Consider the following 72089-nt stretch of genomic DNA (forward strand, 5'->3'; position numbering starts at 1 on the left):
GTCTGCAGAGTGCGATGGGCACGCGATTGGAGTTTAGTACTGCTTTCCACCCACAGACTGATGGACAGTCAGAGAGGACCATCCAGACCATCGAGGATATGCTCAGAATGTGTGTGTTAGACTTTGGCGGTTCTTGGAGGCAGCATCTACCTTTGGTGGAGTTTGCCTACAATAACAGCCATCATGCTAGCATTGGGATGGCTCCTTATGAAGCTTTGTATGGGAGGAAGTGCAGATCCCCTGTTTGTTGGGAAGAGATAGGAGAGAAGGCTCTTGCAGGGCCAGAGTTAGTAGAGATTACTAGTCGCGTAGTGCCCGTGATCAGAGATAGAATCAGGACAGCGCAGAGTAGACAGAAAAGTTATGCAGACGTTCGCAGGAAACAGTTAGAATTCCAAGAGGGTAGTATGGTATTGCTAAAAGTGTCTCCAATGAAAGGAGTGGTTCGATTTGGAAAGAAGGGTAAGTTAGCTCCACGGTACATTGGACCCTTTGAGATTTTGCAGAGGATCGGAAATGTGTCGTATAAGCTAGATTTGCCTGCTTCTATGGAGAGGATTCACCCGGTGTTTCATGTTTCTATGCTACGGCAGTTTGTGTCAGATCCGAATCAGGTTCTGAGTGAGCCTGAGGTGGAGATTCATACAGATCTCACCTATATAGAGCAGCCAGTGCGGATTCTGGACACACAGATCAGACAGCTAAGGAACAAAGAGATTCCGATGGTGAAAGTTCTATGGAACCACCATAACCTAGAAGAGTGCACCTGGGAGACACGAGAATCTATGCTCCAGCAGTATCCATACTTGTTTTGAGGTTCGTTTCCTCCAATTTATGTGTTATTTGTTTTCGAATCATTCGAGGACGAATGTTTTTAAGGGGGGGAGAATGTAATACCCGGCTAGAATCCGGCCTCGGAATTCCTGTCGTCCGGTGGAATCCGGGGTGTCGGACTTCTAGAGGAGGGTAGGATTTATGTTTTACTATGTGTGATATGTGTTTTACTGATTTAACTAAGTTTTGAGTTGAAATGACCCAAGGCTGATGAGCCAAGTTCGGCCGCCGAAGGTAAGTTCGGCCGCCGAAAGTGCTCAATGTTCGGCTTCCGAATTCAGGTTCGGCCCCCGAATGTTGCATGGTTTTGCATGCGCTTCGGCAGCCGAAGCTGAGTTGCTGAGCCAGCAGTTTTGTATCCCTTAGTCAGCATGTTGGACAGGTGTTATCACCAGATTATGTCCAGAAGTTGGTCACGTCTCCCATGCTTTATTTGCTCAGTTTGAGCAGCTCATGCAGGAGTTGCTTGTGTGCAAGAGATTGTGAGAGTGTTGAAGCAAAAGTGAAGCTTTTGAGAGTTAGTAAGGTTGACGAAGAGTTGATCTGTTTTCCTTGGATTCAGAACGTTCATCTTCCTGTTTATAAAGGTAAAGGAAGATCCGGACCTTGTTATATGTTTTCTGAAGGTTTTATGGGGATTAAGGAAAGAGATGCATGCTTAGGTTAGTAAAGGTAGTTTTGATGATTTATGCATGTATACATGTTTATGTGTTATGGTTGATTTGTTGTTTGGGGTTATTAGATAGTTTTGGACCCCTGTGACCATATACTTATGTATATGAGTGTTGAGGAGTTGATTATGCATGTTTGGAGATGTTGAAGAGAAGGAGGAGCTTGGTTTGCCGTCGGGCTGAGTTCTGGATGAACTCAGGTTCGGCAGCCGAAGGTTCTTTCGGCCGCCGAACCTCTTGCATGGTGGCTTTGGCTGCCACAGCTTGCCCCGCGAGTTTTGCATGTTCGGCTCTGTTTGGGGAATTCGGCCGCCGAAGGTGCCGCCGAAGGTTAGAGACTTTCGTCTCTGGAATGCCTTTTGGCCCCCCGAAACTTGCCCCCGAAAGGGTTCGGCCGCCGAAGCATTAGATTCGGCCGCCGAAGGTGCTTGAGTTTCGTCTCTGGAGAGGACTTTCGGCCGCCGAACCTGCCGCCGAAAGTGTCCTGTCCAGCTTTTCTTTTGCATGTTTTGCTTGAGTTTTAGTAAGGTTAAGGAGATTCTTGGGGAGTTTATAGAGTTATGCTTATGATAGTTTGGTCCCTCCTATTGAGTCTTTATGTGTTTATACAGACCAGAGGAACCAGAGAGAGCAGCAGTGAGTACTGCTCCAGAGTGTACAGAACCTGCAGAGTCAGTCTAGAGCCAGAGGTGAGTGGAACTAAACTGATTACTTGATTTAATTCAGACAATAACTGCTTTTAGCATATTCATGCATCATATTTATCCCATAGGGTGATTGCATTAGAATGCACAAAGATGTTGCATTGCATAGCTTCATTATTGGTGTGGGTAAATGCTGAATGATCCAGTAGTTCCAGACAGGAAGACCAGGACCCCATTCTACGGCCTGGCAGGTAAAGAAAGACCAGGACCCCATTCTACGGCCTGGCGGGTATAGGCAAGTGGTCTATACTGGCAAAGGGTAAGTACAGGTGTTATATACACATATAAATATATGGTACAGGAAGTCCAGGACCCCAGTCTACGGCCTGGCACGGTTTACTGGGATTATGTGGTGACAGGTTTACTCTTGATGTGGCTTGTTTGTGTTATGACGCATTTCATGAGATCATGTTTTACTGAGATATTTTACTGTTCTACTCACTGGGCTATAGAGCTCATCCCACTCCCTTAACCCCAGTTTTGCAGGTTCAGTGTACAGTGTACAGGGACAGTCCAGCAGAGTACAGAAAGAGTAAAGTAAAGAGCTTGTAATAGTATAGCGTGGACATGTAAAGTTTAAAGAGATGTTATAGTTGTGTATAACGGTAGAGTTGTGCTTGACTTAGTTGTTTTGTGTTGTAAAGCTTTTGTTACATACATGATCTGTATATGTATATATGTGTTTTCTAACCAGGCTTAACAGGCATGAATTAACCCATCTAGAGCAAGCTCTAGTCAGGGGTACAGAGTACAGAGTACAGAGTACAGAGTACAGAGATAGTGCATGCACAGGTTAAGCCTTGGTTCAGCAAAGAGTTTTTATTTTCACAGAACATGTATCATGTATGAGTTTTACAGGTACACAGAGAGTATAGCAGGCTTGCTACGGGTTCTGGCGGCCTTAAGCCGACCTGAATCCTAGCGCCGGTGACGGTCCATTTTGGGGTCGTTACAATTACATTCTCCCCCCCTTAAGAACATTCGTCCCCGAATGTTCCTCACTAGCGTAAGCATAGCAAAACAACATAACATACACACATAAACACATAGAGACTAACCTTAAAAGAGATGAGGATATTGCCGGAGCATAGACTCCCGTGTCTCCCTAGTGCATTCTTCTATATTGTGGTGGTTCCACAGGACTTTCACCATCGGGATTTCCTTGTTTCTCAGCTTCCTGATCTAGGTGTCTAGGATCCGTACTGGCTGCTCAACATAGGTGAGATCCTCTTGGATCTCCACATCAGGTTCACTAAGAACCTTGCCCGGATCTGACACGAATTTTCTCAACATAGAAACATGGAAAACCGGATGGATTCTCTCCATTGAAGCAGGTAAATCCAGCTTGTACGACACATTCCCAATCTTTTGCAAGACTTCAAAGGGTCCGATGTATCGTGGGGCTAGTTTACCTTTCTTCCCAAAGCGAACCACTCCTTTCATTGGAGACACCTTAAGCAATACCAGATCCCCCTCCTGAAACTCTACTAGTCTTCTGCGGATGTCTGCATAACTCTTCTGTCTGCTTGCAGCTGTCTTGATTCTCTCTCTGATTAAGGGTACCACCCTGCTGGTGATCTCTACTAGTTCAGGCCCTGCCAAGGCCTTTTCTCCAACTTCCTCCCAGCAAACAGGTGACCTGCACTTCCTTCCATATAAAGCTTCATATGGAGCCATCCCAATGCTAGCATGATGGCTGTTATTGTAGGCAAACTCCACCAAAGGTAGATGTTGCCTCCAAGAACCGCCAAAGTCCAGCACACACATTCTCAGCATATCTTCTATGGTCTGGATGGTCCTCTCTGACTGTCCGTCTGTCTGTGGATGGAAGGCAGTGCTGAAATCCAACCTAGTACCCATAGCATTCTGCAGACTCCGCCAAAACCTGGAGGTGAACTGGGGCCCTCTATCTGACACTATAGAAACAGGAACCCCATGCAGTCTGACTATCTCATCAACGTACACCTGCGCCAACTTGTCCACAGAATAGCCACTCCTGACAGGGATGAAGTGAGCAGATTTGGTGAGTCTGTCCACAATCACCCATATGGAGTCCAATCTGTTGGACGTCGCCGGTAACCCCACTACGAAGTCCATAGCTATATTCTCCCATTTCCACTCTGGAATAGGTAGCTGGTTAAGCATTCCAGCCGGTTTCTGATGTTCCAGCTTCACCCTCTGACACACTTCGCAGGCTGACACAAACTGTGCCACTTCTTTCTTCATAGCTGGCCACCAGTAAACTTTCTTCAGATCTTGATACATCTTGGTGGCTCCGGGGTGAATGTTGTATCTTGCATTATAAGCCTCTCTCATAATGTCTCCTTTTAGCCCTATGTTATCTGGTACACACAATCGACTCCCATAGCGGAGGATCCCCTTGCTGTCAAATCTGAACTCACTGTCCTTGCCTGACTGAACAGTCCTGGCAATCTTCACTAACTCTGGGTCCTCATGCTGTTTCTGAGCCACCTGCTCCAGAAATACGGGCGTCACTTTCATCTGAGCAACCATAGCACCTGTACCAGACAACTCCAACTGTAGACCTTCCTCAATGAGCTTGTAAAACTCCTTCACCACTGGTCTCCTCTCTGCCGTGATGTGGGATAGACTGCCTAGTGACTTCCGGCTTAAGGCGTCTGCCACGATATTTGCCTTACCCGGATGATACTGAATCTTGCAATCATAGTCACTCAGTAGCTCTACCCATCTCCTCTGCCTCAGGTTCAAATCCCTCTGACTCAAGATGTACTGCAGGCTTTTATGATCTGTGAAGATCTCACATTTTACCCCATAGAAGTAGTGCCTCCACATCTTGAGTGCAAAAATTACTGCTGCCATCTCAAGGTCATGTGTGGGGTAATTTAACTCATGCTTCTTTAGCTGCCTAGAAGCATAAGCAATCACCCTTTCATTCTGCATAAGCACACAACCCAATCCCACTCGGGACGCATCACAAAAGACTGTAAAGTCCTCATCACTAGATGGCAGAGCTAAAACTGGTGCTGAAGTCAACCTTTTCTTAAGCTCTTCAAAACTCTCCTCGCACTGGTCGGTCCATAGAAACTTCTGATTCTTCCTAGTTAGTCTGGTCAGAGGAGCTGTAATTTTCGAGAAGTCCTGAACGAACCTCCTGTAGTAACCTACTAAACCCAAGAAACTTCTGATCTCTGTCACTGAAGTGGGTCTAGGCCAGTTAGCCACAGCTTCTACCTTCTTGGGGTCTACCTCTATTCCATTTTCTGACACCACATGCCCCAAGAATGAAATGCTCCTCAGCCAGAACTCACACTTGGAGAACTTGGCATACAAGCCATGTTCCCTCAAGGTCTGTAGAACCAACCTCAGATGATGGGCATGCTCCTCTGCATTCCTGGAATACACCAAGATATCATCTATGAAGACAATAACGAAGTGATCCAGGTACTGGCTAAACATTCTGTTCATGAGATCCATGAATGCTGCAGGGGCGTTGGTTAACCCGAACGGCATCACAAGGAACTCAAAATGCCCATATCTGGTCCTGAACGCTGTCTTTGGCACATCTTCTTCTCTGATCCTCAGCTGATGGTACCCAGATCTCAGATCTATTTTGGAGAAACAACCCGCTCCTGCTAGCTGGTCGAATAGATCGTCGATCCTTGGCAATGGGTACTTGTTCTTGGTAGTGACTTTGTTCAACTGTCTGTAGTCGATACAAAGTCTAAGGGATCCATCCTTCTTTCTCACAAACAAAACGGGAGCACCCCAGGGTGAGGTACTCGGTCGGATGAAGCCCTTGTCTACCAGCTCCTGCAACTGCTCCTTCAACTCTTTCAATTCTGCTGGTGCCATCCTGTAGGGAGGGATAGAGATTGGTCGGGTTCCAGGCATCAGTTCTATCTCGAACTCTATCTCCCTAGCAGGTGGTAAACCTGGCAGCTCGTTTGGGAACACATCTAAGAACTCTCTAACCACTGGCACCGAGGCGGGCTCTCTAACCTGACTGCTAAGCTCTCTCACATGAGCCAAATACCCCTGACATCCCTTCCTAAGCAATCTACGAGCCTGAAGAGCTGAGATCATACCTCTAAGTGTACCCCTCCTGTCTCCTCTGAAGACGACCTCTGAACCTGACTACCTTGTCCCTGCAGTCCAAGGTAGCACCATGGATAGATAACCAGTCCATCCCTAGAATGACGTCAAAGTCTGTCAAATCTAGAACCACAAGGTCGGCGGACATGCATCTCCCCTCAACAAAAACTGGACTACACTGACAGACTGACTCTGCCACTGATGGATCACACTTGGGTCCACTGACCCAGAGAGGACACTCTAACCCAGAGATCATCAATCCCAACCTCTCTACGGCCCTCGGAGCAATAAAAGAATGAGATGCACCAGGGTCCATCAATGCATATACATCCGAACATCCAATGACGAGATTACCTGCCACCACGGTGTTGGATGCGTCTGCCTCCTGCTGTGTCATTGTGAAGATCCGTGCTGGGGCTGATGGACCTTCACCTCTGAAACCCGCTGAAGAAGAGGCTGCTCCTCTCCCTCTGCCTCTGCCACTGGCCTGAGTCATGGCTGGAGCTGCTGGCTGTGCTACACTGCCTGAAGCTGTCTGCTGGGACTGAGCCATCGGGGCCGCTCTTGGACAGTCTCGAGCTATATGCCCCTCCTGACCACATCTGAAGCAGGCGTTCGTCCCAAACCGACATACTCCCTTGTGTGGTCTACCACACCTTGCACAATTTGGAATATCCGCACCAGAGCTTGAGCCACTCCCAAATCCCAGACTGGACTTGACTCTACTCCAGAACTTGTTCTTCTTACCCTTGGGCTTACCCCATCTCTTACTGCCTGAAGCTGCTGCACTCAGGGTAGAGGGATCTAACCTTCCCCCACCCGGAGTTTTAGAACCGGAAGACTGTGCCACTGACTGCTTGACTGCCCCCTGAACGATGGCACTGGCCTCCATTTTCCTGGCCATATCTACTATGGCATGGAAGCTCTCCCTGTCCACTGACTGAATCAAGGAGGAATACCTGGAATGGAGTTTCATGACATACCTCCTTGACCTCTTTGAATCTGTGTCCAGACTCTGCCCAGAAAAAGGCAACAGCTCCATAAATCTGTCGGTGAACTCCTCCACACCCATTTCATCCGTCTGCCTCAACTGTTCAAACTCTATCATCTTCAGCTCCCTTGAACTATCGGGAAAAGCCCATCCTGCAAACTCGTTTGCAAACTCTTCCCAAGTCATGCTGTCCACTCTCGGGTTCACATAATTCTTGAACCACTCTCGTGCCTTCTTGCACTTAAGCGTGAACCCGGCCATCTGAATGGCTCTACTGTCATCAGCCCCAATCTCATTAGTGATTACTTTAACCCTTTCAAGGTACACAAATGGGTCATCCCCTTTTTCATACTGAGGAGCACCCAATTTCATGTAGTCGGTCATCTTAACCTTGCTCCCACTGGCTGAGCTAGGTCTAGGTGGCTGAACAGCTGGGGCTGCTGGTTCTGCAGGTGGTGGAGGTGGTGCAACATTTTCTGAGGTAGGGTTTGCTGGACTTGGATAGTAGGGTGGAGGTGGATACATTGAGTACTGAGAGTATGGTGGGTAGTATGGTGGGTATGGCATCTGTGTGGGATAAGGGGTGAAACTAGGGTAATCCGATGTACCTCCCATCGAATACCCGGGATGTTGTGAGAAATGTGGGTAGTGAGGTGGCTGAACAAATCCCGAGGCCTGAGTGCCTCCTTGGGACTCTCCCATACCTTCCTCTGACATGCCAACTCCCAGACTGCCATCCCTCCTCTGCTCTACATCCATCTCATCCCCCATGCTCTCAGACATTCCTCCCCGAACTGTTCCTCTGACTGATCTGCTTCTACCCAGATCCAAAGACCTTCTAGGGTCTCTTGCTGCTCTTTCTCGGTTAGACCTACTAGACATTGCCCTAGGCAATGCTGGAGGACGGGCGCTCATGCCCTCATCCTCAGGTGGTACTCCAGTCAATCTTGCTGATCGACGAGTTCCTCTCATCCTGTTTTCTGAAAAACAGTGCACATCACAAGAAACATTAGCATCATATGGTTCATGTGGGCACACATGAACCCGCATCACATACATCACATATCATAGCATATCATTAATGCACATGCATAAAATCATGGCATTTCACATCATCATGCAAGACAGGACTCCACATCCTATCCTAGTGGACATGATCTTTCCTATTGTGCTTGACCTTCTATAACATCTATGAGCCCGACACTCTAGGTCCGACCATATGAACCTAGGGCTCTGATACCATTCTGTAACGACCCGAAAATCGGACCGCTACCGGCGCTAGGATCCGGGTCAACTTAAGGCCGCCGGGACCCGTAGCAAGCCTAACATGCATCCTGTGAACCTGTTTAATCCCATACACGATCAACAATATACATAAAAATTAAAACTTTTCTTTCCATATACATCAACCAAACTCATCCTGTGCATATACATTAACATAACATTGATCCCTCAGTGGGATCTCATCAATGCCCCCAATGGGTGACAAAACATATGCTGAGTTGGTTTACATATACATCATAAAAATCCAAGATCATGTATTAAAAAGGGATACAACAGTCTATGGTCAAGCACACCACTAACATCCATGAACCTCATTACATAACTATACTGTACTTTTACATTACAATCCGATCATGTCCATTGCTAGCTATTACATAAACATGACTTCTTTACTCTATCCGGACTCCCGCACTATACTGTACCTGCAAGCCTGGGGGTAAAGGGAGAGGGGTGAGCTAAAAGCCCAGTGAGCTGAACTATAAAACATATTAACACTTATGCTTTAATGAAATGCATCATATCACAGACAATTCACATAAGGGTTGGGTGAACTCGTCACCAATTAGTCCAAGTTAACTCTGTGCCAGGCCTGTAGAATGGGGTCCTGGTCTTTCCTGTCAGAACATACATTACTTACCATTTTCCCAGGGCCTCCTCTGGCTCTTGGTCTTCAAGTCCCATAACCGTACTAGACCATAGGATGGGACCCTGGTCTTCCCTTACTCTATGCCAGGCCTGTAGACTGGGGCCTGGTCTTTCTTACTCTGTGCCAGGCCTGTAGCATGGGGCCTGGTCTTCCTGTCATGGACTAACTGGGTCATCCGACATTCACCCACATCAACAATAATTTATGCAATGCGGCATATTCGTGAAAACTAATGCAATCATCCTATTGCATAATCATGATGCATGAAACATGATAAAGCATTTAATTTAAAAGATTAAGTTTTAGTTCCACTCACCTCTGGCTGACTCTGACAACACCGAAGCAGCTGAACTCACTGCTGGGGTCCTCGGTTCCTCGGGTCCGAACCTACACAGGTGGACTCAAATGAGGGACCAAACATACATAAATACAACTCTAATATACTCCCCAAAAACCCCCTAAAACATCCTGAAAACATCACATAAAAACATGCAAGAAATGGCTGAACAGGGCACTTTCGGCGGCAGGTTCGGCGGCCGAAAGTCAGGCAGGTTCGGCGGCACCTTCGGCTGCCGAAACTCCCAGACAGAGACGAAAGTCTTCTTTCGGGGGCAAGCTTCGGCAGCTGAATGCTGCCTCCACAAGGGGGTTCGGCGGCCGAAACTCCCTTCGGCGGCCGAACCTGGTTTCTGCCAGAAGGGCAGAAACTTGGTTCACATGAACCTCTTGCCTCCCAAAACCTCAAATCATGCATAAATCTCAACTAAAACATGCATACAAGTTCCTAGGGGTCTCAAGCAGTCATATACCCCAACTACAACACTTCAAACACACAAAATCCACACACATTGTTCAAAACATCAATATTAACCCATAACTCAACATATAACCTAACATGCATTTCTACCCATAGATCTTGCATAAAACTTATGTAAAACTCATAAGGAGCTTAAGATCGGCTCTTACCTCTTGAAGATCGAGAGGGAGACAACCTAAACTTGGAGATCCACGAAAATGAGCTCCTGAGTTCCCAAAGCTCCAAAACTTGGTTTAAATGTTCAAAACTTGCAATGTGAGTTTAAAACTCAAGAAAAATGGAAGAGATTTGGAGGAAGAGCACAAGAGTTGCAAAGGGAAGGTCGGAAGCTTGCTGTGGCCGAAAATGGGAGAAAGCTCGCCCATTTCGGCTAAGTGCCCCATTTATAGTGGCTGGCCAGGCCACATTCGGGGGCCGAATGTGCCTCCGCATCCATGAAATGTTCGGCGGCCGAACTTGACTTTCGGCGGCCGAACCTGAACTTCCCTAACTCATGCTTTCGGGGGCCTAACGTGCCTCCAAAACGCATGCATGTTCGGCGGCCGAACCTGGGTTTTCCTCCAATGCTATTTTCATGCAAAAACTCATTTAATTCACACTTAAAATCATTTAAAATGCATGAAAACATTTTTATAAAACATGGTTCTACCCTTCTAGAGGTCTCCGACATCCGAGATTCCACCGGACGGTAGGAATTCCGATACCGGAGTCTAGCCGGGTATTACAACGCTTCTCACCACCATGTCTCTCCTTATGATTAAATCAATTAGGGAACGTCCTCTAATCAATTACTAATTAACAAATTTCCAAGGAACGTCCTTGGGCCTTAGACATCAAAACAATTGTCAATTGCATGAAGAAATAGAGAGATCTAATCCTAGCTAACCAAACGCATGGAGATGTTGCTAGATCATACAATTCCTTAGTTATTACACCAAGTGTTCTTATGTTAGAATAATTCCAGCAATTACGGACTAAAAATTATCCCAACTAACAATCAATTACCTTGCAATCAAGAATCAAGTGGCCAATTTGATCAAAACAACAAAGTAATCATAGATTCAAGCACCAAATTGTATGAATATTGAACAAATCAAAGACAAATAGTTTATGTTCAGATCTCACAATCCATAAAACAACCTTAGCTTCAATCAATCTTCAACTAGAATAAAAGGTTTCAGCCACTCATGGCTGAAACAAAATAGAAAATAAAAGGAGAAAGCAAAAGATGAAGAACCGAAGATGGAGATGGAGAAGGGAGAGCGTCGGCCACTCCTCCTTGCCTTGGCCGAATGGTGTCTTCTTCCAATCTGCCTTGGATGGCCTTTTTGAGATCTTTAAATATGTTTTAAGGTGCTGTCTTAGGGTTTCAAGAGGCTGCCCACGTTTTAAGAGGCTGCCCAAAATGCCCTTGGTCCAAGATGTGCCATCCTTGCACATGTGTGGCGGGAAAAACGTGGGGCATGTGTGGCTTGTGCAAGAATGGGTCTTTTGGTCTTTGTTTGCTGCCCAAGTGTCTTCAAGATGCTGCCCAAGGTGTCCAAGACTTGCCTTCACACTCTCCTTGCTGCCCATGCACTAATAAGGAAAGTGGAGCCTCCTTTGCAATTTGAATTTTGAAGCTGCAAGGCATGTGGTGGCAAGCATGTGATCTTTGGATTTGGCTTCCTTAACAAGCTGGATTTTAAAATTCAAAATTTAAATATAAATCTTGAAGATTTGAAATTCAAAATACTTTTCTTATTTGGCTCTTCATATGTGGCAACTTGAGACTTGGCTTCTTGAATAAGGAAAAGGGTACTTGGAGATTTGAAATTTGAATTTCAAATTGCTTTAGCTGAATGGTCTTTCCTTCTTTGCCACTTTTCTTATTTAGAACTTTCCTTATTTAGCTTGACTTGAATTCAACTTGGCAGGTTTGCTCTCCTTTGCTCCAATTAAGGCAGTTTTAGGGGGATTTTCTCCAAAATGTCATTTTTCACCATTTTCTGCAAAATAATGTCAAGATCACTAAATTGAGCAGAAATCATGTAAATAATCATCAATAATATCAAGATAAAAAGGACTAAAATATGCTCTATCAAATACCCCCACACCTAGCCTTTTGTTTGTCCTCAAGCAAATAAACATAGTCAAATAAGCTTTCTTTGTTACTTGATCCTTATTTTCACTTAAACTCTTACTCTAGACACCTATTTTGAATCATTGCAGTGAAGAATATATGCATGAAGATTACTCACCTTCTTTCCTTGTTTCCCCTTACTTACCATGGCTAGGATTTGTTTTACTCAAGAGAGAGATCATACATGCACACATTATTTGTTCAGATAAGACTCTTTTTAGGTTTCGGATTGACTTGCCCTTACCTTGAAGTACTTTATTCAGTCTTTTTGCACTTTAATATTGCTTGAAAAAGTCACCAACCTTTTGACGTGAAGGTACATATTGGTGATACCCACCCCCAGTTACTCAGTTGGTCACCTGTCCAAGTGGCTACTAGCTCTATTCATAGTCTTTTGACCATTGGAACAGTTTTGAATTTGTGCTTATGAGGTCTTTGCCTTTGCTGAATTTTCTTTCTCTCAATGATTTGGGCAAATCAACACCAATTCTAAATCAAGTCATGTTAAGTTTATTCACACAAATTTCAATTCATTCTCTCTAATGAGTGTCATCAATATATTTTTCACCATGGCAAGCTCAAAAATTCAATTCAAAAAGCAATTCTCAAACATGAATACAACTCACTGCAATTGATTCAACATAAGTTTAAAGAGAGCAATTTTTCAAATCATGCATATTTAAAAAAAAAATTCTAAAATTATGCAAAATCCGAAAATATATTCGGATTCTGTATGTCAACCTAGTTAGTTCGATACCATGACTGCCGAACACGCTAGTTCGACACTCATGGTGTCGAACAAAAGCAAGTTCGACACCCATGGGGTCGAACTGTGCTTACATGCAGCTTGTTCGGCACTCATAGTGCCGAACAAGCTGATTGTGCCACGAGAGCAGATAATTTGCTCCCGTGGAAAATTCTTCGGCACTATAAGTGCCGAAGAAGATTACAGCCTGGCTTGCTGGCTTGCACAGCCCTGCAGGCCGTGCATGCATGCACCTGCATCCACTGCAGGTGCATGCATACAATTGCACAGAAAGTTTTTTAAATATATATATTAAAATTTAATATTTTTAAAATTAAAAGTAATTAAAAAAATAAAATGTAATAATTTTTTTACAAATTTAATAATTTTATTTTTGAAAATATTTAATCCGTCTTATTTATTAATTATTTTAAAATTATTTTTTATTTTTTATATTATAATAAAAAATAAATTATTTATTATTAATTTTATTTTATATTTAAGTTTTTGTAAATTTTTTTAAATATATATTAAAATTTAATATTTTTAAAAAATTATAAAAAATAATATATAATTTTAAAATAATAAATAAATAAGACGGATTAAATAATTTAAAAAATTAAATTATTAAATTTATAAAAAAATTATTACATTTTATTTTTTTAATTACTCTTTATTTTAAAAATATTAAATTTTAATATATATTTAAAAAAATTTCTATGCAATTGCATACATAAACCTGCAGTGGATGCAGGCCTGCAGGGCCGCGCAAGCTGGCCAGGCTGTAATCACTTCTTCGGCACTTATAGTGCCGAAGAATTTTCCACGGGAGTAGATTATCTGCTCTTCGTGGCACAATTAGCTTGTTCGCCACTATGAGTGCCGAACAAGCTGCATGTAAGCACAGTTCGATACCATGGGGGTCGAACTTGCTTTTGTTCGACACCATGAGTGTCGAACTAGCGTGTTCGGCAGTCATGGTGTCGAACTAACTGCGTTGACACACAGAATCCAAAAATATTTTCGGATTCTGCATGATTTTAGAATTATTTTTTTAAATATGCATGATTTGAAAAATTGCTCATTTAAAGAGTCATCACATCAATTGGGTCATGGAAAGAAAAGCTCATCTAACATAGTTCATCAGTTTGAGTAGAGAAAATCAAAAAGAAGAAGAAGAAGGTTATGGTTGTGTGTGTGTTATTGAAAGCATAAATGAAAACAAACTAAAGGGAAAACTGAAAGCAAAAAATCGCATGAACTGCATAATAGATTAAAGCAAAAATCGCAATTCTGAAAGAAAAATGAAAAAAATTTTGCAGACTGAAAGGAAAAGAAGAAGAAGAAGAAAAGAAGAGAAGAAGAGAAGAAGAAGAGGAGATATGCACCCCCACACCTAAATCATGCATTGTCCTCAATGTATAAGAAACATAAAAGAACAAAGGAAACTGAGTACTCTTCTGGGGTGTGGTGTGCATGGTATGATCACTTAGGTTGATTGAGATGGTTGATGTAGTGGAATTTCTTCCATTACTTGCATTGTGAATCCTTCATAGTATGGTTTCAGATATGGTTCCTTCCAAACATCATGTTTTGCATTCTTCTTGTCTTTGTCCTTTGTGTGCTTTGTCCTATCAAAGGGAAAGTTGCTTCCTACACATTCAGGAGGTTGCCACATTGAGTGCTTCTGTTTGGGCAGACAAGATTCTGCCTTATCTGGTGGCTTTGGCAGAAAGTGTTTCTCATACCCCTTTGCTTTGGGCGATTGGAATTCCAGTTGTTCCTTGTGCGCATGGGTTGTTTGTTGTCTGGCTGAACTGGTTTCAGCCTTTTCTTTCTACGCAGAACACTCCTGAGGTAGAAGATTCGGCGGCCGAAGGATGGTGGAGTTCGGTGGTCGAAAGGTGGTGGAGTTCGGCGGCTGAAAGGTCATGGCTTCAGTTTGCGCAGGTCCTTGCTAAAGTGGTGCAATAGAGTTTTCTTCATCCTGCGCTTGACTGCAATTTACCTGTTGGATGCTACAGACAGTCTCTTTCAGTTTTGGCTCTTTCTGGCTCTCATTCCTGCAAAGATCATCCTTCAGAATACAATCTTGATTCTCATTAAATATTTCCTGGCTCAAGCAGTCAACAATATCAAGACCATAAACAGGGGACATGTCATGCGAATATTTCATAGCATCATAGACATTATATTTAATGACTTCCCCTTCAAACTCCATAGTTAAAGTACCATCATGCACATCAATCTTAGTTCTAGCAGTACTCAAGAAAGGACATCCAAAAAGGATGTCAGAACTAGTATTGCAACTATCTTCCTTAGTATCAATCACATAAAAATCTGCAGGAAAGACAAGTTCATCTACTTGAACTAACACATCTTCTAGAACACCTATGGGATATACCACAAATCTATCAGCTAATTGTATCACAACTCTTGTATCTTTCAGTACACATGCATTCAGAGATTTATAGATGGAAAGAGGCATGACATTTATGGATGCACCAAGATCACACATAGCTTTCTTAATTCCAACATTCCCTATTTTGCAAGAAATAGCAAACATACCTTTATCTTTGCATTTAGTAGGGAGTTCTCTTTTAATAACAGCAGTAACAACTTTTCCTACACTTACTTTCTCTCTCTCAGCAAGCTTTCTTCTATTGATACACAATTCTTTCAGAAATTTTGCGTACATGGGAATCTGCTTGACATCATCTAACAAAGGTATGTTGATTTCCACCTTTCTGAAGGTTTCATGAATCTCCTTTTCTTCCTTTTCCTTTTGTGTTCTTTCAAATCTCTTTGGAAAAGGAGGTGAAATCTGAAAATGTACCTTTTGATCAGTCTTCTGCGCAGGAATGGCTTCTGATGGCGCTGGAGGCTCTGCAAAGGCTTGCCTTTGCGCAATTGGCTCTTTAGAATGTGCAGGCTCTTGTGCAACTTGCTTCTCTTGCTCATAACTAGCATTTTGAAGTTCTTTCCCACTTCTTAATGTGATGGCACTCACATTCTGTCTGGGGTTAGTTTCAGTTTGGGAAGGAAGCTTACCTTAGTATTCAGATTTGCTCATTAGTTGTCCCACCTGCTGTTGGAGGGTTTGCACAGAGTTTGTAAGTGTTTCTATCATTCTTTCAAGGTGCTGATTGGAATTTGAATGTGCTGGTTGGGGTTGATTCCTGTGATAGTTCTGATAGTTCTGATTATTGTTGGCCCTTTCGTAGCTGAAATTGGGATGGTCTCTCCAGCTTGGATTGTATGTGTTGGAATATGGATCATGTCTAGGCTGGTTGTTATATCCTCCAATGGCATTAGCTTGCTGGTTGTCTTCTTGAAGAGTAGGACATTGATAAGTTGGGTAGCCTACATAAGAACAAATCCCACATGGCCTAGGCTGCTGGGCTGCTTGAATCTGTTGAACTAGTCCTATGGCAAAATCTTTCATAAAAGATGTCAATTCAGAAATAGAAGGTGAACTTATCTCATTGACTCCTCTCTGCAGTTGCTTTTCTTCTCCATATTGCCTAGATGAGGCTGCAAGTGTTGAGATCAACTCTCTCATCTCTCTAGGTGTCTTGTCTGTAATGGATCCTCCACAAGCTACATCAATGAACTTTCTTTCTGATGATAGCAATCCTCCATAGAAGAACTCTATGAGGGACTTATTTGATATATCATGTTGTGGATAACCTGTACACAGTCTTTCAAACCTTTCCCAATAACCATATAAATCTTTAGTTGGTTTTTGTCTTATGCTAGTGATTTCTCTTATTATGCCAATGGCTTTAGATGTTAGGAAATATTTGTTCAGAAAAGTTATAACCATATCATCCCAAGAAGTGATAGATTCAGGTGGAAAATAAAATAACCAATCCTTAGCATAGTCATCTAATGAAAAATGAAAAGCTCTTAACTTAACATGATCTTCAGAAATACCTTGAGGTCTCATAGATGAACAAACAATATTGAACTCTTTCAAGTGCTTGTGTGGATTTTCATTGTGCAAACCTCTAAATTTAGGGAGAAGATGGATCAAACCTCTTTTTAGTTCAAAGGGAACTGTCAGAGATGGATAGGTGATGCAAAGAGGTGCTTGATCGCCTACAGGTGTTGCCAATTCTCTCATGGTTCTTTCTCTTGGCATTAGAGCTCTAATGGCTGGATTTTCTCGAATTATTTGGTCATGGACAGCTTGTCCATTTTGGGCAGCATGTTGTGCATTAGGTTCAGCCATTGGTATGAAGTTTGGAGGCTAGAGAAGGGAAGGTTCGGCGGCCGAATGTGTGGCAGAAGGTTCAGGCGCAGTGGCTTGCTTCCGAGTCTCCTGATTGTGCGTTCAATTTCTAGATCATAAGGCAGAGTGTCCCTACATTCAGATCTGGTCATGAAAGAAAAATAAACAAGTTAGAACAATTCCCCGGCAACAGTGCCAATTTTTGACTCGCAGTTGTCGAAGCCGGTCAAAAATAACCTTTACGGTTATCAACAATTTTACAATTGCAGATAGTGGTAAAGGATCGAATCCACAGAGAATTGAAAACTTATCTATTTTTCTCAACAAGACTAAGAGATTCAACTGAATGAGTAATTGAAAGCAAGTAACTGAAAGCGGAACAAAAGTAAAGTGCAATAAAAGTAAAAAGAGGGGGGTTTTGAGATTGATTTGATTAGCAAACTACTGAAAGCAATTAAATGAGCAAGTAATTAAAATAAAAGAGAAATTTAATATGAGAAAGGTCTAGTTGAAGAGATGGATCCACTTTGATTGTTTGGATTGATCATTGAAACTTATATTCACTTGATTGATTCAATAGATTAGTTATGGAGATGGAAAACGCTTCTCACCACCATGTCTCTCCTTATGATTAAATCAATTAGGGAACGTCCTCTAATCAATTACTAATTAACAAATTGTTTAGGAACGTCCTTGGGTCTTAGGCATCAAAATAATTGTCAATTGCATGAAGAAATAGAGAGATCCAATCCTAGCTACCCAAACGCATGGAGATGTTGCTAGATCATACAATTCCTTAGTTATTACACCAAGTGTTCTTATGTTAGAATAATTCCAGCAATTACGGACTAAAAATTATCCCAACTAACAATCAATTACCTTGCAATCAAGAATCAAGTGGCCAATTTGATCAAAACAACAAAGTAATCATAGATTCAAGCACCAAATTGTATGAATATTGAACAAATCAAAGACAAATAGTTTATGTTCAGATCTCACAATCCATAAAACAACCTTAGTTTCAATCAATCTTCAACTAGAATAAAAGGTTTCAGCCACTCATGGCTGAAACAAAATAGAAAATAAAAGGGAAAAGCAAAAGATGAAGAACCGAAGATGGAGATGGAGAAGGGAGAGCACCGCCACTCCTCCTTGCCTTGGCCGAATGGTGTCTTCTTCCAATCTGCCTTGGATGGCCTCTTTGAGATCCTTAAATATGTTTTAAGGTGTTGTCTTAGGGTTTCAAGAGGCTGCCCACGTTTTAAGAGGCTGCCCAAAATGCCCTTGGTCCAAGATGTGCCATCCATGTACATGTGTGAAGGGAAAAACATGGGGCATGTGTGGCTTGTGCAAGAATGGGTCTTTTGGTCTTTGTTTGTTGCCCAAGTGTCTTCAAGATGCTGCCTAAGGTGCCCAAGACTTGCCTTCACACTCTCCTTGCCGCCCATGCACTAATAAGAAAAGTGGAGCCTCCTTTGCAATTTGAATTTTGAATGTGCAAGGCATGTGGTGGTAAGCATGTGATCTTTGGATTTGGCTTCCTTGACAAGCTGGATTTTGAAATTCAAAATTTGAATATGAATCTTGAAGATTTGAAATTCAAAATACTTTCCTTATTTGGCTCTTCATATGTAGCAACTTGAGACTTGGCTTCTTGAATAAGAAAAAGGCTACTTGGAGATTTGAAATTTGAATTTCAAATTGCTTTAGCTGAATGTTCTTTCCTTCTTTGCCACTCTCCTTATTTAGAACTTTCCTTATTTAGCTTGACTTGAATTCAACTTGGCAGGTTTGCTCTCCTTTGCTCCAATTAAGGCAGTTTTAGAGGGATTTTCTCCAAAATGTCCTTTTTCACCATTTTCTGCAAAATAATGTCAAGATCACTAAATTAAGCAGAAATCATGTAAATAATCATCAATAATATCAAGATAAAAAGGACTAAAATATGCTCTATCAGTGTGCATGGTGCGATCCTCTTGATCAAGGCTCAAGTAATTGGGAAAGGGAAAAGCGTCCCAACTGCATTGAGCAAAAAGTGTAGCACTCCTTTTGATTTGGTCATAGCCCATCCTATTTTTTCCATGTGCTCATGAAGCAACATGATTAGCTTCTCTTCTTTCAGATGAGGTGTGCCTCTAGCCCTTATGTTTGCATTTTTTAGCACTTCCAACTTCAATTCATATCTCTCCATAGCTAGCTGCAATTTAGTACTTAATTCAGGCAAAACAAACTCTACTTTATCCGGAGGTTTGGGAAGGCATTGGTCCGCATGGTCCTTTGGTTTGGGCTCTTGAACTTCCACTTGTTCCTTGTGAGCATGGGCTGTTTGCATTGGATCTATGGCTGAATTGGTTTTAGTTTGCTCCTTCTACACAAGATCTGACTTAAAAGGGAGGTTGATCTGCGTTGGAAGCTGAAGAGGCGTGCCTGAAAGGCTTTCAGGTCCTCCTTCCTGCGCAGGAGTGGTTTGCATACCAAGCTGAAGTGGTGCAATTGGTTTCTGTTCATTCTGCACATGGCTGCAGTCCACCTGTCGGATGCAATTTGGCTCTTTTTGGCTTTCTTCCCTGCATAAATCATTGTTTAGAATATCATCTTTTATATCAAAAACATCTTTGCTCAAACAATCAATGATATCTAAACTATCAACAAGTTTTGTTTGATCAGTTTGTTTGGACAAATAGTATTCTGGTTGTGTCTCTTCAGCAGCTTGTTCTTGTACTTGCCAACTTTCATCACCTGTCTCATCATCTTGAAACTCTTCCTCTCTTCTTAACATGTTTGCATTCATTGAGGTGCTTTGGGATTCAGATCTGCTCATAGATGCAGTTAGCTGGTCTACACACTGACTGAGGCTTTGTATAGCACTCGCCATGGACTCCATCATCTTTTCAAGGTGTTGGTTGAGATTTGGAGGTACTGGTTGGGCTTGATATCCTTGATAGTCCTGGTAGTCATTAGCCTCTGCATAACTGAAGTCTGGATAGTCTCCCCAACCTGGATTGTATGTGTTATGGTAGAGATCATGTCTTGGCTGTTGATAGAATCCTCCAAATGTATGCACTGGTTGGTCATACTGATAAAGTGTGGGACATTGATCAGTTGGGTGTCCCACATATCCACAGATCCTACATGGTCTTGGTGGCTGGGGTGCTTGAACCTGTTGAACTAGTCCTATGGCAAAATCTTTCATAAAAGATGTCAGAAAAGAAAGATCAGATCTACTTATCTCATCCATTATTCAAATCTGCGATGGTGACTGTGCCCTTTGGTGAGATGTTCGGCGGCCAAATGAGGATGAGGTTCGGTGGCCAAAGGTTGATGAAGTTCGGCGGCCGAATGTGTTGCAGAAGGTGTTCCTGCGCAAAGGTGGTCTTCACTTTTTTTTTTTTGTTTAGATCTGTGATATGGTGTTCTTCGGATTACATATCAGGTCCTGAAAGAAAAATAAACAAGTTAAATCAATTCCCCGGCAACGGCGCCAATTTTTGACTCGCGGTTGTCGAAGCCTCAAAAATAACCTTTCTGGTTATCAACAATTTACAACTGCAGATAGTGGTGAAAGAATCGAATCCATAGGGAATTGAGAACTTACCTATTTTCCTTATCAAGACCAATAAAATAAATTGAAACAAAAATAAACTGAAAAAGAAGAAAACTGAAAACGAGATAAACTGAAACGAGATAAAACTGAAAGAGAAATAAACGGAAAGAAAAATAAACTGAAACGAGATATAATGAGATAAAACTGAAAGAAAAATAAACGGAAAGCAAAATAAACTAAAACGAGATAAAACTGAAAATGAGATAAACTGAAAGCGGAATAAAAATAAATTGCAGTAAAAGTAAAATGGGGGGTTTGAGATTGATTTGATTAACAAACTACTGAAAGCAATTAAAATAAGCGAATAATAAAATAAAAGAGAAATAAATAATAAGAAAGCTCTAGTTGAAGAGTTGGATCCACTTCAGTTGTTGGGATTGATCATTGACACTTAGTTTCTTTTGATTGATTCAATAGATTAGTTATGGAGATGGAAGACGCTTCTCACCACCATGTCTCTCCTTATGATTAAACTAATTAGGAAACGTCCTCTAATTAATTACTAATTAACAAATTGCCAAGGAACGTCCTTAGGCCTTAGGCATCAAAACAATTGTTAATTGCATGAAGAGATAGAGAGATCCAATCCTAACTACTCAAACGCATGAGATGTTGCTAGATCATACAATTTCCTTGGTTTTTACACCAAGTGTTCTTACATTTGAATAATCCAAGCAATTACGGACTTAAATCACCCAAACTAACATATTATTACCTTGCAATCAAGAGTCAATTGGCCATATTGATCAAAACAACAAAGCAACAATGGAATTAAGCATGAGATTGTATGAATATTGAATAACAAAAGATAAACAATGTTTGATCAAGTCTCCCAATCCATAAAACAACTAAAGCATCACCTAATCTTCAACTAGAATAAAAAGGTTTCAGCCACTCATGGCTGAACCAAAACCAAAAATAAAAGAAAAGAAGAAAGGTAGAAGAAGATATGTGAATCCCGTAGATGTCTCCAAGGTGGTGTGTAAAAAGTTGTGTGGAGGCTCCTTATGTGTCTTTTTATAGTTGAAAGTGCTGTCCTAGGTCATACTTGCTTCCTAATTAGTGAAGAGGCTGCCCAAAGTGCTGAAAAGGAAAGAATCGCGTTGCAAATTCTCCAGAAGGAAGGAGGCATGCGGATCAGGCTTCAAAAGAGGAAGGATGCGCGCGGATTGCAGAAGAAGAAGTGGAGCGCAGTCATTGAATGCAGAAGGGAAAGTGAATCTGTTCAGTCTTTCCTTTTTAGGTGGAGCCTTCGTTTGAATTTTGAATGCTGAACGCAGAAGAGGCAAGTGCGTCTTCATGAGATCTTGCTGCCTAAATAGGAAGATATGACTGCTGCAGTGTGTGCACATCTTTGAACAAGGAAAGAAAGATCTGCGATTTGAATTTCAAATAATCTTCTGACTGAGCTTTCCTTTTTCGCTTTTACTTCTACACTTCCCTTATTTGAAAACTTTCCTTTTCTGAAAACTTTCCTTATCTGAAAACTTTCCTTTTTTGGCACTTTCCATATTTGGCACTTTTTGGCAGTTTTAAGAGCATTTTCTCCAGATTGTCTCTTTACACCTAATATCTGCAAAACATGTTTAAAACCACAAAATTAGACAGAAATGATATAAATAAACATCAAGAACATAATGAGAAAGTGGACTAAAATATGCTCTATCAGTTCTCTTCCCTTCCAATAACCCCTTTCTCACCCAAAAATATATTTTTAAAATATTATATTTTTAATTTGTCCAAATATTATGGGAGCTACGTGGGCATTCATTTTGAGGTTCTATTTTGTCCACTAAAGCCCAAACAGTCTTGTTCTTGTACGACCAAGAACTAAGGTTGGAAATTTGTGAAAATAGATAGCTGAAATAATATAAACATCTCCTAGTAATAGTTGTGATTGATTCCTCCAAACAGTTTATTTTATTTATGAAGTTGCAAAATAATAGCCAACTACCAGAGCCTTCACACAATCAAGTACAAGATACAATTAATTTCACACTAGGAAGCCTCTACTTTGTGCAGCTGAAATCAAGACACTCAAAACAACTACATACAACTCAACTCTAAGCATAAGTAAACAGTGTTGTTACTACCAAAGATTATAATGTCCACTTGTATTACACAAAACATAAAAATCATAAAGATAAATATAACCCTTGACACCTTAATTTCATGCATCAAATACTAAAAAGTAATCCTTTATCCTCTGATTTCATTTCCTCAAGTCTTTCTTTTTTTGTTTTTAAATCTTTCTAATATAAATTTAAGTAGTTATCTTGTGGTCACTTGAATTGAATTGCTTATTCATCAGTTGAATTAAATGGCTCAATCTCAAGAAAATATATTCATGACATTATCTTTTGCCCTTTATATAGATTAACTGGTTCAAAAACCAACCTAGTCAACTCTATCGATGGCAATTTTTGCGCACACATCCCCAATCCTCTCCTACATGCTTCATGAAAATAATAAATCCCTAGTTTGGTGAAACAAATAAGGTCAAGTTACAATTGAGTATTGCCAAGGAGAGGTTGTACAGTTTGATGCAAAATGGGTAGGAACTCAATAATAATAATAATCATAAAAATATAAACCAATATTATCCTAATAGGACAATGGCCCTAATCTGTAGGTATGGTTCTGTCAATCTATCTACCTAAACCAAAATTATGCAGTGACCACTTCAATAGGCAATAAAGGCAAGAAAATGGACATATTACCTAAATGCAGAAGACCAACAATGATTTCTTTGTTGAGAATGACAACACAATGGTAGCTTTGAGAACCACAATGATAGATTTATTGAGAGAGAGGATGCGACGATAGCAAAATTATGTGAACTAGCAGAGAGGACGTAATGATAGCAAAGGATTCACTCAGGAAACAAACGGTGAGTACCGCATATTGAAAACGACAAGGAGGAGCACGAAATAAACTATTTAATCAGGAAATAAATGGGGAGAAGCACGAAAGAAAAGAACGGGAAGAGATAGCTTATCTTTCAATATCTCCCAAAAATTGAAATCGATATAGTATTGCTCAAAATTTGTTTCAATCGATTCGATACTAAAATCGAACCAAATCAAACTATCATAACTTATTTAAAATTTAAAATCAAATTAAAATTTAATTAAAATTAATATGAAAAAATCTTAAATTATAATTTAGCGACCAATCGCTATTAAAAAATGACGTTGGTTTAGTTTAGCGACCAAAGTTTAGTCACTGCTTGGGCGCTACTTTTGGATGCTATTTGGTCGCTAACTCAAAACTGGTGTTGTTTTACTCATGTATATGCGAGTAAAGAAAATCTTTTAGCGACTCCATATTATTTGCTAATTGTCGCTAAATGGTCACAACTTAGGGCGCTATATTCCCTCCACAAAAGTAGTAAAATGGTTGCTAATTTAGTCGCTGGTACTTCCCACCACTTAATCTCACCTCACTTAGCAATGATCTAAAATTAGTCACTATTTAGTAACCATGCAGCAACCAACTTTTGTAGTGACCAAAGCTTACTGCTTTTAGTGACTCATATTGGGGCAGTTGTGAGGACACTCAATGTTTTGTCAGAGGATACAATATATACTTTGGTGATTCCTTAATTAGGTGGAAGTCCAAAAAGCAAGCTATTGTTTCTTGATCGTCTATTGAAGCCAAGTATCGAGCACTTGCTTCCACTGCCTGTGAGTTATAATGGCTCATATACCGCCTTCAAGATCTTCAGGTCCCTCACTTGTCATTTATTGTGACAATCAATTTGCCATTCATATTGCCAACAATCCAATCTTTCATGAGCACACTAAACACATTGAGATGGATTGTCATCAAGTGTGAGATTGAAAATCTGCATATTGTGTAGTCTTAATATTTTAAAATACTTAGATTTTGAGTTTGATTTTACTTAAAACAGGTTAATTTATTTGAGTTTTGATATCTTGGTAGGATAAGCAAGAATTGGAGAATAACAAGAGAAAAATTGTGTTTCGACTCTACATTCTAAAATTAAAAAAAGTCGTTGGCATAGCTAAGTTCACAAAAGAATAGGAAAGCAGAGTCATGCTTGAACTCTAACTCTTAAACGTACTATGTTGTGGACTACGTTATAGGCATAAAGTATTTGATGAGAAGAATCAGAGTTCAGTTCCAAATCTGATATGCTATCGAAAAATCCTCATATGCTAATACATATCAAACTCGACTCTTCTGGGGAAAACCTTCCCATGTTATTTTGATTTCTGGTATTTAGGTTGAACTAGGATTTTTAGTACTATATAAAGATGACATTTTGATGTAAAGAATCATCTTTTGTTCTGAATTAATTTGAGGAGGCTAAAAACACTCTTCTTCTTGTTGTGCTACAGCCATGAATATGTGTGGCTAAATTCTTCTTTTCAATTGAAGGATAATTGAAGTTTCAGTCCAATTAGTTGTGAGATCTAATTGGTTTTATTATTTTATTATTATCTTTTAGTATTTATATTATTCTTGTGACTAGTGTTTATTATTATTCTATTGACTGTTACAATAAGGGCCCATTGTGCAATTGTTAGAATAATATATTGCCATTCAGATTGATTAAATCCATAATTATTTAGTTTAATCTAAAATAAATGGTGAATTAGGTTGTTTAAGACCTTTCTAAGGAATAATATAGTCTAGCTTAAATGAATTGAGCGTTTTGCGTTTGTTAGTGTAACGATCAGGAAACCGGACCGCTACTGGCGCTAGGATCCAGATCGACTTAAGGTCGCCGGGACCCGTAGCAAGCCTACTATACATCCTGTACATCGGATAAAATCCCATACATGATCATACATTTTCATAAAAACTTTAAACTTTAACATATACCAAGCTTGACCTGTGCATGCACCATAACTTTAAACATACAAACCCCATACTAGAGCCCTCATCAAATGCTCTAGTTGGGTCAACATTACATACATCAAGCTTGGTTCAACATATATCATCATTAAAACATTAACATAAGATCATGTACAAAAAGGGATTAACCATTACTATTAGGGCCAAGCACAATACTAAACCATGAAATATTTCTCTACATTATATTACATCATACCATTTTACATTATATGTCCACTACTAATCTATTACACTTAACACAACCTTCAACCTTGACGACTTCCCGGTCTATCCTGAACCTGCAAACCTGAGGGTTAGGGAAAAGGGGGTGAGCTACTATAGTCCAGTGAGCAGAACGATAAAAACAGTTTATAAACATATGCCATCATGAAATGCATCACATCACAAACAATTCACATCATGGATGGACTTGTCACCAATAACCCTCTACATAGTCCAATTGTGTCAGGGGCGTAGAATGGACCTCACTGGTCTTTCTCTTAACATAACATAACATAACATAACATATCCAATGTGCCAGGGGCATAGAATGGGCCTCACTGGTCTTTCTCTCATATCGTGCCAGGGGCGTATAATGGGCCTCACTAGACTTCCATACCGTATCATAACATGTCATATCGAGGGCTAGTGGGTCATCCAATATCCATCCACATCAACATCATATTATGCAATGCACCATATTCGTGAATTTCTAATGCAAACAACCTAGTACATATCATGGCATTCATGATGCATGAACATGCTAAAAATTTCATTTACTTTAAAACATAGTTCAGTTCTACTCACCTCTGGCTGACTCTGAAACAGCTAACACTGCTGGCCTCCTCGGTTCCTTAGGTCCAATCCTACACAGGTGGACTCAAATGAGGGACCAAACATACTCTAACATGACTTTAATCATCTACCCAAAAACCCCCTAAAACATCATAAACATACATGGAAAAATAGGCAAAGGAAGGCTGAACAGGAAACTTTCGGCGGTAGGTTCGGCGGCCGAAGGTCCCTCTAGAGCCAAAAGTTAGGCACTTTCGGGGGCAGGGTTCGGTGGCCGAAAGCCTTTCCAGAGTCGAAAGTCACAACCTTCGGGGGCAGGTTCGACGGCCGAAACTCCCCTCCAGAGCCGAAAGTCCAAACTTTCGGGGGCGAGCTTAGGCGGCCAAAACTGTCTCCACAGCCAGGTTTAGTGGCCGAAACTGGCTTCGGCGGCCGAACCTGGCTTCGGCGGCCGAACCTGGGCTCTCCCAAAGGGCAGAACCCGATTCTGCCTTGCATATCCAACCACCCACAACATCCCAACATGCATTCAACTATACTAAAACATGCATAAACACATTTCCAAGCATATAGGTGCATAAAACTAACATATACCCCAACAAACATCACATTTAGCATACATTTATCATTTAACAAACATAAACCCTAACATTTTACAACTAGCCTAAACATGCATCAAAACCCTTAACCCCTTCTTAAAATTTTCTTAAAACATCATGAAAGGCGTGGATCGACACTTACCTCTTGAAGATCGAGAGGAGATGTGATCTCAAACTCGGAGATATGGAGGAACGAGCTCCGGGGGTCTCCAAGCTTCATAACTTTGATCTTTAGCTCAAAAACTTCAAAACAAGATGAAAACTTGTCAAAAACTTGAAAGATTTGAAGGAAAACATAAAATCGACCAAAAAAAGGCGAAATCACACCTATGCCCGAAAATAGAGAGAGAAAACTCATCCATTTTCAGATAAGAGGCTTTTTATAGGTGGCTAGCCAGACCACCTTCGGGGGCCAAAGGTGCTTCCGCAAGAGCACCATGTTCGGCGGCCGAACCTGGACTCTTCCTCCATAGTGTTTTCTTTCAAAAACTCATTTTCTTTCTTCATTAAAACTATAAAAACATGTAAAAATATTTTATAAAAACATATTTTACCCTTCTAGAGGGTTCCGATATCCGAGATTCCGCCGGAAAGTAGGAATTCCGATGCCGGGGTCTAGCCGGGTTGTAACGACCCCAAAATGGACCGTCACCGGCGCTAGGATTCAGGTCGGCTTAAGGCCGCCAGAACCCGTAGCAAGCCTGCTATACTCTCTGTGTACCTGTAAAACTCATACATGATACATTTTCTGTGAAAATAAAAACTCTTTGCTGAACCAAGGCTTAACCTGTGCATGCACTATCTCTGTACTCTGTACTCTGTACTCTGTACTCTGTACCCCTGACTAGAGCTTGCTCTAGATGGGTTAATTCATACCTGTTAAGCCTGGGTATAAAAACCATATATATACATATACAGATCATGTATGTAACAAAAGCTTTACAACACAATACAACTAAGTCAAGCACAACTCTAACGATATACACAACTATAACATCTCTTTAAAATTTACATGTCCACGCTATACTATTACAAGCTCTTTACTTTTACTCTTTCTGTACTCTGCTGGACTGTCCCTGTACACTGAACCTGCAAAACTGGGGTTAAGGGAGTGGGATGAGCTCTATAGCCCAGTGAGTAGAACAGTAAAATATCTCATTAAAACATGATCTCATGAAATGCGTCATAACACAAACAAGCCACATCAAGAGTAAACCTGTCACCACATAATCCCAGTAAACCGTGCCAGGCCGTAGACTGGGGTCCTGGACTTCCTGTACCATATATGTATATGTGTATCTAACACCTGTACTTACCCTTTGCCAGTATAGACCAATTGCCTATACCCGCCAGGCCGTAGAATGGGGTCCTGGTCTTCCTTTACCTGCCAGGCCGTAGAATGGGGTCCTGGTCTTCCTGTCTGGAACTACTGGATCATTCAGCATTTACCCACACCAACAATGAAGCTATGCAATGCCACAGAAACAGGCATCTCTCTCCATAACTCCCTTAAAACCTTCAGAAAACATGGAAACAGGGTCAAAAGCATCACTTACCTCCTGTAAGAAGAAGCTAAACACCCTGAACAAAAGAAAAACGAACCAACTCTCTTCACCCTCTCAAACACTTAGTTTTGTTTTTTGTTACAACTTTCAATACCTTAGCAAACACACACTACTCATCTGCATGAGCAGCTCATATCACTTGCAGATGAGTCATGAGAAACGTGGCCTGCTCTAGGGCAAGAATCTGAGGCCAACATCTGTCAAACTACATGACTCAGCTGGCTGGCCACCTCAGCGTCGGCTGCCCAATCGCATGCAAACTCATGCAACCTTCGGGGGCCGAACTTGCACTTTGGAAGCCGAACGTTGAGCACTTTCGGCGGCCGAACTTACCTTCGACGGCCGAACTTGGCTCATCAGCCTTGGGTCATTTCAACTCAAAACTTAGTTAAATCAGTAAAACACATATCACACATAGTAAAACATAAATCCTACCCTCCTCTAGAAGTCCGACACCCCGGATTCCACCGGACGACAGGAATTCCGATGCCGGATTCTAGCCGGGTATTACATTCTCCCCCCTTAAAAACATTCGTCCTCGAATGATTCGAAAAACAAATAACACATAAACTGGAGGAAACGAACCTTAAAACAAGTATGGATACTGCTGGAGCATAGACTCCCGCGTCTCCCAGGTGCACTCTTCTATATTGTGGTGGTTCCACAAAACTTTCACCATCGGGATCTCCTTGTTCCTTAGCTGTCTGATCTGTGTGTCCAGAATCCGTACTGGCTGCTCGATATAGGTGAGATCTGTATGAATCTCCACCTCAGGCTCACTCAGAACCTGATGCGGATCTGACACAAACTGCCGTAGCATAGAAACATGAAATACCGGGTGAATCCTCTCCATAGAAGCAGGCAAATCTAGCTTATACGACACATTTCCGATCCTCTGCAAAATCTCAAAGGGTCCAATGTACCGTGGCGCTAACTTACCCTTCTTCCCAAAATGAACCACTCCTTTCATTGGAGACACTTTTAGCAATACCATACTACCCTCTTGGAATTCTAACTGTTTTCTGCGAACGTCTGCATAACTTTTCTGTCTACTCTGCGCTGTCCTAATTCTATCTCTGATCACGGGCACTACGCGACTAGTAATCTCTACTAACTCTGGCCCTGTAAGAGCCTTCTCTCCTATCTCTTCCCAACAAACAGGGGATCTGCACTTCCTCCCATACAAAGCTTCATAAGGAGCCATCCCAATGCTAGCATGATGGCTGTTATTGTAGGCAAACTCCACCAAAGGTAGATGCTGCCTCCAAGAACCGCCAAAGTCTAACACACACATTCTGAGCATATCCTCAATGGTCTGGATGGTCCTCTCTGACTGTCCATCAGTCTGTGGGTGGAAAGCAGTACTAAACTCCAATCGCGTGCCCATCGCACTCTGCAGACTCCGCCAAAAGCGGGAGGTAAACTGAGGTCCTCTGTCTGAAACTATAGACACGGGAACTCCATGTAATCTCACGATCTCATCCAGATAGACCTGTGCCAACTTATCCACAGAATAGTTACTCCGAACTGGAAGAAAATGAGCAGATTTTGTGAGTCTGTCCACAATCACCCATATAGAGTCTATCCTGTTGGACGCTGCTGCTGGTAAACCCACTACAAAATCCATGGCTATGTTCTCCCATTTCCACTCTGGAATCGGCAATGGGTTAAGCATTCCTGCTGGTTTCTGATGCTCTAGTTTCACCCTCTGACAAACGTCACAAGCTGTCACAAACTGCGCCACTTCTTTCTTCATGGCTGGCCACCAATAGACCCTTTTCAGAGCCTGATACATCTTAGTGGCTCCTGGGTGAACACTATATCTCGCATTATGAGCTTCCCTCATAATGTGTTCCTTCACACTGCCCCTATCTGGTACACAAAGTCGACTTCCATAGCGAAGGATCCTTTTGCTATCAAATCTGAACTCTGCACTGTTGCCTGACTGAACAGTCCTGGCAATTTTCATCAACTCAGGGTCCTCATGCTGTCTCTGAGCTATCTGCTCCAGAAACATAGGTGTCACTCTCATCTGTGCTATCAATGCACCTGTCCCAGACAACTCGAACTGTAACCCCTCTTCTAAGAGCTTGTACAGCTCCATCACAACTGGTCTCCGTTCTGCTGCTATATGGGATAAACTGCCTAGTGACTTCCGGCTTAGGGCGTCTGCCACAACATTCGCCTTACCCGGGTGATACTGGATCTTACAATCATAATCACTGAGCAATTCTACCCATCTCCTCTGCCTCAAATTCAGCTCTCTCTGACTCAAGATGTACTGTAAACTTTTGTGATCAGTGAAGATCTCGCATTTAACCCCGTAGAGGTAATGCCTCCACATCTTGAGTGCAAAGATAACTGCTGCCATCTCAAGGTCATGGGTGGGGTAATTCAACTCGTGCTTCTTTAACTGTCTAGAAGCATAAGCAATCACCCTATCCTGCTGCATCAGAACACAACCCAATCCCACTCGAGACGCATCACAGAATACTGTGAAATCCTCATTACTCACAGGCAGAGCTAGCACTGGTGCTGTTGTCAATCTCTTTTTGAGCTCCTCAAAGCTCTCTTCACACTGGTCTGACCAGACAAACTTCTGGTTCTTCTGAGTTAGTTTGGTCATAGGAGCTGCTATCTTTGAGAAGTTCTGAACGAACCTCCTGTAGTAACCTGCCAGTCCCAGAAAGCTTTTAATCTCAGTCACTGTCGTGGGTCTGGGCCAGTTAGCTACAGCCTCTATCTTCTTGGGGTCTACCTCAATACCTTCTGCTGATACCACGTGTCCCAAGAAGGCAATGCTCCTCAACCAAAACTCACACTTCGAGAACTTGGCATACAAACCATGCTCTCTCAGTGTCTGCAGAACTATCCTCAGATGCTGGGCATGCTCTTCTGCATCTCTGGAATACACTAAAATATCATCGATGAACACAATGACAAAGTGATCCAGAAACTCACTGAAAACTCTGTTCATGAGATCCATGAATGCTGCAGGGGCGTTAGTCAACCCGAACGGCATCACTAAGAACTCATAATGCCCATACCTGGTTCTGAAAGCTGTCTTAGGCACATCTGCCTCTCTGACTCTCAACTGATGATACCCGGATCTTAGATCTATTTTTGAGAAACAACCTGCTCCAGCTAGCTGGTCAAATAGATCATCAATCCTAGGTAGAGGATACCTATTCTTGATAGTGACCTTGTTCAACTGTCTGTAGTCGATACAAAGTCTGAGGGATCCATCCTTCTTTCTGACAAAAAGCACTGGAGCACCCCAAGGTGAGGTACTAGGGCGGATGAAACCCTTATCTACCAAGTCCTGCAACTGTTCTTTCAACTCTTTTAACTCTGCTGGTGCCATCCTGTAGGGAGGAATAGAGATAGGTCTCGTACCTGGCAGCAACTCAATTTCAAACCCTATCTCCCTATCAGGTGGAAGTCCTGGTAAATCGTCTGGGAACACATCGAGAAACTCTCGGACTACTGGTACGGCGGCTGGTTCCCTCACCTGACTGTCTAGCTCTCTCACATGAGCTAGAAACCCCTGACAACCCCTCCTAAGCAAACGACGAGCCTGAAGGGCTGAAATCATACCTCTGGGTGTACCTCTCCTGTCTCCTCTGAAGACACACTCTGACCCATCCTGGTCTCTGAGACTCACTATCTTCTCTCTACAGTCCAAAGTCGCACTATATGTAGATAACCAATCCATCCCTAGAATGACATCAAAATCTGTCAAAGCTAGAACCACAAGGTCAGCTGGAAGGTATCTACCCTCTATAAACACTGGACTGAAACGACAGACTGACACTGCCACTGATGGGTCGCATTTGGGTCCACTGACCCAGAGAGGATACGCTAACTCAGACCTGATCAAACCCAATCTCTCTATGGCTCTCGAAGCAATAAAGGAATGAGAAGCACCAGGGTCCATCAAAGCATACACATCTGAACACCCAATGATGAGATTACCTGACACCACTGTGTTTGATGTATTAGCCTCCTCCTGAGTCATAGTGAAAATCCGTGCTGGGGCTACAGGATTTCCACCTCGGGAACCTGCTGCTGAAGTAGAGGCTGCCCCTCTCCCTCTACCTCTGCCACTACTCTGAGGCATGGCTGGAGCCACTGGCTGCCCTACTGGCTGTGCTACACTGCCTGAACTCATCTGCTGGGAAGGTGCCACAAAAGTCACCTGAGGACACTCTCGAGCAAAATGCCCCACCTGTCCACATCTAAAACAGGCTGAAGATCCCAACTGACAAGCTCCTCTGTGTGGTCTTCCACATCTCCTACATGCTGGAATAGTTGTGCCAGAGCTTGAGCCACTACCCATTCCCAGACCAGACTTGACTTTACTCCAGAACCTACTCTTTGTTCCTTTTGCCTTATCCCATCGTTTGCTACCTGAGGTGCCTGAACTGGGGGCCTTAGAACCCGAAGCCTGTGCTTGAGACTGTTTTTGAATCTTGGCACTAGCTTCCATCTTCCTAGCTGCATCCACAATAGAGTGGAAACTCTCCTTTTCTGCTGGAAGGATCAAAGAAGAATACCTGGGATGAAGTCTTAGGGTATATCTTCTAGCTTTCTTCTGATCCGTATCATAGGCCTGACCCACGTACTGAAGCAAATCTAGAAACTTATCTGTAAATTCATCAACCGTCATCTCATCTGTTTGTCTTAACTGTTCAAACTCTATTAGCTTCATCTCCCTGGAGCTATCAGGAAAAGCCCATCCTGCAAACTCATTAGCAAATTCTCCCCACGACATACTGTTCAGTCTAGGCTCTATATAGTTCCTAAACCATTCCCGAGCCTTCCTACACTTTAGTGTAAACCCTGCCATCTCAATGGCTCTACTACCATCCGCACCCAACTCATCAGTAATCATTTTTACACATCTCAGATACTCAAATGGATTATCTCCTGTATGAAACTTAGGAGCATCCAATTTAAGGTACTCAGTCATTTGCACCTTACTCCCAGATGAACTAGGTGGAGGTATTTGTGCAACAGGGACTGCTGGTTCTGTTTGTGGTGGTGGAGGTACTGGTTCATTTATTTCTGGGTGTGCTGCACTTGGATGGATAGGGGAGGGTGGATACATAGGATATGGTGGATATGATGGGTAATAGTAAGGATATGGCATATATGGCATAGATGTAGGATATGGGTCAAATCGAGAGTACTCCGACATACCTTCCATTGGATACTCTGGAACCTGGGAAACAGCTGGATAATCAAAACCTGAGACCTGAACACCTCCCAGAGATTCTCCCATACCTTCATCCATAGACGGATCAGTCTCCATGGCCTCCCTCTCTTCCTCTGATCTACCTCCTCTAACTATCCCTCTTCTGCTCTCGTCTACAGACCTTCTAGGGTCTATTGACATGCCTTCCCTGCTAGATCTCTGAGACCTTGCCCTCGGCAATGCAGGAGGACGAGCAGCTAATCCCTCACTATCTGATGGGACTCCAGTCAATCGAGCTGATCGACGAGTTCCTCGCATCTGAACTCTGAAAAACAACACATACTATAGCATATCAGCACATAAACATATATCTCAACGAGAACACATATACATATGCATTTCATAGCATCAAATAGACAGGACTCCACATCCTATCCTGGTGGACATGATTCCCTATTGTGCTTGACCAACTGGATTTTCTATGAGCCCGACACTCTCTCTATAGGTCCGACCATGTGAACCTAGGGCTCTGATACCAATCTGTAACGACCCCAAAATGGACCGTCACCGGCGCTAGGATTCAGGTCGGCTTAAGGCCGCCAGAACCCGTAGCAAGCCTGCTATACTCTCTGTGTACCTGTAAAACTCATACATGATACATTTTCTGTGAAAATAAAAACTCTTTGCTGAACCAAGGCTTAACCTGTGCATGCACTATCTCTGTACTCTGTACTCTGTACTCTGTACTCTGTACCCCTAACTAGAGCTTGCTCTAGATGGGTTAATTCATACCTGTTAAGCCTGGGTATAAAAACCATATATATACATATACAGATCATGTATGTAACAAAAGCTTTACAACACAATACAACTAAGTCAAGCACAACTCTAACGATATACACAACTATAACATCTCTTTAAAATTTACATGTCCACGCTATACTATTACAAGCTCTTTACTTTTACTCTTTCTGTACTCTGCTGGACTGTCCCTGTACACTGTACACTGAACCTGCAAAACTGGGGTTAAGGGAGTGGGATGAGCTCTATAGCCCAGTGAGTAGAACAGTAAAATATCTCATTAAAACATGATCTCATGAAATGCGTCATAACACAAACAAGCCACATCAAGAGTAAACCTGTCACCACATAATCCCAGTAAACCGTGCCAGGCCGTAGACTGGGGTCCTGGACTTCCTGTACCATATATGTATATGTGTATCTAACACCTGTACTTACCCTTTGCCAGTATAGACCAATTGCCTATACCCGCCAGGCCGTAGAATGGGGTCCTGGTCTTCCTTTACCTGCTAGGCCGTAGAATGGGGTCCTGGTCTTCCTGTCTGGAACTACTGGATCATTCAGTATTTACCCACACCAACAATGAAGCTATGCAATGCCACAGCTTTGTGCATTCTAAATGCAATCACCCTATGGTATCAATATGATGCATGAAATATGCTAAAAGCAGTTCTTGTCTGAATTCAATCAAGTAATCAGTTTAGTTCCACTCACCTCTGGCTCTGGACTGACTCTGCAGGTTCTGTATACTCTGGAGCAGTACTCACTGCTGCTCTCTCTGGTTCCTCTGGTATGTACAGATACAGATAAATGCAAATGAGGGACCAAACTAGCTTCTAAATACCTCTCTTACACTCCCCCAGAAACCCTTTCGACTCACTCAACTATTCATGCAAAGCATGCAAAAGAAAGCTGGACAGAACACTTTCGGCGGCAGGTTCGGCGGCCGAAAGTCCTCTCCAGAGACGAAACTCAAGCACCTTCGGCGGCCGAATCTCATGCTTCGGCGGCCGAACCCTTTCGGGGGCAAGTTTCGGGGGCCAAAAGGCATTCCAGAGACGAAAGTCTCTAACCTTCGGCGGCACCTTCGGCGGCCGAATTCCCCAAACAGAGCCGAACATGCAAAACTCGCGGGGGCAAGCTATGGCAGCCTAAGCCACCATTCAAGAGGTTCGGCGGCCGAAAGAACCTTCGGCTGCCGAACCTGAGTTCATCCAGAACTCAGCCCGTCGGCAAACCAAGCTCCTCCTTCCCTTCAACAGCTCCAAACATGCATACTTCAACTATTCCACACACATATACGCAAGTATATGTTCACAGGGGTCCAAAACTATCTAATAACCCCAAACAACAAATCAAACATAACACATAAACATATATACATGCATAAATCATCAAAACCACCAGTTATCACCTAAACAGGCATCTCTCTCCATAACTCCCTTAAAACCTTCAGAAAACATGGAAACAGGGTCAAAAGCATCACTTACCTCCTGTAAGAAGAAGCTAAACACCCTGAACAAAAGAAAAACGAACCAACTCTCTTCACCCTCTCAAACACTTAGTTTTGTTTTTTGTTACAACTTTCAATACCTTAGCAAACACACACTACTCATCTGCATGAGCAGCTCATATCACTTGCAGATGAGTCATGAGAAACGTGGCCTGCTCTAGGGCAAGAATCTGAGGCCAACATCTGTCAAACTACATGACTCAGCTGGCTGGCCACCTCAGCGTCGGCTGCCCAATCGCATGCAAACTCATGCAACCTTCGGGGGCCGAACTTGCACTTTGGAAGCCGAACGTTGAGCACTTTCGGCGGCCGAACTTACCTTCGGCGGCCGAACTTGGCTCATCAGCCTTGGGTCATTTCAACTCAAAACTTAGTTAAATCAGTAAAACACATATCACACATAGTAAAACATAAATCCTACCCTCCTCTAGAAGTCCGACACCCCGGATTCCACCGGACGACAGGAATTCCGATGCCGGATTCTAGCCGGGTATTACACGGGTATTACAGTTAGTTAGAATCAAGTTCTTCTAGTTCTTTATGCAGTAATTGAATTAAATTCTAAAAGCGTCTTTTATAGTTGTCCAAGAGCTAGAGCTAGTTAACGAGCATCTCTTAGCTATTTAAAAACTAAGAAATGATTGGATATTTGAAGCTTTTTCGATATCTATAATTGGTTTGTCTATAAATAATTCGGAATTATCTTTGCATCTATGATTAACCAGTAAAGTTGAAACTAAGATTAATCCTTTGATTGAATTCATCCCATATTGATTTTATCTTTAAATTAATTTAGTTTATTTTTCTATTGAATTGATTTTTATTCATTTGCATTTAAAATCCCCCCATTTTATTTTTATTGTTATTTTTATTTATTCAGTAGAATTATTTTCCTTTCGGTCTCTGTGGGATCGATCCTACTCACCACTATCGTAATTTATTTTGTTTTAGAAAAATAGAAATTTATTTTGTGGCTTCGACACCCATTAAATTTTGGTGCCATTGTCAGGGACTGGTTTAAATCAGTTTATTAATTCTTTTGAATGATTTTATTTAATCTTGTAGCTAAATCTTGTATTTGCTTATAGGGATGTATTGTAGCAATGTAATGTATTCAAATTTAAGCTGTTATGAATCATCTTTTTCTTTTCTTGCGTCACAACTTTCACATTTGACCACTTTGGTTCAATGTATTGCTATAAGAAACTTGAAATAGCAAGTAAATGTAACAGGTGAATTTTATAGTCCTCCTTAAAGAAAATATGATGCTTGCTTGAACACCTACAATCAAGGATGAAGAGATCATTCAAATTTCATCTATGAAGCAACACCGACCTATTCCCAAAATCCTCAACAACGTCACAATAACTAGCATCTTCATCAAATTCAGGTATGTCACTTGAGAACATTGTCAAAAGTTTAGCAATTAACACTCAAGAATTTCAGCAGAAAATAAGGAAAATAATTCAAAATTTGAAAATCCAAATAAGCCAACTAGCTACGTCCTTAAGCAAAATTGAGTCTCAAGAGGAATTATCTTCCCAAATAATAGTCAACTCAAGGGAGAATGTAAGTGTTGTTATATTGAGAAGTAAAAAAGAATTGCTGCAAAATCCTCGTGAGGTAAGTTGTGGACACGACAAAAGTACAGACCTGGAGAATGAAATTCCAGCACCTAAAACAAATAGTAAATCGATACCAGTACATAAACAAGCTGAACCTGATGATTTGATAATCAAACCTCATTTTCCTAAAAGGTTAGCCAAGTCCAAAAAGGAGAAAGAAGAAAAGGAGATCCTTGAGAGATTTTGCAAAGTGGAGGAACCAAAAGTGGAACTGAAGTCATTGCTCGGTCAACCACCTCCATTCATAAATGAGAATCGCACTTCATGCAGTTTGAAATTACCATTTCAACAGGCATTCTTAAGCTATTTTATGAAGGATTCAAGATGGAACCAGCTAAAGAGGACATTTTAAGTGGTTCAACACCAATTATTTGATGGTCATAATATTCAAATAAAGTCTAGCTAAGACTATAAACTAGAACTATTTCTTTCCTTATCCTCATAGTTATTTTTTTATATTTTTTTACTTTTATTGTAAAAATACAGATTTTTTTTTTTTTTTTTTTTGCAGAAAGGAAAATAAGGATATGAAGATATAATTTGCATGGCACCTTCAAGATGATTTCATTATTTGATATGCTCACAGGAAGAAAGTTTGTACCTTTAGCTATGTCCATAACTAAACTTACGATGCTATCAAACTATCAATAGACCTCCTTCAGTCCATCAGCAGATCTTCTCCATCCACCAGGAAAGTACTTGAATCTCTATTTTCTATTATTTATTGATTTAAATATGAATTTTAAGTGTGGGGAGGAATGTTTTTTATGACTTGCTTTATATAGATTTATTCTACATTGAGGGCAATGTGACTTAAGTGTAGGGAGAAGTTTAGAGAGCATATATCTATATCCATGATGCCTAGCTTTGTTTTTCTTTAGTTTATTTATTTTATTTTAGCTTTATTTTTTTTTTAGTTTTATTGTTTCATTTTTATTTTAGGTTTTATTCTGTTCTAACTTTTGTTTTATGTTCATTTGTTTATTTATTCTTTCTTTTTCTTTTCTTTTCTAGATGAAAAAAAAGAAAAATAAATAAAAAAAGAAAAAGATTGTGAATTTTAGAGTTAGGTTGAATTACTTAACCATAACAAATGGCTTCCTCTTGTCTTTTATCCAAATCATAAGCGATTCTAGCATTTATATCTATATGTTAAAATGTACAAACTCCTATTTAAATGAACTGATATTGCTTATTAAAGGATATGTTAATGCATTCTGAAACTTTGTTCAACTTACTTTAATGAGTCTCAATGAAGAATAATGCCCCAAGGAACCTAGGATGTTAAAAAAATAAAAATAAATAAATAAATAAGTGGTTCACCAATATTGGCTGGTTTAAGTGGTATGACATTTATTCTCCTTAAACAAGGGATGTCCTTTGTGGATAGAAAAAGCCTATGATTGGCAGAATTATACCCCGTAGGAGCTGTCAATAGTTCAAAACATACCACTAATGAGATGGTTTACCATCACTAGTTGGTTTGGATAGTTCGGGCCCATTCCTCTTAAGCAAGGAATATCTCTTGTAAATGGAAATAACTAGTTTTGGGAGAGCACACTCTTATAGGAGCCGATAAAAATCTCGAACCAAGACCATCAAATAAAAACAAAAAAAAAAAGAGAGAAAATTGAATTCCTTTAACAACTTTAGAACTTCCTTGGTTGGTTGGGTATATATATTTTTTATGCATTAACTTAAAAAATTATTGAACTAAATTGTGTGCTCACATATTGAAAATGAGTTTGTTGTATTTTTGGCTTTAAAGACTGTGTTGGTATTTTTTTTTTTATGATTTGTATACATTAATGAGATCTTGTTGTGGCATGCTAGTTGTTTAACGTGATTTAGCTTAACTCTTTGAGCTATTAATTTTAAGAATTGTGGATAGCTGAATGTGAATTTTCGAGATAGAATGATCAATGAGTACATGTTTGAGGACAAGCTTGATTTAAGTGTGGGGAAATTGATAATCTGCATAGTGTGTAGTCTTAATGTTTTAAAACACTTAGATTTTGAGTTTAATTTTACTTAAAATAAGTTGATTTATTTGAGTTTTGATATCTTAGTAGGATAAGTAAGGATTAGAGAATAACAAGAAAAAACTGTATTTGGACTCCACATTCTGAAATTAAAAAGAGTCAGTGGACATAACTAAGTTCACAAAAGAATAGAAAAGCAAAGTCATGCTTGAACTCTAACTCTCAGACGTACAGTGTTATGGACTACATTATGGGCATAAAGTATTTGACGAGAAGAATCAGAATCCAGTTCTAAATATGGTACGCGATCGGAAAATCCTCATATGCCAATACATATCAAACTCGACTTTTTTAGGAAAACTTTTCCATCTTATTTTGGTTACTAGTATTTAGGTTGAACTAGGATTTATAGTAGTATATAAAGATGATATTTTGATGCACAGAATCATCTTTTGTTCTTAATTAATTTGAGAAGGTTGAAAACACTCTTCTTCTTATTGTGTTTCAGCCATAAATATGTGTGGCTAAATTCTTCTTTTCAGTTGAAGGATAATTGAAGTTTTAGTTCAATTGGTTGTGAAATCTAATTAGTTTTATTATTTCTTTATTATCATTTGGTATTTATATTATTCTTGTGACTAGTTGTAATACCCGGCTAGACTCCGGTATCGGAATTCCTACCGTCCGGTGGAATCTCGGATGTCGGAAGCCTCTAGTAGGGTAGAAACATGTTTTCATAAAATGTTTTAAGGTATTTCATGGTTTTAAGTAAAATGGAAATGAGTTTTTGCATAAAAACAACCTTGGAGGAAAACTCAGGTTCGGCCGCCAAACCTCAAGTTCGGCCGCCGAACATGCATGCCTTCGGGAGCGCCTTTAGGCCCCCGAAAGCATAAGTGAGGAAAGTCCAGGTTCGGCCGCCGAACCTCAAGTTCGGCCGCCGAACATGGCATGCATGCGGAGGCACGTTCGACCCTCGAACGTGGCCTGGCCAGCCACTATAAAAGGGTCCCTTAGTCGAAAACGGGCGAGCTTTTTTCCCATTTTCGGCCAAGGTGAGCTCTCCGCCATCCCTCACCGATTTTGAGTTCTTTCCTTCCAATCCTACTTGATTTTCATGAGTTTTTACTTGGTTTTGAAGATTTTCAAGCTTTGAGCAAAGTTTTGGAGCTTTGAGGTTCAAGAACTCAAAAATCTCCCACCTCCGAGTTTAGGACGTCTCTCTCTCGATCTTCAAGAGGTAAGAGCCGATCTTAAGCTCATTTCATGTTTAAAGTAAGTTTTATGCAAGATCTATGGGGTAGAATGCATGTTTAGCTCATAGTTAGGTTTTTGAATTAATGTTATGTTTTGAGCAATGTATGTTGGATTGTGTTGTCGTTGTGTGTTGTAGTTGGGGTTTAAGTTAGTTTGAAGCCCCTAGGAGCCAATGTATGTATATTTGCATGTTTTAGTTGAGCTAAGTGCATGATTGGAAGTTTTGGAGGCAAGGGTGCTTAAGGGAGCCAAGTTTCTGCCCTTTGGCAAAAACCAGGTTCAGCAGCCGAAGGAACTTTCGGCCGCCGAACATGGCTGGGGAGGCAGGCCTTTCAGCTGCCGAAGTTGCCCCCGAAAAGAGACTTTCGTCTCTGTCTGAGACTTTCGGCCGCCGAAGGTGCCGCCGAACCTGCCTGGGTTTCGGCTCTGGAGGGACTTTCGGCCGCTGAAGGTGCCGCCGAACCTGCCCTGTTCTGCCTTCCTTTTTGCATGTTTTTCTATGATTGTTTCATGATGTTAGGGGGTTTTTGGGGAGTAGTTTAGAGTTATGTTCTTGTTTGTTTGGTCCCTCATTTGAGTCCACCTGTGTAGGTTTGGACCCGAGGAACCGAGGACCCCAGCAGTGAGTCAGCTGCTCCAGTGTCTGGTCAGAGCTACCCAGAGGTGAGTGGAATAACTTATTATGTTTTATAGCAAATAATGGACTTTTTAGCATGTTTCACGCATCACGAATGCCATGATATGTACTAGGTTGTTTGCATTAGAATTCACGAATATGTTGCATTGCATACTTTATTGTTGATTGATGTGGATGAATGTTGGATGATCCAAAGCCCTCAATCTATGATATGACGATGTGATATGTACGGTACGGAATGTAAGACCAGTGGGACCCATTCTACGTTCGCTGGCACTATGTAAGAGAAAGACCAGGACCCATTCTACGTTCTGGCACAGTTGGACACTGTTATGTTATGCTATGTAAGGGAAAGACCAGGACCCATTCTACGTTCTAGCACAGTTGGACTATGTAGAGGGCTACTGGTGACAAGTTCATCCTTGATGTGATTAGCTGTGTTGTGATGCATTCCATGATCCATATGATTTAAATGTTTTATTATTATGCTCACTGGGCTCTAGTAGCTCACCCCTCTCCCATTTTCCCCAGGATTGCAGGTACAGGGTAGACCAGGAGATCCGTAAGAGTAATGAAGTCTTGTGTATGTAATAGATAGCGTGGACATGATAAATGTATTAATGTATGTAAAAGTACAGTTTTAGGTATGTAATGACTTTGAGGATTAGAGGTTGTGCTTGACTATATGTATAAGATGTCCCTTTTAATACATGATCTTAGATATTTTATGATGAGTATGCAAACCAACTCAACGTATGATGTATCGCCCATTGGGGCATTGATGAGATCCCACTGAGGGGTCATGATTATGTTTATGTTATGTACAGTGCATGCACAGGTTGAGTTTGGTTGATGAATACGGAAGAAAAGTTTTAATTTTTATGCATGTTGTTGATCATGTATGGGATTATACAGGTTTACAGGTTTCATGTCAGGCTTGCTACGGGTCCCGGCGGCCTTAATCCGATCTGGATCCTAGCGCCGGTAGCGGTCCGATTTTCGGGTCGTTACAGAATGGTATCAGAGCCCTAGGTTCATAGGATCGGACCTAGAGTGTCGGGCTCATAGATGTTATAGAAGGTCAAGCACAATAGGAAAGATCATGTCCACTAGGATAGGATGTGGAGTCCTGTCTTGTATGATGATGTGAAATGCCATGATTATATACATGTGCATTGATGCTATGATATGAATGATGTATATGTGATGAGGGTTCATGTGTGCCCACATGAACCATATGATGCTAATATTTGTGTGATGTGTATTGTTTTTCAGAAAACAGGATGAGAGGAACTCATCGATCTGTACGATTGACTGGAGTGCCACCTGAGGATGAGGGCACGAGCGCCCGTCCTCCTACATTGCCTAGGGCAATGTCTTGTAGAGCAAACAGAGAAAGAGTGTCAAGGGACCCTAGAAGGTCTTTTGATGCTAGCAGAAGGGGGACAGATAGAGGAGGAAGTTCTTCAGATGTGAGGGAGGTTATGGAAGAGGATCAGAGGAGGGATGGGAATCTGGATGTTAGCATGGAGGAAGAGGGGACAGGGGAGTCTCAGGGAGGCGTTCAGGCCTCGGGGTATGGTTTTCCACCCCATTATCCACCCTTCCCACAGGGTTCAGGGTATCCGATGGGAGGCACATCGGATTATTCCAGCTTTAACCCCTACCCTACCTACATGCCTTATCCATCTTTCTATCCACCTTACACACAGTACCCAGCTTATCCACCCTCACCTTTCTATCCTAACCCGGCAAACCCCACCTCGGGGAATGCTGCTCCCCCACCTCCACCACCTACAGAACCAGCAGCCCTAGTTACTCAACCTTCTAGACCTAGCTCAGCCGGTGGGAGCAAGGTAAAGATGACAGATTACCTTAAGCTGGATGCTCCCAAATACAAGTCAGGGGATGACCCCTTTGAGTATCTGAGAGTAGTGAAGACAATAACTGATGAGCTAGGGGCGGATGATAGCAGGGCCATTCAGATGGCAGGGTTCACCTTAAAGTGTAAGAAGGCACGGGAATGGTTCCAGTGTTATGTGGACCCGAGACTAGACGGCATGACATGGGAAGAATTTGCAAATGAGTTCGCTGGATGGGCTTTTCCAGACAGTTCCAGAGAACTGAAGATGATTGAGTTTGAGCAACTGAGGCAGACAGAGCATATGAGTGTAGAGGAGTTCACAGATAAATTCTTGGAGCTATTGCCTTTTTCAGGGCAAGCTCTGGATACAGATACGAAGAAAGCCAAGAGATATGTTATGAAGCTGCATTCCAGGTACTCCTCTTTGATTCAGTCAGTCGAGAGGGAAAGTTTCCACACTGTGGTGGATATGGCTCGAAGGATGGAGGCAAGTGCTATAGTTGAGGGGTCAGTGAAGCAGTCAGTGACCCAGTCTTCAGGGGTTAAGACCCCAGGCAGAGGAGGGCCAGGTCTCTCTTCTCAGAGCTCAAGTAAGAAGAGGTGGGACAACACCACCAAGAAACCGAAGAAAAATAAGTTTTGGAATAAGTTGAAATCCGGTCTGGGATTTGGCGGTGGCTCGAGCTCAGGCTCAGATGGTACAGAATGCCAGAGATGTGGAAGGCCACACAGGGGAGTGTGTCGAGCTGGGACTAATACATGTTTCAGATGTGGACAGGAGGGACACATAGCTCGGGAGTGTCCTAGAGCACCTTTTATGGGCTAGCCCCAGCAGACAGCTTCTGGTAGTGTGGCACAGCCAGCAGCTCCAGCCACAACTCAGGGCAGTGGCAGAGGTAGAGGGAGAGGGGCAGCCTCTTCTTCTGGTTCTCGAGGTGAAGGTCCATCAGCTCCAGCCAGGATCTTCACCATGACTCAGCAGGAGGCTAACACATCCAACACCGTGGTGTCAGGTAATCTCATCATTGGGTGTTCTGATGTGTATGCTTTAATGGACCCGGGTGCATCTCATTCATTTATTGCTCCGAGAGCCATTGAGAGGTTGGGTCTGATAGTCTCTGGGTTAGAGTGTCCCCTATGGGTCAATGGACCCAAGTGTGACCCGTCAGTGGCAGTGTCAGTCTGCCAGTTCAGTCCAGTTTTTGTTGAGGGAAGATGCCTCTCCGCCGACCTTGTGGTTCTAGATTTGACAGACTTTGACGTCATTCTAGGGATGGATTGGCTATCTACCCATGGTGCTACCTTGGACTGCAGGGACAAGGTAGTCAGGTTCAGAGATCAGAACGGGTCAGAGGTCGTCTTCAGAGGGGACAAAAGGGGTACACCTAGAGGTCTGATATCAGCTCTTCAGGCTCGTAGGTTGCTTAGGAAGGGATGTCAGGGGTATTTGGCTCATGTGAGAGAGCTTAGTAGTCAGGTCAGGGAGCCAGCCTCGGTGCCAGTTGTCAGAGAGTTTCAGGATGTCTTTCCAGACGAGCTCTCAGGTTTACCACCTGCTAGGGAAATAGAGTTCGAGATAGAGTTGGTGCCTGGAACTAGACCGATCTCTATCCCTCCCTACAGGATGGCCCCAGCCGAGTTGAAGGAGTTGAAGGAACAGTTGCAAGAGCTGGTAGAAAAGGGCTTCATCCGACAGAGTACCTCACCTTGGGGTGCTCCAGTCTTGTTTGTAAGGAAGAAGGATGGGTCCCTCAGACTTTGTATCGACTACAGGCAGTTGAACAAAGTCACTACCAAAAATAGGTACCCTCTGCCAAGGATCGATGATCTGTTCGACCAACTAGCAGGAGCGGGTTGTTTCTCCAAAATAGATCTAAGATCGGGGTACCATCAGCTAAGGATAAGGGATGAAGATGTGCCAAAGACAGCTTTCAGGACCAAATATGGGCATTTTGAGTTCCTTGTGATGTCGTTCGGGTTAACAAATGCCCCTGCCGCATTCATGGATCTCATGAACAGAGTGTTTAGCCAGTACCTGGATCACTTTGTTATTGTCTTCATAGATGATATCTTGGTGTATTCCAGGAATGCAGATATAACGACCCGGAAATCCGACCTGTTACCGGCGCTAGGATCCAGATCGGCTTAAGGCCGCCGGGACCCGTAGCAAGCCTACATACCTCCTGTAAACCTGTGGAATCCCATACATAACAACATATACATGATCTGTAAAAAATTTTCTTTTCTCTTATCCAAGCAAAACCTGTGCATGCACAAAATCATACATAAACCCCACACTGGAGTCCTCATCAAATACTCCAATGGGGTATCATCATCATACATATCAGCTTGGATAATCATGGTCATTAACATCATTACTCATTAAACACTCTGTACATAATGGGGATTCACACACCTCTAGGTCAAGCACTACTATAATCCTCAATACATCATCAAATCATTCATTACATTACATGGTCATAAATACTCATTACATCATGTCCATGTCCACTACTATCTATTACAACATACATGACTTAACTTCACTCTAGCCGACTTCCCGATCTATCCTGTACCTGCAACTCTGGGGATAAAGGGAGTGGGGTGAGCTACTAGAGCCCAGTGAGCAGAATAATAAAACATCAATTTAAATCATGCTTTCATGTATGCGCCATAACACAAACATTTCACATCAAGGATGAACTTGTCACCATTTAGCCCCTATCATTCTTACTTATACATGCCGGGGGCGTAGAGCCGTAGCAGGCACACCCGGACTACCATAATCAATCATAGTGCCAGGGGCGTAGAGCCGTAGCAGGCACACCTGGACTCACATAGGTTATCATGACATAAAAGGGCTAATGGATCATTCAACATTCATCCGCATCAACAACAAAGTATGCAATGCAACATATTCGTGAATTCTAATGCAAACAACCTAATATATCTCATGGCATTCATGATGCGTGAATCATGCTAAAACATTTCATTGATTTGCTTTAAAACTTAAAGTTTATTCCACTCACCTCTGGCTAGCTCTGAAGAGACTCTGAAGCAGCTGGCTCACTGCTGGGGGTCTCGGTTCCTCGGGTCCGAACCTACACAGGTGGACTCAAATGAGGGACCTAACATACATGAACATGACTCTAAAATACTCCCCAAAAACCCCCTAAAACATCCTGAAAACATCACATGAAAACATGCAAGAAATGGCTGAACAGGGTACTTTCGGCGGCAGGTTCGGCGGCCGAAAGTCCCTCTGCAGCCGAAAGTCATGCAGGTTCGGCGGCACTTTCGGCGGCCGAACCTCCCAGACAGAGACGAAACTTGAGTTTCGGGGGCAGGCTTCGGCAGCCGAAACTGCCTCCACAAGGGGGTTCGGCGGCCGAAAGTCACTTCGGCGGCCGAACCTGAGTTTCTGCCGAAGGGCAGAAACTTGGCTCCCTTGTGTCCACAGCCTCCAAAACGCCTCAAAACATGCATAAACTTGTTACTACACATGCATACACATCATACATCACACCTAGGGGTCTCAAACTATAATATACCCCAACTACAACACTTCAAACGACACATTTCCAACATACATTGTTCAAATCACAACATAAACCCATAAACCTAACAACAAGCCTAAACATGCATTCTACCCCATCAACTTGCATAAAACTTTCATAAAACATAAAAGAAGCATAGATCGAAGCTTACCTCTTGAAGATCGAGAGGAAGGACGACCCTAGCTCGGAAAATGGAGGGATTTAGTTCCAAGACTTCCAAGCTCCAAAACTTGCTTCAAAAGCTTAAATCTTCAAAACCAAGGGAAAACAAGTGAAAATCTTGAAAGATTTAGAGGAAGAACATCAAAAATGGGTGAGGGGCGGCGGAAAGCTCACCTTGGCCGAAAATGGGGAAAAACTCGCCCGTTTTCGGCTAAGGGGCCCTTTTATAGTGGCTGGCCAGACCACGTTCGGGGGCCGAAAGTGCCTCCGCATGCATGCAAGGTTCGGCGGCCGAACATGAGGTTCGGCGGCCGAACCTGGACTTCCCTCACTCATGCTTTCGGGGGCCTAACGTGCCTCCAAAACACATGCATGTTCGGCGGCCGAACTTGACTTTCGGCGGCCGAACCTGGGTTTTCCTCCAAAGACTTTTCATGTAAAAACTCATTTAATTTCTTACTTAAAAACATGAAATACATGAAAACATTTCATAAAATCATAGTTTTACCCTTCTAGAGGTTTCCGACATCCGAGGTCCCACCGGACGGTAGGGATTCCGATACCGGAGTCTAGCCGGGTATTACAGCAGAGGAGCATGCCCATCATCTGAGGTTGGTTCTGCAGACCTTGAGGGAACATGGCTTGTATGCCAAGTTCTCTAAGTGTGAGTTCTGGCTGAGGAGCATTTCATTCTTGGGGCATATAGTGTCAGAAAACGGGATAGAGGTGGACCCCAAGAAGGTAGAAGCTGTGGCTAACTGGCCTAGACCCACTTCAGTGACAGAGATTAGAAGTTTCTTAGGTTTGGCAGGTTACTACAGGAGGTTCGTCCAGGACTTCTCGAAAATTGCAGCTCCTCTGACCAGGTTAACCAGGAAGAATCAGAAGTTTGTGTGGACCGACCAGTGCGAAGAGAGTTTTGAAGAGCTTAAGAGGAGGTTGACTTCGGCACCAGTTTTAGCTTTGCCAGCTAGCAGTGAGGACTTCACGGTCTTCTGTGATGCATCCCAAGTGGGTTTGGGTTGTGTGTTAATGCAGAATGAGAGGGTGATTGCTTATGCTTCTAGGCAGTTGAAGAAGCATGAGTTGAATTACCCCACACATGACCTGGAGATGGCAGCAGTAATCTTTGCACTCAAGATGTGGAGGCACTACCTCTATGGGGTTAAATGTGAGATCTTCACGGATCATAAGAGCCTACAGTACATCTTGAGTCAAAGAGATTTGAACTTGAGACAGAGAAGGTGGGTGGAGCTGCTGAGTGACTATGATTGCAAGATTCAGTACCATCCGGGTAAGGCAAATGTTGTGGCCGATGCCTTAAGCCAGAAATCACTCGGCAGTTTATCCCACATATCGGCAGAGAGGAGGCCAGTGGTGAAGGAGTTTTACAAACTCATTGAGGAAGGTCTACAGATGGAGTTGTCTGGTACAGGTGCCTTGGTGGCCCAGATGAGAGTGGCACCCGTGTTTCTGGAGCAGGTGGCTCAGAAACAGCATGAGGACCCGGAGTTAGTGAAAATTGCCAGGACTGTTCAGTCAGGCAATAATAGTGAGTTCAGATTCGACAGCAAGGGGATCCTCCGCTATGGGAGCAGACTATGTGTACCAGATGACATAGGGCTAAAAGGAGACATTATGAGAGAGGCTCATAATGCAAGATACAGCATTCACCCGGAGCCACCAAGATGTATCAAGATCTAAAGAAGGTTTATTGGTGGCCAGCTATGAAGAAAGAAGTGGCACAGTTTGTGTCAGCCTGCGAAGTGTGTCAGAGGGTGAAGCTGGAACATCAGAAGCCGGCTGGAATGCTTAACCCGCTACCTATTCCAGAATGGAAATGGGAAAATATAGCTATGGACTTCGTAGTGGGGTTACCGGTGACGTCCAACAGATTGGACTCCATATGGGTGGTTGTGGACAGACTCACCAAATCTGCTCACTTCATCCCTGTCAGGAGTGGCTATTCTGTGGACAAGTTGGCGCAGGTGTATGTTGACGAGATCGTCAGGCTGCATGGGGTTCCTGTTTCGATAGTGTCAGATAGAGGGCCCCAGTTCACCTCCAGATTTTAGCGGAGTCTGCAGAATGCCATGGGTACTAGGTTGGATTTTAGCACTGCTTTCCATCCACAGACGGACGGACAATCAGAGAGGACCATCCAGACCATAGAGGATATGCTCAGAATGTGTGTGCTGGACTTTGGCGGTTCTTGGAGGCAGCATCTACCTTTGGTGGAGTTTGCCTACAATAACAGCCATCATGCTAGCATCGAGATGGCTCCATATAAAGCTTTATATGGAACGAAGTGCAGATCACCTGTTTGCTGGGAAGAGGTTGGAGAAAAGGCCTTGGCAGGGCCTGAGCTAGTAGAGATTACCAGCAGGGTAGTACCCATAATCAGAGAAAGAATCAAGACTGCTGCAAGCAGACAGAAGAGCTATGCAGACATCCGCAGAAGACAGTTAGAGTTTCAAGAGGGGGATCTGGTATTGCTCAAGGTGTCTCCTATGAAAGGAGTGGTTCGCTTCGGAAAGAAAGGTAAACTAGCCCCACGATACATCGGACCCTTTGAAATCTTGCAAAAGATTGGGAATGTGTCGTACAAGCTGGATTTACCTGCTTCAATGGAAAGAATCCATCCGGTTTTCCATGTTTCAATGTTGAGGAAGTTTGTGTCAGATCCGAGCAAGGTTCTTAGTGAGCCTGATGTGGAGGTCCAAGAGGATCTCACCTATGTTGAACAGCCAGTACGGATCATAGACACCCAGATCAGAAAGCTAAGGAACAAGGAAATCCCAATGGTGAAAGTCCTGTGGAACCACCACAATTTGGAAGAATGCACTTGGGAGACACGGGAGTCTATGCTCCAGCAGTACCCTCATCTCTTTTAAGGTTAGATCTCTATGTGTTTATGTGCTATGTATGTATGTTATGTCTTATGCCATGCTATGTGCTAGTTGAGGAACATTCGGGGATGAATGTTCTTAAGGGGGGAGAATGTAATACCCGGCTAGACTCTGGTATCGGAATTCCTACCGTCCGGTGGAATCTCGGATGTCGGAAGCCTCTAGTAGGGTAGAAACATGTTTTCATAAAATGTTTTAAGGTATTTCATGGTTTTAAGTAAAATGGAAATGAGTTTTGCATAAAAACAACCTTGGAGGAAAACTCAGGTTCGGCCGCCGAACCTCAAGTTCGGCCGCCGAACCTCAAGTTCGGCCGCCGAAAATGCATGCCTTCGGGAGCGCCTTTAGGCCCCCGAAAGCATAAGTGAGGAAAGTCCAGGTTCGGCCGCCGAACCTCAAGTTCGACCGCCGAACATGGCATGCATGCGGAGGCACGTTCGGCCCCTGAACGTGGCCTGGCCAGCCACTATAAAAGGGTCCCTTAGCCAAAAACGGGTGAGCTTTTTTCCCATTTTCGGCCAAGGTGAGCTCTCTGCCATCCCTCACTGATTTTGAGTTCTTTCCTTCCAATCCTACTCGATTTTCATGAGTTTTTACTTGGTTTTGAAGATTTTCAAGCTTTGAGCAAAGTTTTGGAGCTTTGAGGTTCAAGAACTCAAAAATCTCCCACCTCCGAGTTTAGGACGTCTCTCTCTCAATCTTCAAGAGGTAAGAGCCGATCTTAAGCTCATTTCATGTTTAAAGTAAGTTTTATGCAAGATCTATGGGGTAGAATGCATGTTTAGCTCATAGTTAGGTTTTTGAATTAATGTTATGTTTTGAGCAATGTATGTTGGATTGTGTTGTCGTTGTGTGTTGTAGTTGGGGTTTAAGTTAGTTTGAAGCCCCTAGGAGCCAATTTATGTATATTTGCATGTTTTAGTTTAGCTAAGTGCATGATTGGAAGTTTTGGAGGCAAGGGTGCTTAAGGGAGCCAAGTTTCTGCCTTTTGGCAGAAACCAGGTTCGGCAGCCGAAGGAACTTTCGGCCGCCGAACATGGCTGGGGAGGCAGGCCTTTCGGCTGCCGAAGTTGCCCCCGAAAAGAGACTTTCGTCTCTGTCTGGGACTTTCGGCCGCCGAAGGTGCCGCCGAACCTGCCTGGGTTTCGACTCTTGAGGGACTTTCGGCCGCCGAAGGTGCCGCCGAACCTGCCCTGTTCTGCCTTCCTTTTTGCATGTTTTTCTATGATTGTTTCATGATGTTAGGGGGTTTTTGGGGAGTAGTTTAGAGTTATGTTCTTGTTTGTTTGGTCCCTCATTTGAGTCCACCTGTGTAGGTTCGGACCCGAGGAACCGAGGACCCCAGCAGTGAGTCAGCTGCTCCAGTGTCTGGTCAGAGCTACCCAGAGGTGAGTGGAATAACTTATTATGTTTTAAAGCAAATAATGGACTTTTTAGCATGTTTTACGCATCACGAATGCCATAATATGTACTAGGTTGTTTGCATTAGAATTCACGAATATGTTGCATTGCATACTTTATTGTTGATTGATGTGGATGAATGTTGGATGATCCAAAGCCCTCGATCTATGATATGACGATGTGATATGTACGGTACGGAATGTAAGACCAGTGGGACCCATTCTACGTTCGCTGGCACTATGTAAGAGAAAGACCAGGACCCATTCTATGTTCTGGCACAGTTGGACACTGTTATGTTATGCTATGTAAGGGAAAGACCAGGACCCATTCTACGTTCTGGCACAGTTGGACTATGTAGAGGGCTACTGGTGACAAGTTCATCCTTGATGTAATTAGCTGTGTTGTGATGCATTCCATGATCCATATGATTTAAATGTATTCTGCTCACTGGGCTCTAGTAGCTCACCCCTCTCCCATTTTCCCCAGGATTGCAGGTACAGGGTAGACCAGGAGATCCGTAAGAGTAATGAAGTCTTGTGTATATAATAGATAGCGTGGACATGATAAATGTATTAATGTATGTAAAAGTACAGTTTTAGGTATGTAATGACTTTGAGGATTAGAGGTTGTGCTTGACTATATGTATAAGATGTCCCTTTTAATACATGATCTTAGATATTTTATGATGAGTATGCAAACCAACTCAACGTATGATGTATCGCCCATTGGGGCATTGATGAGATCCCACTGAGGGGTCATGATTATGTTTATGTTATGTACAGTGCATGCACAGGTTGAGTTTGGTTGATGAATACGGAAGAAAAGTTTTAATTTTTATGCATGTTGTTGATCATGTATGGGATTATACAGGTTTACAGGTTTCATGTCAGGCTTGCTACGGGTCCCGGCGGCCTTAAGCCGATCTGGATCCTAGCGCCGGTAGCGGTCCGATTTTCGGGTCGTTACACTAGTGTTTATTATTATTTTATTGATGGTTACAATAAGAGCCTGTTATATAATTGTTAGAATAATATATTGCCATTCAGATTGATTAAATCTGTAATTATTTAGTTTAATATGAAATAAATGGTAAATTAGGTTATGTAAGGCCTTCCTAAGGAATAATACAATCTAACTTAAATAAACCGAGCGTTTTGCATTTGTTAGTTAGAATCAGGTCTTTCTAATTCTCAATATAGTAATTGGATTAAATTCTAGAAACATCTCCTATGGTTGTCCAAAAGTTAAAGCAAATTAATGAGCGTCTTTTAGTTAGTTTAAAAACTAAAGAAGGATTGAATATCGGTTTGTCAATAAAAAAATTTGAAATTATCTTTGCATTTCTGATCAACCAATAAATCTGAAACTAAAATTGATTATTTGACTGAATTCATCCCATATTGATTTTCTCTTTAAATTAATTTAGTTTATTTTTTTATTGAGTTAATTTTTATTTCTTTGCATTTAAAGTCCTACATTTTATTTTTATTATTATTTTTGTTCATTCAATAGAATTATTTTCCTTCCAGTATATATGGGATCGACCCTACTCATCATTATCGCAGTTTATTTTGTTTTAGAAAAGCAAAAATTTATTTTTAGTGGTTTCAACATCCATCAGAGATAAACTCCAAAAAGGATCAGTTAAATTATTGCCTATGTCCTCACTTGCACAACTTCAGTTAAATTACTACCTATCTCCTCACTTGCACAACTTCAGTTAAATTACTACCTATATCCTCACATGCACAACTTGTTGATATTCACATGAAGGCATTATCAACTGGTGCATTCCATGCCATCATGGTCAAGCTAGAAATGGCAAATATCCATTCTCCAACTTGCAGGGTGTTACAGCTAAAAATAAATACCTAAGTTGTTATTTATCAATTAGTTACAGTTAGTTTCTTCCTTTTCCCGCCTCTTTCTTTCCTTTTCCGGTCTCTTCCTTTCTAGGTGTATCTTGTGAAATAACTTGTATATAATGAGTTGTTTTGCTCTCTTGAATAATAAGATATTCATTCCTTTTCTCTCTGGTTTCTCTTCTTCAATAATTCGACAAATAACAATACAATACTCTAACTCAAAATGATATTAGTTCCATTAAAATAATTTATCTATCTCAACTAAATTTTTTTTAATATCCAAATTTGACATTTTTACTTGAGAAAATCACACTAACTCTTCAAAACTCCAATTGACACCAAATAAAATAAATGAAAGAATAAATAAATATGCAATTAAACTTGCTAAATATAATATATAAAAATATTTTCAATCCAAAAATAACCCTTCTAATTGCTAAAAAACAGACTATTTTAGTGATTAATTCAATATTTCAACATAAACCCTCACTTTAGTAGCGTATATATATATATAAATTAATATGTAACATTCCAACTATTTGACCATCTATATAATTTAACCACATATTTTAAACATGAAAACCTAATATTGGTAAAAACAGTAATTCTTAAATCATCTCTATATTCCAAGATATAAAGGAATACATTAAAATTTTGAAATTTAAAAAAAAAATTCAGCAAGTTTCCCATTCTAGATACACCTATATAAAAAATATATATTCTCACAAACTACAGGTTTAAACTTTACCAAGTTTTATTATAATATCTTTAACATATCAAAGATTTATTATACCAAATTTTATAATTTTATAAGCGCTTTAACTATTTATTTTACTCAAAGAATGACAACCCAACACTTTAACATCTCAAACCATACAACTTATATTCTACTCTTTATTTCTCTAAATCTAGCCATTAAATAATTACCAAATTGAAACTATAAATTCTAAACATATATATTTTAAATGTACTAGAAGATCAACGGTGAAAAATAAATAAAACTTACCTTATTGGCAGAGAAGTTATTATCCTTGTAATCCATCACTCATAATTCATTTCTGTCTCTTCTCTCTCTTTTTTTTCTTCCATTTTCTGGTGATCCATTATCAAGCAAGACATGATTTCAGCTAACTCTCTATTCTTCACTCTTTCTTCCTCCTCCACCATCTCCGACCTCCTCTTTCCCCATTTTTGCTTTTCCTTTTTCTCTTCTTTTCGGTTCCCCATTCTTCTTAAAATTTCCACCTTTTCTTTTTTTTGTTTTTACATTTTTAGAGAAAGCAAAGCCATGCCTAAAGGTTGCCGTCCCTTTTAAAAGAAAAAAAAATCTCATTTTAGTCCTCTTTCTTTTAATTAAAATCATTTAAGTCCTTTTAACTCTTTAATTTTTTTTAATACCTAAAATTTTTACAATTTCACTTTTATATCCAAATGCAATTTAAATTTTATCCTCAAATTTCCATAAAAAATTTATTTTATTTCTAATAATAATCATAAATATTATTTATTTAAAATTTGGTGTGTTATATAAGATTTGGATTTCATGTTTTTATTGTCATTTTTCTCTTATTATTTTGTTTTGTTAAATTTCTCTTTAGTTTTATTTGCTTTTCTGTAACATGCCTTCGGTCAAGGAGTGACTACCTACGCTTTTTATAGTTATTTCTCGCCACGACGATGAGGATTTTGGTTTGTTTTGGTTTCCTTTTACAAGAGATAATTTCTTCGGGTTTTAATTTTGTTTTATGAGGGATGATACCTCTACCATGGTTTCTGAAGATATCTTTTATTGTTGTGATGCTAACGGCTCGAAATCGCACTAATGCATCTCATAATTCACACTCCCTTAGGTCAATGTTTAACTACGTATGTAATGTCTCCTTCTTGTATGGTTTCTTTGATTTGAGCTAACTTTATTTATTCTATGAAGTGCTCCGCTATTTTTTTTTGGCGAATGCAAGGGTTTTTCTACTATTTTTCTGGCTAATATCCTTTATTAGTGGCAGAATATTGACAGAGGTTCTTAGGTGATGTTGGTTGTCCTCTGTTAATGGCGATGCGTCAATTTCTATCCCCTTTTGGGTTGATTGTAGGTTATCTAATGAGGATGGTTGGGCCTTTATAATCTGTGGCTTGCATGTAGTTGTGGGCCTTAGGTTGTTCTATGATATGGGCTCTGGATGGGTTAATGCTACGAAGGTAGTTTCATGGGTTGGACCTATGCTCCTTTACTTTTATGATTAGACTCTTGGCAATGAAAATGCAATATATTGCATTATTTAAATAAATAAATAAAATTACTCTTTAATTATTGAAATATAATATAATTAACGAATTTTTCCTTTTATTTTAGAACTAAACATTTTAATCTCTATTTTTTAATCCTGTCCAAAAAGCCCATCCCTCCATTCATTTCTTCAATTAAATTAATGGGTCCACATAGTCAAAGATAAGAGATTATATATTATTTCTCTAAATTCCTTTAGTTTGTTCCTTCCCCTCTCCTTTCTTTCTCCTCCATCATCTTCTCTTCCTTTTAACCTTAGATCAACGATTCTGCTTAGTCCTTTTTCTCCTTCCTCTCTTCTTTTAACCTTAGATCAACGATTTTGCTTAGTCCTTCTTCTCTTCCTCCTTCGTCTTCTCCTTTTAACTTTAAATCAGTGATGATTCTATTCAGTTCTCCTTCCTCTTCACCTCAAATTGTGATCAATAGGCTTAAGATTCATCACATGACTTCATCAATTGGCTTCATCTTCAACCAATTTCATTGCCTGGTTCATCATTGACAGGCTTTATTGCTTAGTTCAGTGTTGCCTAGTTTCATTATTGTTGTCTAAGCTAATCGTCCGTATTTTACTGCAAATCTAATTCAATGTCGCACCAGAAACTATTGAGAGTGAGAAATCATATGATACCAACAAAATTTTCGTTGATACTCCTTTAATTGATCAAATACTATTACTTTAATCCTGAGAGTGAGAAATCCAGATGAAGATTTCATTGGTATCATAGGAATTGCGGATTCAATACCACTAACTATAAACTTCCTGTGAAATTGATTTTTGTAAAATTATTTTTTATTTCTTTTGGTTTCTATGGAATTTTTATAGGTATTACTTGATTGATCAAGCTTATGCAAACTTGTGATTTGATTTATATGGAATTATTTTTTATTTCTTTTTATTCCTATAAAATTGATTTTTGTGAATTTTTTTTAAAGTTTTATGAAATTAATTTTGTGGGTTGATTGTAATATTGAGACTTGAATTAAGTTGTGATTTATATATTGAAAAAGTAGTTTGCATATTCATAACTTTGAGAGGTTGATGGTGTATGGTGGTTTTCGAGGAATTTTTAAAATTAATTTTTTTTCATGAATAAAATAAATTTATTGATAAAATTAATATATATATATACTTTAAAAATAAACATTACTTTTATGCTAAAACCATAAATCCAATTAAGTACTGAATGTACCATTCACTTACAACTAATTTGATTGAATTAATGTTTTATTAATTACATTCTATATGAATTAAAATTTTATTAATATTATTATAGTTGTACGATTTTAATATATATTGAGAAAAATATATTTTAATTGAATTAAAAAGTATAAATAAAAAGGTAATTTGAAATTCAAAAAATAAATAAATAAAAAGATAATTTTTTAAGAAAAAAATATAACATTTTTCAAATCACAATGTCACGTTTTTTTCTTAAAAATTATAAGTTTCTTTTTGACGAAAAGTACATTTTTTTATGAAAAATATGAAATTATTATTTGAAATAATTATTTTCTAAACATCACTTTTTTCAAACTTCACCATCATGTTATTTTCTTTCTCATTTTAATTAACTTTTTTCATAAAATTTTACTTTAAATTTAGTAGAGGTCAAAGTCTAAATAAACTAATAATTTTGAATATATGACAACTCAAAAATCAATTAAAACAAAAAAATAATATAATTATAAAATGACTTAAATACTTTACATGTCATATGTCATTATCAATTACTTGATGTGATAAACGAGATGAGAATAATTTATTTATCTAGTTATTTATTTATTAATTAATTTTGTAAAGTTAAATGATGAATACCTGGCAGGCATTAATAATAGCCCATGTTTAGCAGCACAATGGACTGCTATGATGGCGTTAAAAACTAATGAGTACACAGACAAATTTAAAAAACAAACAAACAGAGTATATTTTATTTTATTAAATGAAAAGCTGAGGACCGAGCGCCGCGCGCAGGGGCCGCTGCTAAATACCTTGTTTATAAAATAAAACAAGCAACTAAATTAACACAGCACAAAAATCCACCATCAGCATTCAGCGTTAGGCATCGACCAAACAGCACAGAGCCCAATTCATAAGTAACAACAAACCCAATTCTTCACTTCTCCTCCTTCACAATGGTCACTGGGCATGGCGCATGTGTCATCACATATGTGCTCACACTTCCCAGAAGTATCCTGTACATTAATTTCATGTTAGATCTATCAATTATTTACATACCCATTGGATTAAATATCGAGAGATTTCAGATTCACCATCTCAATCGCTCAATCCCTTTTCATTTAAAAAAAAAATCAACTTAATTCGTTACCTTCGGACAGTGCCAAGTCCTCTGCTTCCCATTACCAGAGAGTCCAGCTTCAGATCTTCGATAGCATCGAGGAGTTTCTCTCTTGCGTCTCCTCCCCAATACAGTTTTGTAATAACCTTCACCTATTAATTAAGAAAACCACACTTTCTCACTAATCTATATATCTGATAATTTTTGTAACGAATCTGCGCAAACAGTGAGAGAAATGAAGTACCTCTTTCTGTCTAGAAATAGTGTCGAGCATGTCAAGAACTTCGATATCGATCTTCACATCGTAACTTTTCATAACTTCTGGTTCTCTGAACTGAGCCAGAGGAATAAGAGCTGCAAAATAAGTCCTCAAATCAAATCAGATCAGATCGAAAATAGAAAGAAGCAGAGATTACGAATCAACTTGCTAAGCTACTTACGAGAACCAGACTTGGCCCAGAGTTGATTACGAGACTCATCGAGAGAGTTGGGATTGATATGGATGATATACAGACTGTCTCCTCTATCTGCCAAGTTATCGATAGCCCACTTGAGAGCCTTCTTGCTGCTGGGCGAGAAGTCCATGGCCACACCTATGTTCCTGTCGCCTGGCATTTTCTCTCTCTCTAGCTTGCTAGCTCTTGAGGGATTGATTCTCACGAAGGATGACAAAACAAATAATGCTTTGCGTTTGCGTTTGGTTTTTGGCGTTGTGCTTTAGAAGCTTTGAGTGGAGAATTACATTTCCTCTTTATGCAAAAATTGGAAAACAAGCTATTGGGCAGTTGGCCGGTAGATCGCATCTGGACCGTCCACGTGTTCATTTAATCCATGTGACGGTGGGACAACCGTGGTCGCTCGCCTAGAGATGGTCGTATGTAAATGCTGTACACATGGACCTGCCGGAATGATGAAACAAAATCTGGCTATTTTCAATTGCAAAAGCGTCATGCGTAGAAATAATTTGATTTTTTAAAAAAAAAAAGTTTGAACGTACTGGTCCTCAATTCGTCGATATCCCTATGTTAATTAATTAAATCAATAAAAAATTGTTTTGAATTTTCTTAAATATATATCATTCAATTAATTTAAATTTACCTTAAATAAATTTATTGAAAGGGAAAAATATTTTTTAAAATTTTAATGATTTTTTTGAATTCAATTTTTCTAATTAAAAAAATCTTTTAAAAGATTTTATTTTAGTTTTAGCGTTAGGAATTCAGCGAGAGAATGAATGCATATGGGAAGAATCGTTTCTTATGTGGCACGAAATTGCTTGGTAGCTTCCTTTGTCTGTATCAGATGCCTATAATAAGAAGCAAGGATAATTAGGAAGAATAATTACTAGTAGAAGAAAAGATAATGGTTTTGGATCCGTTGCAAAAATTTTGCGTTATCCAAAATGAATGAAATATAACACCCCCTTTGTCTTCATTTATGGTGTGAACGTACATATTGTTATGGAAATATTTGACTTGCAAATTTAATAACATTTAAATTTTAAAAAATATTAATTTTAAATATTTAAATTAATTTACAGATTTAATTTGATAATAAGTATATCTAAATAAGTCTGTAATATTTTAGATTCTATTCTCTCAATCGTACTCTCTATTTTAAAAAAAAATATCTAAATTAAAAAATATATATTATTTTAAATATTTAAATTTTAAAAAACATATGCTTTTAAATATAACTTTAAAATTATAATTTTAAAATTATTTTTAAACACAATTTAAAAACTATAAATTTAACAGTAAATTTAAAAATATTACTTTTAAACACAATAAAATAAATTATATTTAAAAATAATATTTTTTAAAAATTTAAATATTTATTAAATTATAATTAAAATTAAAATTTTTGATAAATAAAATATTAAAATTCAAGTGTACAATATACATTTAGCCATATTTAAATTATAAACAAATTAGAGAAGCTAATCTTTGCCTTTGAAAAAAAAAAAAAAAAGAGAAGCTAATCTTGTCAAATTATGAGCAGGGAACGGTAGTTGGTAATTACTTTTAAAAATGGTTTCTATATTTGAAAAAATCATAAATGAGGAAAAAAGTGTATGAATTAGATACTTGTGCACATAAATTCAATTCTTGATTGGCAACTGAAAAACCAAACCTAACGGTTAAATTTTTTTTTCTTTTTTAAGTTTGACCCTAATATTAGACAAAATAAGCAATTCTAGATTTATCCTATATTTAATTTAATAGTAAATATATCTGAATAAATATGAGAGGTCTCAATTTCTACTTTTCAATCTTCAATTTATATTTAAAAAAAAATATTAAACAAAATAAATTTATAAAAAGACAAAATAAACACCTCTAGATTTATTCTATATTTAATTTAGTGGTAAATATATTTAAATAAATTTGAGAGATGTCAGTTTCTATTCTTCAATCTCTAATTTCCATTTAAAAAAAAATATTAATCAAAATAAATTTATAAAAAAGATAAAAATTTAATTTAAGGGGAGGGGAAACTTTGATACCAATGTATCCATATATATAATTTTATTTTCTTTTAATATCTACTTTAAATTATAAGTCACTTTATGTTCTTAAAAATATTGTTTATTTATTGATATACTCATGTTTAATAATACACTGAAAAAATAAAATTTATTAATTTTAAAAATAATTTAGTAAAACGTAGTAATATAAAAAAAATATTATGAAATACCAAACTAATTATAATAACTATATTTTTTCAATAAATGTAAAAGGAAATCTATTAGTGGCATAGAAAAGTATATATCTAGAGTGCCCATCAAAGATGCTTAAGCCCTAATGATATAAACTAATAACGAAAAATATATTTTAGTTGGGAGCCATATTCAGTTTTATGAAATTTTGAATTTGAGTCACAATAGGTCAATTTACATTTAAAAATACACAAAATTCATAAAAAAGGTGTGAAAACTAATTTTTACAAAGATAAAAAATTGTTCAATATTTGTCCATATATTTAAGAAGTCTCAGGTTCTACTCTCTCAATCATTTTTTATTCCCATTTAAAAAAAAAAACTTATGGTTTTAGAAATAGCAAAGCTGTGTTTGTGACTAATTAAAAGTCTTTTATATTATCTCACTAATGATTATACTTGCAATTTGTCACCAAACTTACTAATATAAATATTGTGACTTCAGTTGGTATCTTACAGCTTGCAAGGCTATTGTTTTGGAGATCCTTTCAGCCCTTGGAGACTTCTTGTTCTCGGGTGGCTGATGGTTCCTACGGAGAGGTAGTATTGAAATTGTATTCAATTGGATCAAGTCAGCAAATCAGGTTCTAAAGTTCTAATTGTATGGACTTTCAATTATCGTTTTTTTTTTTCTTTAAATGTACTTGAGCATTGAAAAAGTCTAAAACTCTAATTTGTAAGGATTTCTCCGAACTCCTATGTAATCAGGCTTTAGACCTTGATTATTAAAATATTTCTTTACTAATCCTGCTTTAGAGAATCAACAAGTAAAATACTAAAAACAAAGGTCTAAGCTCATGCTTATTCACATCCTCAATTTTGTAAACAAAAATGACCTCCAGCTCCAATCAAGCCATGTTGAAGAGTGTATTTTAGTAAAATTTTTATTAAATATAATTAATGTAATAAGTAATTTACCCTTTTTATTGTTAATTTTCGATTATCAAAACAATTAATACTCTAATTTTATTATCATTTATGTAATTCTTATTTATTATTCTCTCCGTTCAATAATTTTTGATCACTTTATTTTTCATAAATATTAAAAAAAAAAGAATTTAGAGTAGTATTAGATGAATCAAGTTGATCCACATGTAGTGTGGCTGAAAGGTAATATTTTAAAAATTTTATTTAATGTGATTGAAAGGTAATATTTTAATAATTTTCTGTAAGATAGTAGATTTTTTTTTGTAATATCTTTATAAAAATTTTCATAAAATATTGTGCATACTTTTAAATTTGAAATTTAAACTTTCTCTCGTTAATTTAAATTTAAACTCTCTCTTATCGATTTAAAATTATTACAAGTTTCTATGTAAAATAATATTTTCAATAAAAGTTTATTATCTTTTATGAACATGCAAATAAAGTTTATACTACAATAATAATTATCCACCTAACACTCCTCTTCTTATTGCCCATTCGGTTTCTTCTATTCATCTCCATATTTTCACTTCTTTCCCATTCACCTCCATTGTTTTTCCTTACATTATCATTCACCTTCTTCATTTCATTTTTTAGTCTAATTTTGTGATATTTTACATTCTTCATATGGTTTCTTATACTCATCTTTCCACTTTATTTGATTTTCAACAAAGTCGTAGGTAATCTTTATATTGCTTATAATCTTTCATCTCAATATTTCCAACTTCATATGCATTTGGATTATCGTAAGAAAGTGATTCATCTCCTCTATTCTTTTAATTTAAAGGCAAGATAATATATTTCTTTTTATTTTGATATCGTTCAAGATATTATAGCTAAATGAAAAAAAATATACTAGTATTATATTGTATTTGAAGGTGTTTAATTTGGAATTCGCACTTCATGGCATGATTGCATGCCCACCAACATTATTAGGCTGAATAACAGTTTATATATATCTTTTGATATAGAGGTAGAGGTTGTTCAAGCTTATAAGTTTTATATAAATGGAAAGAGAAATGAAAACTCATTTTCGAATGGATAGGATTCTTCTATTGCCCTTAGATTAACATCAAATGTAGAAGTTATAGTTGGAAAAATAATTCTAATAATTATAATATTAATCAATTGTCAGTGGATCTAAAATGATTCTAATAATTATAATATTAATCAATTATCAGTGCATCTTTTTGTAGAATGTTTATTAATTTATTTATCCCAAAAACATATGTAATGAATATTAATATTTAATTCACTACAAAAAAAATAAAATAACGACCATAATAATTGAAGAAAATAATAGCGACCAAATGAAAAGGCCAGTGTTTGGCTAGTTGCTAAAAAATAGCGACCAATTAGATTTTGGTCGCTAAATTAGCAATCAATCATCAACCAAAATATGGTCGATAATTAGGTACCAAACCAACTTTGCCATTACAAAATTATGGTCGCAAATTTAGTTACAAATTGATCGCAAATTTATTGCTAAATTGATCTCTATTCAGAAGCTGAACATGTCTTTTTTATATTTCTTTCAAAAACTTTTACAATCAACTGAATGATAGTTAATTAAAATGGATGCTATAGGGTCTTCATCTTGGTCGCCATGTAATTGCTAATCAGTAGTTAAATACCTTATTTTATTTAGGTCACTATTTCCAATTTGGTTGATGTTATGAAGCTAATTTATCACTATTTTTTTCCTAATACATTCATAAACTATTATAATAACAAGATGTAATTGTATATTTCATTTCACAATTATGCAATCTAAAATAGTATAAACACTAATATAGTCCAACATTAAAAGTATAAATATTGAAAGTACATAATAAATTCAAATAGTATGAAAAAGTTAAAGTATTTAAAAAGTAAAACAGTTTAATATAGTTTAATAACAAAAAAGTTAAAAGTATATGATCACTTGAAATAACTTAATAAAAAAATTATGTCTTTAAAAGAGTAACAAAGTACACACATACGATTCACATAACAAAATCCTTTAAAATAAATAGAATAGCTGATGGAGACATCTCTTTCTCTTAAGCTTTCTTCTCAAAGCAATCAATCTATCCACCTTATTTGATTTCCTCAATGTATTCATTTATTCTATCATGTATAAATTATGAAAAAACTTGCAATATTAAAAATAAGCAGGACAGTTGATGATTTGTCATTATGACAACTATGAATACTATAAATGCAAAAAATTAACATGGATTTAAACCCTCCTATTTTGATTTTCAACTATAAAAATAATGTGTAATACTAACAAAAATTAAGAATCTGATTGGAACTTGTTGAATATAATTTGATATGCTTCACATGGCTTCTTCTTAGTAATAATCTACAGTATTATGAAACAATAATAATAACTAGGAAACTTTAATAAAACCTAAACATATGACACATAATGTAACAACCCGAAAATCGGACCGCTACCAGCGCCAGGATCCAGATCGACTTAAGGTCGCGGGGACTCGTAGCAAGCCTAACATACATCCTGTATACCTGTTAAATCCTATACATGATCAAACATAAACATGAAACTTTAAACTTTTTCTTTCCTTTACCAAGCTTAACCTGTGCATGCACAAACCCATAAACATAAAACCCCACACTGGAGCCCTCATCAAATGCTCCAGTGGGGTAACATATCATACATTAAGCTTGGTTTGCATAAAACATCATTAACATTTGAGAAGGATCATGTGCCAAAAGGGATTAACCATACATGACTAGGGCAAAGCACAACTCTAACCATGACATGTCATTACATAGCCTTACGTTTCAATACATACTTTTACATCATTTCATAACTTTATAAATACATCATGTCCACTTCTATCCTATTACATAGTCATAACCATAACCATAACCTGCTGACCTCTTGAACTATCTCTGACCCAGCAAACCTGGGGTTAGGGAAGAGGGGTGAGCTATAAAGCCCAGTGAGCAGAACTAAATAGAAAAACAGTTTATTATATCATATGCTTTCATGACATGCATCACATCACAAACAATACACATCAAGGATGAATTTGTCACCAATAGCCCTCAACATATAAATGTCATATCATAACAAGTTCAGCAATGCTCTATGCCAGGGGCGATACGGCTATGCTTGGACTTCACATACTCTATGCCAGGGGCGATACGGCCACACCTGGACTTCTCTTACTCTATGCCAGGGGCGATACGGCCACGCCTGGTCTTTTCATCTCATATCATGTCATACATGGCATATCGTATCATATCATGTCATACTGAGGGCTAATGGATCATCCAATATCCATCCACATCATCATCATTGTATTATGCAATGCAATATATTCGTGAACTCTAATGCAACAACCTATTACATAACATGGTATTCGTGATGCATGAACATGCTTAAAACATTTAATTTCTTTAATATTAAAAGAGTTATGTTCTACTCACCTTTGACTAGCTCTGGACTGACTCTGAAGCAGCTAACACTGCCAAACACCTCGGTTCCTCGGGTCCGATCCTACACATGTGGACTCCAGTGAGGTGCCAAACACACTCTAAACAACTCATAAACAACTCCCCAAAAACCCCCCTAAAACATCCTCAAAACATGCATAGAAAACAACCATGAAAAGGCTGGACATGGCACTTTCGGTGGCACTTTCGGCGGCCGAAGGTCCCTTTCAGAGCCGAAAGCCATGCAGGTTCGGCGTCAGGTTCGGCGGCCGAAGCCTCTCTCCAGATCCGAAAGTCGGGCACTTTCGGCGGCCGAACATCACCTTCGGCGGCCGAAAGTCTGCTCCAGATCCGAAACACAACTTTTGGGGGTAAGGTTTGGCGGCCAATCCATGCATCCATAGGCAGGTTCGGCGGCCGAAACTACCTTCGGCGGCCGAACCTGAGTTCATCAGAACTCAGCCTCTCGTGCATACCAGCCTCCAAAACCTTACCAAACACCCCAAACAAGCACCCAACCTCTTAAAAAAACATGCATAAACCCTTAACCATGCACAAAGGAGATTAAACAAGCTTAAACTCCAACAAAGAATATCATAGAGCATACATAAAGAGCTTATGACCCACATAAGCCAAAACCATCAAAACTACTCAAAACCTCACTTGCTCTCTCCCAATCATGCATACACTCTCCCACATGCATGAAGGAGCATAACATTTGTCTAAACCCCCAACAATCAGCACATAAACATATATTGGGCATAAAACCCACATAAACCCTAACATGCATATCTACCCATACTCAACCATCAAAACATCTTTAAACTTACTTAAAACTTCATTAAAACACAAGGAAAGCAAGGATCTACACTTACCTCTTGAAGATCGAGGGGTGGTGTGATCCCTAACTCGGAGGTGTGGAGGATCCAAGCTCCAAAAGCCTCCAAGCTCCCAAAACTCCTATTTAAGCTTCAAAACTTCAAAACAAGGGTAGAACTCATGAAAACTTGAGGGATGGTTAGAGAAAGCATGAAAACGACCAAAGGAGTACAAAAACTCACCTGAGCTCGAGAATGGGGAGAAAACTCGCCCATTTTCGATCTAAGGGCTCTTTATAGGTGGCCTGGTCAACGACCTTCGGCAGCCTAACGTGCCCCCCTAAACTCATGCATGTTCGGCGGCCGAACTTGAGGTTCGGCGGCCGAACCTTGGTTCGTTCAAACAAAGCTTTCAGAGGCCAAAAGCGCTCCCGAAACCTTCCCATGTTCGGCGGCCGAACTTCACTTTCGGCGGCCGAACTTCACTTTCGGTTGCCGAACTTCACTTTCGGCTGCCGAACTTCACTTTCGGCGGCCGAACTTCACTTTTGGCGGCCGAACTTCACTTTCGGCGGCCGAACCTGGCAAATTCCTCCTTGGTCTTTTCTTTTCAAAACTCAATTCTTTTTCATTTAAAACCATGAAATCAGTAAAAACATTTTAGAAACCACATTTTACCCCTCTAGAAGATTCTGGCATCATCAAAATTTCAGATTCCAACGGAGATTCCGGTAGGGATTCCGATGCCGGAATCTAGCTGGGTATTACATTCTTCCCCCCTTTAAGAACATTCGTCCTCGAATGTTCAAACAACAAACATTCTCAAAAACATAGCATCAAGCATACATAAACAAGCAAGCAACAAGCAAGCAAAACCTAAAAACCTCTCTCCTAAAAGAGAGATACGGGTACTGCTGAAGTATAAACTCTCGGGTCTCCTAGGCACACTTTTTCCATTAAATGGTGATTCCAAAGGGTTTTCACCATTAGGATTCCATGTTCCTCAACTTCCTGACTTGTGTGTCTATGATCCGCACTAGCTGCTCAACATAAGTGGGATTCCCTGCGATCTCTACCTCTGGTTCTTAAGACTCTCCTTCGGATCTGACATGAATTCTCATAACCTGTGAACATGGAAAACCGGATGGATCTCCTCCATTGAAGTAGGTAAATCTAACTTATAGGATACATTCCCAATCCTTTGCAGGATTTCGAAGGGTCCGATGTATTTGAGAGCTAATTTACCTTTCTGCCCATAACGAATCACCCTCTCTTTAGGAGACATCTCCAGCAAACCTCAACTTTCTCGAGAACCTCAACATGCTTCCGCTGCGCACTCTGACAAAACTCTTCTCTCTTCTGAGACTCTACATGCCTCTTGCGGACCACTTCATAACTCTCCTGTTGACTCACAGCAGTTCTGATTCTTCTCGTTTTTTGACTACTGGCCTTCTTCTTACTGTACTAAGGGATGGGATAAGCTGCCAAGTGATTTCCGGTTGAGGGCATCTATCAAAATAATTGCCTCACCCGGATAATACTGAACCTTGAAGTCATAAACACTATGCAGTTTTTACCCATCTCCTCTGCCTCAGGTTCTTCTCCCTTGACTCAAGATGTATTGCAAGCTCTTTCGATCTGTAAGGATCTGTCATCATACCTTATACAGGTACCGCCTCCACATCTTGAGTGCAAAGATTACCATCGCCATCTCTAGATCATGTGTAGGATGATTCAACTCATGCTTCTTCAGCTACCTAGAAGCATAAGCAATCATCCTGCCACTTTACATTAACACACAATCTAGTTTCACCCGGGACGCATCACAAGACACTGTGACATCTTCATTACTGGTGGACAGAGCCACCACAGGTGCTGACATCAACATTTTCTTCGGCTCTTCAAAGCTTCTTCACACTGAGTAGACCACACAACCCTCTGGTTCTTCTTGATCCATTTGGCCATAGGAGCGGCAACTCTAGAGAAGTTCTAGATGAACCTCCAGTAGGTAACCTGCCCAACCCAAAAAGCTCTTGATCTTTGTCACTACAATGGGCCTGGGCTAGTCAGCTACAACTTCAACTTTCTCGGGTCTACCTCACTTTTCTTTTTCCGACATGTAGAAGGATAATATTTGTTGTATTTCACAATAGAGATTACAATCTATTTATACATGAGAGAGGGTATCTAAATAGGAAGGAAAATCAAGTCTATGATTATACAATCCCTAGGATTAAGCAACTGACCCATCTATCAATATTTACTTCCTATATTAACATATTTACTTTCTATAACTTATAACACTCCCCCTCAAGTTGGATCATAAATGTTAATCATGCCCAACTTGTTACATATATAATCGACTCGAGTCCCATTTAGAGCTTTAGTGAAAATATCTCCTAATTGTTCTCCAGTTCGGATATGTTATGTTGATATTATCTTTTGTTGAACCTTTTCACGAACAAAATGACAATCAATCTCGATGTGTTTGGTCCTCTCGTGAAATACTGGATTGGAGGCAATGTGGATAGCTGCTTGATTATCACACCACAACTTAGCAGGCACCGAATTTGAAAACCCAACTTCTTCCAACAGTTGACATACCCACAAGATTTCACAAACGGCTTGTGCCATGGCTCGATATTCAGATTCAGCACTAGAACGGGAGACCACATTTTGCTTCTTACTTTTCCATGAGACCAAGTTACCTCCCACAAAAACACAATACCCAGTAGTTGACCTCCTATCAACTTTCGAGCCTGCCCAATCAGCATCAGAAAAGCATTCAATATTTGAGTGCCCATGATTACCATAGAATAGGCCTCGCCCTGGGGCCCTTTTAAGGTAACAAAGAATCTGTTCCAGAGCATCCCACTGGGCAACAGTAGGAGAGGACATAAACTGACTTACCACACTCACTGAATATGCAATATCAGGACGAGTCACAGTCAAATAATTCAGCTTACCAACTAATCTTCTGTACCTTCCAGGATCTGCAAATGGCTCACTGTCTTCTGTGGTAAGTTAAAGGTTAGGGGTCATTGGGGTACTACAAGGCTTAGCACCCAATTTTCCTGTTTCTGCCAACAAATCAAGAACATATTTTCTTTGAGATAAGAAGATGCCTTTCTTACACCGCATAACTTCAATTCCCAAGAAATATTTCAAGGAACCCAAATCCTTTGTATGAAACTGTGTTTTAAGAAATTCTTTTAGGGATGTGATGCCAGCAATGTCCCTTCCTGTAATAACGATATCATCCACATATACTACAAGCAGAATTACTCCACTATTAGAATTTCTATAAAACACTGAGTGATCACACTTACTCATCTTCATTCCAAACTGTTGGACCACCTCACTAAACCTGCCAAACCATGCTCGAGGACTCTGTTTCAAGCCATAAAGGGATTTTCGAAGTCTACAAACCTTACCTGACTCCCCCTGAGCAACAAAACCAGGTGGTTGCTCAATATAAACCTCCTCCTGAAGATCACCATGAAGAAAAGCATTTTTAATATCCAGTTGATGCAAGGGCCAATCATGAGTAGCCGCCAAGGAAATAAACAATCGGACAGATGCGAGCTTGGAAACTGGAGAGAATGTATTAGAATAGTCAACTCCATAAGTTTGTGCATAACCTTTGGCTACTAAACGGGCCTTGAGGCGAGCAATAGATCCATCAGGGTTTACTTTTACTGCAAACACCCATTTGCACCCAATAGCCCGCTTTCCTGGGGGCAAGGACATCAACTCCCAAGTACCATTAGTGTCAAGGGCCATCATTTCCTCTTCCATTGCAGCACGCCAACCAGGATGGGACAAAGCCTCAATAACAATTTTGGGAATTGAAATAGAATCTAAAGCAGTGACAAAACAACGAGAAGAGGAGGATAATTGATCATAAGAGACACAAGATGAAATAGGATAAGTGCAAGTACGTTTACCTTTGCGAAGAGCAATGGGCAAATCCAAATCAGACGGTGAAGGATCAGTGGGAGCAGGATCTGTCGACGAAGAAGCGGAACGGAGTCAGAGTCCTCTAAGCGTCTGGAATACACATGAAAGATGGGAGGGCGACCTGGCACATGAGCGAAAGGTGCAGGAGTAGTCTGAGGAGACAAAGAGCGAACAGTGTATAACAAAAGGTCATCTTCCTCCCCCTCGGTGTTATAAACAGATGATGGCTGAAAAAATGGAGTGGACTCAAAGAATGTTACATCCGCAGACACAAGATACCGATTCAGATCAGGAGAAAAACAACGATACCCTTTCTGACGTTGAGAGTAGCCAAGGAAGACACATTTGAGTGATTTAGGATCCAATTTAGTAACTTGTGGACGAACATCACGAACAAAACATGTACAACCAAACATACGTGGCTCAATAGGAAACAAAGATTTAGTGGGAAACAAAATGTTATAAGGGATATCACCATGAAGGATGGAGGAAGGCATGCGATTGATCAAAAAACAAGCAGTGGATACAGCATCAGCCCAAAAACATTTAGGTACCTTCATTTGGAATAAGAGAGCTCTGGCTACTTCAAGAAGATGTCGATTTTTTCTTTCAGCAACTCCATTTTGTGAAGGAGTGGCAACACAAGATGACTGATGAAGAATCCCTTTTTGTAACAAATAAGATTGAAATTCCCCAGAGAGATACTCTTTAGCATTATCACTTTGCAATATACGGATGGAAGTATTGAATTGGGTTTGGATTTCAGCATAAAATACCCAAAAAATAGAAAATAATTCTGAACGACTCTTCATTAAAAATAACCAAGTAGTACGAGAGAAATCATCAACAAAAGTAACAAAATACTTAAAGCCAGACTTAGACACAACAGGACAAGGACCCCAAACATCTGAATGTACTAACTCAAAGGGGGACGAAGCCCGTTTATTGACTCGAGGCAGTGTAGGTAAACGATGATGTTTGGCAAATTGACAAGACTCACAATCTAGAGTAGACAAAGAATGAAATTGTGATAACTTCTTTAAGACTGAGAGAGAAGGATGCCCCAAACGACAATGAACATCAAAAGGTGTTAAACGCGTGGAGCATACCAGAGATCGAGGAGATCGAGGTAGTTGCTGATCCAAGACGTAAAGACCCTCTGCCTCACTCCCTCTACCAATAATCTACTTCGTCGAAAGATCTTGACTTCAACCATGACAACAAACCCAAAACGACAGCAACAAAAGAAACACAAAATCAGAAAACAGTACCCGGCGTGAACAGTACCACGTGAACAATACTCGTGAACAGTGTCGATGAACAGTACTCGTGAACAGTACTGATGAACAGTACCGATGAACAGTACCAGTGAACAGTTCCGATGAACAGTACCGATAAAAACACCTCCCCCAAAACCCGAACGGCAAATAAACCTCAGATCTGACAAGGAAACGATGTGGCGACTCCAGCGATGGTGAGATCCAAATATTACCCGTTATGGGTAACCCAAATAAATAGAGCCCTAAGTCTCCAAAAAAAAAAAATTTTTTTTTTCTTAAAAAAAACTTTGACAGGAGAGAAAAATTAAATCTCTACGAGAAAGGCTCTGATACCATGTAGAAGGATAATATTTGTTGTATTTCACAATAGAGATTACAATCTATTTATACATGAGAGAGGGTATCTAAATAGGAAGGAAAATCAAGTCTATAATTATACAATCCCTAGGATTAAGCAACTGACCCATCTATCAATATTTACTTCCTATATTAACATATTTACTTTCTATAACTTATAACACGACATACCATGACCCAAGAAAGATATGCTCCTTGACTGGAACTCACATTTGGAGAACTGGGCATCCAAGCCATGTTCTCTTAGGATCTGCAATCCTGACCTCAGATAATGGGCATACTCTTCTGTATTTCTGGAACTCACCGAGGTACCGTCAATGAAGACAATAACGGAGTGATCCAGAAACCGACTAAAACTCTGCTTATGAGATTCATGAATGCTGTAGGGGCGTTCATTAACCCGAACGACATTCCTAGGAACTCATAGTGCCCATATCTGGTTCTAAACACCGCCCTCTGTACATCTTCTTCCTTGGTCTTAACTGATGGTACCTGGACTTCAGATTTATCTTGGAAAGGCAACCAGCTCCTGCTAGCTGGTTTAAAATAGATCGTCGATCTAAGGTAACAAATACTTGTTCTGGATAGTGACTTTGTTCAACGACTTGTAGTCGATACAAAGTCATGGGGATCCATCCTTCATTTTCATAACCAACACTAGAGTATCGCAGGGCGAGGT

At 39.9% G+C, this 72089-nt stretch overlaps 1 protein-coding gene and 1 long non-coding RNA gene across 2 annotated transcripts; both read right to left on the reverse strand.

Annotated features, from left to right (window-relative positions):
• Positions 1–25720: 25720 nt before the first annotated feature.
• On the reverse strand, positions 25721–54578 carry LOC110621696. The gene is made up of 2 exons (XR_002489009.2): positions 54325–54578; positions 25721–25896 (listed from the first exon to the last, which is right to left on the reverse strand). It is a non-coding gene; the product is annotated as an uncharacterized LOC110621696 (long non-coding RNA).
• A 2934-nt stretch (positions 54579–57512) lies between these two features.
• Positions 57513–58642, reverse strand: LOC110620323 (universal stress protein PHOS32). The gene is made up of 4 exons (XM_021764012.2): positions 58346–58642; positions 58150–58259; positions 57936–58057; positions 57513–57801 (listed from the first exon to the last, which is right to left on the reverse strand). The coding sequence occupies exons 1-4, from the start codon at positions 58518–58520 to the stop codon at positions 57723–57725; spliced, it is 486 nt and encodes a 161-aa protein (XP_021619704.1). The 5' UTR covers positions 58521–58642; the 3' UTR covers positions 57513–57722.
• Between the last annotated feature and the right edge of the window lie 13447 nt (positions 58643–72089).

Source organism: Manihot esculenta, chromosome 8 (genome assembly GCF_001659605.2).
Source record: "Manihot esculenta cultivar AM560-2 chromosome 8, M.esculenta_v8, whole genome shotgun sequence".
Taxonomy (NCBI): Eukaryota; Viridiplantae; Streptophyta; class Magnoliopsida; order Malpighiales; family Euphorbiaceae; genus Manihot; species Manihot esculenta.

Bases quoted from the DNA above. Each gene is read 5' to 3' on its own strand.
- LOC110620323 (XM_021764012.2), bottom strand. From the start codon at position 58,520: ATGCCAGGCGACAGGAACATAGGTGTGGCCATGGACTTCTCGCCCAGC. The intron at 58,260-58,345 runs GTAAGTAGCTTA...CTTATTTTGCAG, and splicing joins CTGGGCCAAGTCTGGTTCTC to CTCTTATTCCTCTGGCTCAG. The intron at 57,802-57,935 runs GTAACGAATTAA...ATTAATGTACAG, and splicing joins GGACTTGGCACTGTCCGAAG to GATACTTCTGGGAAGTGTGA.